General features: G+C 46.5%; 2 protein-coding genes across 2 annotated transcripts; one reads left to right on the top strand and one right to left on the bottom strand.

Moving 5' to 3' along the window:
- The first annotated feature begins 8,601 nt into the window (after positions 1-8,601).
- Positions 8,602-15,241, top strand: HSPB1 (heat shock protein family B (small) member 1). Its single transcript, XM_080984183.1, has 3 exons — positions 8,602-9,063; positions 14,547-14,610; positions 14,920-15,241. Exons 1-3 carry the CDS (start codon positions 8,661-8,663, stop codon positions 15,107-15,109), a joined length of 657 nt encoding a protein of 218 aa, XP_080840309.1. The 5' UTR covers positions 8,602-8,660; the 3' UTR covers positions 15,110-15,241.
- Positions 15,242-29,841: 14,600 nt separating this feature from the next.
- On the bottom strand, positions 29,842-58,191 carry YWHAG (tyrosine 3-monooxygenase/tryptophan 5-monooxygenase activation protein gamma). Its single transcript, XM_080983959.1, has 2 exons — positions 57,659-58,191; positions 29,842-33,428 (listed from the first exon to the last, which is right to left on the bottom strand). The coding sequence occupies exons 1-2, from the start codon at positions 57,743-57,745 to the stop codon at positions 32,772-32,774; spliced, it is 744 nt and encodes a 247-aa protein (XP_080840085.1). The 5' UTR covers positions 57,746-58,191; the 3' UTR covers positions 29,842-32,771.
- Between the last annotated feature and the right edge of the window lie 5,890 nt (positions 58,192-64,081).

Genomic DNA, 64,081 nt, shown 5'->3' with positions numbered 1-64,081 from the left:
TGGCGGCAGAGACCATAGTATGCCTCCCTTCAGCTCCACAATCCCAGGCAGCTGGCAATTGGACGTGACAATCAAGAACTCTTGGAGGTCTTTGGAGCAAGAGCTGCCAGAGTGAACTCTAGTCTAGAACTAGGCAATAGGTCCTACTACACTGATCAAGGAAGGAGGGAAGACTAGGCTTCTAATTTAGTCAGCCCAAAGGTTATACTGTTGGACCTGGTATTGCAGAAGAAACCCCTAACCTATATCCAGCTGTTGGTTATTGTTTTTTTACATCCCTACCAGTCACTGAAAGCTCACACTGGCAGCAGGCAGAGCCAAAGTATCTTCCTCCTATTAGTTCACACCTGAAATACAGTCGCCGCCAGGGTGCTGCCTGGGCTCTCCGAAGACGACTGAGCAACAGCAAATACTGGTTCCGTGGGGCTCTCCAAAGATGATGGACAGCTGGGGTAGCTCAGTCAATAGAGCAAGAGACTTATTCTCAGGGTTGTGGGTTCGAGCCCCACACTGGGCAAAAGATTCCTGCATTTCAGGGGGTTGGACCAGATGACCCTCGTGGTCCCTTCCAGTTCTACAGATCTATGACTCAGTGCCAGCAAACGGTGGTTTAGTGGTGCATGAGTCTCCAAAGGTCCCCAAAGGACTGCAGTGTTGAGATACTTTTGGGGTTCCCTTCCAATTCCGAGCAGCAACGAGTGTAGAAAGACGGCGTTATCAGGGAAAAAAATGTCCAGTCTTCCTAGCATCCTTGCATAGTCTCTGCAGCCGTTAGCAAACCAGAACAAACCATTCTCTAGAGGAAAAAAAAGTTAATCTCTCTTTCTCTCTTTCTTCTTTCTCTGAATTGTGAAGTTGAGCTATAGATTCAGTGAGCTGGTTCAATGATAATAAAATATACAATATATACATTGTAATGGAATCTTCCTGAAGTAGAGCCTATTTTTGATGGTGGTGAGGAGGGCTAGCTGAGTGGGAGAGCATCTGACTTTGCATGCAAAAGGTCATGGCAACTCCAGGGAGGGCAGGCTGGGAATATCCCTTGCCTGAAAACCGGAAGAGTCATTGTCAGTCAGTGCAGCTGGAGGGTGGACAAGATTTATTTATTTTTTAAGTGCATCAAGGTTATCTGTCAAGGGCCACGTCTCAGTGGCAGAGAGGCCAGAGCTGAAAAGACGTGGCTCTGGAGTTGAAGCTGCGTCAATGTGTTTGCAATTGTACATCTTTCCAGATGTTGCCCTTTTCTCAGATTTGCCCATCCCTAGAGAGCTGCGCCAGATTAGGATTTGGTTTGGGTTATTATATTCCCATGTTGCGCTACAAAAGCCTCAAAGCAATTTAAAAACCAACGTAAGGACATGATAATAAAAATCACAAAAGCATGCTTGAATACAAAATTGGAAAAGGGTTCATCCTCTTACATAGGCGAATCCTGCTTCCCTGGTCTGGGCAGGCAAAGGAGCCCACAAACCTCTACTCTCTGCCATGGACTTACTCTCTTTATCAGCTCTTAAGGGTGACCCAGTTCATTTCGGATTATGCAGACACCTCTATGTGCAAACATATTTGGGGTCTCACTTTGTCGTAGAACAATGAGGTGGAGCTGTTGTCCATGTAACCTCCCTAAAACAATGTAAGCTAATATTTCTAATGAATACAAGAAGAGCCTGGATCAGGCCAAAGGCCTACCTAGTCCAGCATCCTGTTCTCACCCAGTTGGCCAACTGGAAACACCCCCCCCCCCCCCCAGGATCTGAATGCAATAGCAACTCTTCTCACCCAGCTACGGGTTTTCAGAGGCACGCAGTAGAGGAACAACATAGCCATTGTGGCTCACAGCCATTGAGAGCCTTATGCCTCAGGAAATCTGTCCAATCCTATTTTCTTATCTGTGTGTGTGTGTGTGTGTGTGTGTGTGTGTTTTGTTGATTGATTGATTGTATTTTTATCCCATATTTTTCTCCCAGGACGGGTCTCTCCAGGGTTTTTGTTTTGTTTTGTTTTCAACTGGAACCCACCAGAACTCAGTTCCAGCACCTCTCAGGTGGGCACCCTTGCCTTTATAAGAGAACAAGGGAGGCGTTTGGGGTGAGTTCTGGCACCCCTGTTTCTATAAAAATAGCACTAGGTCTCTCCCTCCTCATGCAGTCCCCACAACTCTGCAAAGTAGGTTATGCTGAGAGGCAGCCCAAAGTCGTCCAGGTCTCTCCCATCCCAGGTCGTAGTCTGACACTCTCACCACTTCCTCACACTGGCTCTCGGTTTTTATCTTATGTAGCAGCTAGGCGAGGGGCGTGAGGTGAAAGGCCCACCCATTTGTTCTACAGACCAGAGCAACTTCATTGGATGTGTAAATTGTGGTACCTAACCAGCCAAAGCCATTCCCTTACCTTAACAAAGGAACAGGTTCCTTACGACAGGATCACAGGCTTGGAACAGGCACAGGGCGTCATCAAGACTGCACACAACCCCCCCCCCCATAACATTGTATTTTTACGTTCCTGGGGGGAAGGTAGGGGGCTCCATTTGCCGTTTCCCCTTTCCCCATTGTAGCACAAGCATCTGGCCAGCAGGAGGAGCTGGAGGGTAGCTTTTCCCTGGCCTGTCGGACGCCCGGCCAGAAGGAAGGAGGAATGGGAATCTGGAGGGAGTCTTCTGGATGCTTCGCCCTCCCTCTTCCCCTGCGCAATCAGCCCTTCTCATCATGCTCCATTATCCTTGCAGCTGGGGGATCCGGGCACGCAGCACAGCAGATGGGGCCCGTCAATCTCCAGTAATTGAGACAAGAGAGATATTTATTGCCCGGCTGTCTGCTCAGCCCGGCCTTTGGCTCCGCACTGAGCCTGGGATCCTGCAACCAGCACGGGTGGAAGGAACGCACAGCCATGGCCACTTCGTCTTGCTTTTGACCTTGCCGTCCTTTCTGTTGCGGGAGCGCCTATGTCCTCCTCCTCCCCTTAATATTTCACCACTATTGTTATGTATTATACGGTCACAGACCTGCTAAAACAGGGCATGCAGGGAGTAAGATGTGAGCATTAAAACACACACTCAAAATACAGTGTGTTGCAAAGAATCAAACAAGCAAACATTTAAAATGCAATATAATACAAGAGATAAAAAAAATATGTAGACTGCAACTAGAATGAATGCAACTAGCATACAACTTGGGAGGCCTTTGAGCAGAGAAAAGGAAATTATTATTATTATTATTATTATTATTATTAATTATCCCGCTCATTTGACATAGTATAAAAACACAACTAAACACCAAGCATTACTTGTGTTTGTTTGTTTGTTTGATTGATTCCCCATTTTTTATCCCAGAAGCTCAAGGTGGCAGACATAGTTTTCCAGCTCCTCATTTAATCCCCTCAACAGCCCTCTAAGGTAGGTTAGGCTGAGAAGGATGAGTGGGATCTGAACCCTTGACCTCTCAGGCCTTGCTGTTGACTTTCTAACCACCACAACCACACTTAATTTATTTACTCATTTCGAAACCTTTCTACTCCGTCCCATTTTATCCTCACGACAACCCTGTGAGGTAGGTTGGGCTGAGAGTGAATTAGCAGCGCGTAGTCACCCAGCCAGCTTCAAGACAAACTGGGGGCGGTGGGGAGGGGAGGATTTGAACGCTGGTCTCTCCCAGATCCTAGGCCAGCACTCACAACTCTACACTGGCTCTCTCCAAAGCTCTATACACCAATGAAATACAAAATGAGAAATACATTGTTAAAAATCTAATGAAACAATACAAGCCTATAGTATTCCCTGCCTCCGTGATCACTCAAGTGAAGTCACACACTTTGCCTTGCTCTGCCATGAATGTGGCCGAAGTGGACTTCTCTCCGGCCAGCCGGGTGAGTGAGAGGGAGAAATGAGCTCTGCTTAGGAAATGCTTCTCTGCTCTCTCTCCGTGTCTTTTTTTGGATGTCAGGTGTCAAGGCCAAAAAATGTTCTGGAGACTCTCAGAACCTCCAGGGGTTATTCTGGCCTGTGGCCAAGGATGACTACAACTTCAGGGTGGGCTGCGGGGGGGGGGGGCCTCTTCATAATCTTCAAGCAGTTGCTTTCCCTCGCTGACTCATCATCGCCGAGACAGCGAGAAAGAGAAAGATCTTTCTCTCGGTCACCTTCTCCTCACCAGCTGCCTTGATTCTGCCTCGCAGCCATCCCACGACAGTGGTACCTTGGTTCCTGAACTGCTTAGTTGTCAAACAAATCGGCTCCCGAATGCCGCAAACCCGGAAGTCAATGTTCTGGTTTGCGAACGTTTTTCGAACATCCAATGTGGCTTCCGCTTGAGTGCAGGAAGCTCCTGCAGCCAATCGGAAGCTACGCCTTGGTTTTCGAACCAATGTACCACTGTGCTCAAATGCACTCCCACCTTCCCTGGCTATTCATCAGGCTGGCTGGGAATGATGGGAGTCGGAGTCTGCAATTCCTGGAAGGCAAGTGGCAAGGCCTTGATGGGAAGGTACAAAATGATGGAGAATGTGGGTTGGGTTTTTTTTTCTCCCTCTCTCCTTTCACTCCAACTGGTAGAGATCTGATGAAGCCGAATGTTGGGAAATTCAGGACAGATGAAAGGGCTTCTTTAAACTGCTTCCGGTCAGTGTGAACAACCCTGACCAGACGGAGCAATAATCTGACTTGTTCTTAGGCAGCTTCCTATGACATCTCTTCTGTTGCCTGCCATCTCCAAGCGGTGAGAGATTCTAAGGTTTCCAGGCACTTCCCCAGAGTTTGTGTTTCCCTTTGGAAATGTGGCACAGTGGAAACTGTGGTGTCTTTAGGATGTATGGTTTATTGGATACATCTATGCAACCTGAGCCTAGGATGGAGAGGTTCACAGCATTCACACCCCAAGGTCCAGTTTCTTCTTCCATAGCCGCAGCCTTGGATTCAAGCAGAAATCAAAGCCTTGCTCTCTGCCTGTCTGCTTGCTGGTTTGTTCTCCAGCTTCCATAACAGCAAACTCTGCTCTCCAACTCAGGCATTGCCTTTCTTGCTATTTGGGTGTTGAGGGAAGGGCCTCACCTATTTGCCACCTGGCACAGAGCCGCCTCTCGTTTGCTTTCTTAATGGCCTATCGCCCAGGTGATCACCCGAACACAGGAAGCTAGCCAGGTTTGATTTGCTTCTAACACATAATAATAATAATAATAATAATAATAATAATAATAATTTCTATTTATACCCCGCCCTCCCCCAGCCAAGACTGGGCTCAGGGCAGCTAACACCCTATATAAAAACAAATTGATTGAAATACAACTTAAAAACAAGATTAAAATACAACATTAAAATATTAAAATACAGCCTCATTTCAATGGAAACTCAAATCAAAAACTTTGGGGGGGATGATAACATCAAGCCTTCACCAAGGCTAACTTTCCAGACTGGTCCTACATGGGTCAGAAATACATACAGGAAATATATAGGAATATAGGTGACTGGCTCCCACAAACTCGTAACATCCCTGCCTGAAATGCTAGAAAGCAGCTGCCAGTCAGTGTAAACAGCACTGAGGCAGAGGAACCCCTGCTCTGACTTGTTCTAAGGCAGCTCCCTATGACATACATACGAAAGACTCAGGTACTCCAGAGCCACTAAGGGGTGTGGCCTGCACAGAGGGGTGTGGCTTGTAGAGAGTTGCAAGAACCAACTTTGGAAGATGAAGGTGAACGTTGGAAGATTTAAGCCAGGTAAAACAAAGCCCTCCTTTCATGCAGTGCAGTTAAACTATGGAACTCCCTCCCACAGGAGGCAGCAATGGCTTCAAAAGAGGATTAGACAAATTCATGGAGGAAAAGGCCATTGATGGCTTTTAGCTCAGTCAGTAGAGCATGAGGCTCTTGATCTCAGGGCTATGGATTCAAGCCTCACATCGGGCAAAAGATTCCTGCAACGCAGGGGGCTAGACTAGATGGCCTTTGGAGTCCCTTCCACCTCTACAATTCTATGATTCTATGGTTATGAGAGGCTTGGCAGGCTGGATTTAGCCCTCAGGTTTCCAAGATTCTCTGCCTCTTATAAGTAAGGCAGAGGAGGGAAGGCCAGCGACTCCTGAGCCATCTGGGATGTGAATACAGTGGTACCTCGGGTTACATACGCTTCAGGTTACACACTCCGCTAACCCAGAAATAGTGCTTCAGGTTAAGAACTTTGTTTCAGGATGAGAACAGAAATCGTGCTCCAGCAGCGCAGCAGCAGCGGGAGGCCCCATTAGCTAAAGTGGTGCTTCAGGTTAAGAACAGTTTCAGGTTAAGAACAGACCTCTGAAACGAATTAAGTACTTAACTCGAGGTACCACTGTACTCCCCAAACACATTCCCTTTTTTTAAAAAATGATATTTATTACTTTCCAACAATTTGAACATACATAGAAAAAGAAAATAAACAATACAATACAATACAAAAACAATACCTAACACTAAACTAACAAAAACAATTTAAACTAAGAGAACAAAACAAAAACAATTTAAACTAAGAAAACAAAACAAAAACAATTTAAAACACATCAAATAATTCCAATCTTTCATTCACTTATTTCCATGACCTCCTCAAACCTCCCTTTTTGTATTCCACTTCTATTTAGTTGTTTCAGCAATTCCTTTCCATCTTCCTCTGCTTTCCATCCTATAATTATCTTAACACATTTTAACCTTATTTTTCCCTTTAATTCTCTATTAATCTATTTATACTTAATTCCTTATAACATTTCTACTGAAGCCATATAACTTCATTCCAACATTTTTCTAACATTCATTAATTTTACAATATTTCTGTAAATAGTCTTTAAACTTTTTCCAATCTTCTTCCACCGACTCTTCTCCCTGGTCTCGGATTCTGCCAGTCATTTCCGCCAATTCCATGTAGTCCATCAACTTCATCTGCCATTCTTCCCGGGTGGGTAAATCTTGTGTCTTCCAATACTTCGCGATGAGTATTCTTGCTGCTCTTGTAGCATACATAAAGAAAGTTCTATCCTTCTTTGGCACCAATTGGCCGACCATGCCCAGGAGAAAGGCCTCTGGTTTCTTCAGAAAGGTATATTTAAATACCTTTTTCATTTCATTATAAATCATCTCCCAGAATGTCTTAATCCTTGGGCATGTCCACCAAAGGTGAAAGAATGTGCCTTCAGTCTCATTACATTTCCAACATTTATTTTCGGGCAAATGGTAAATTTTTGCAAGCTTGACTGGTGTCATGTACCACCTATAAATCATTTTCATTAAGTTTTCTCTTAGGGCATTACATGCCGTAAATTTCATACCTGTGGTCCATAACTGTTCCCAGTCAGCCATCATTATATTATGTCCGACATCTTGTGCCCATTTAATCATAGCTGATTTCACCGTTTCATCCTGGGTGTTCCATTTCAACAGCAAGTTATACATTTTTGACAAATTCTTGATTTTGGAGTCTAACAGTTCTGTTTCCAATTTTGATTTTTCCACCTGGAAACCAACTTTTTTGTCCAAATTATATGCCTCCATTATTTGATAATAATGGAGCCAATCTCGCACTTTATTTTTCAATTTTTCAAAGCTCTGCCATTTTAATCTGTCTCCCTCTTGTTCCAAAATTTCCCAATATTTCAGCCATTTGGCCTCCATATTGAGTTTTTTCTGTGCCTTCGCTTCCATTGGTGACAACCATCTTGGGGTTTTCTTTTCTAACAAATCTTTATATCTTATCCATACATTAAACAATGCTTTTCTAACAATATGATTTTTAAACGCTTTATGTGCTTTTACCTTATCATACCACAGATATGCATGCCAACCAAATATGTTGTTAAAACCTTCTAGGTCCAACACATCAGTGTCTTCAAGTAGCAGCCATTCTCTCAGCCAACAAAAAGCAGCTGATTCATAATAGAGTTTTAGGTCTGGCAGGGCAAATCCACCTCTTTCTTTAGCATCAGTTAATATCTTAAATTTTATTCGAGGCTTCTTGCCCTGCCAGACAAATCTGGAAATATCTTTCTGCCACTTCTTAAAACAATCCATCTTATCCAAAATTTGTAATGTTTGAAACAAGAACAACATCCTTGGCAGCACATTCATTTTTATCACAGCAATTTGGCCTAATAATGATAACTTCAAATTTGACCATATTTCTAAGTCTTTTTTCACTTCGATCCAACATTTTTCATAATTATCCTTAAATAAATTTACATTTTTAGCAGTCATATTAACCCCTAGATATTTCACTTTCTTAACCAATGTTAATCCTGTCTCTTCCTGAAATTTCTTTCTCTCATTTACAGTTAAGTTTTTCTCTAAGACCTTAGTTTTCATCCCAAACACATTCCCTCCCCCGGCTGGCCTGTGCTTATTTTCAGTTTGCTGAGATCAAACACAGGCCTGGGAAGTCAGGATCCTGCTGAGCTCCGATGGGAATTGGTCTCCATCCCACCGCTCCCCTCCCTGGAAAAACACACAGGGCAGAAATGACAAATGCTGTCAGGACCTGGGCAACATTCATCACCAGTTCCTCCGGCCAAGAGTAATTTCCATTAATAGACCTCTGGAATTCCTCTCCCAAAATAGGCATTTGTCTGTTGATAAGGGGCAGCTGGCGGCTCCAGCTCTCCACAGGAGTCAAGAGGCTCCACAAAGCGGTTCGGGACGACTCCGGGACGCCTCGCCATGACAGAACGCCAAGTCCCCTTCACCTTCCTGCGCAGCCCCAGCTGGGACCCCTTCCGGGACTGGTACCGGGGCAGCCGCCTCTTTGACCAGTCCTTTGGGATGCCCCTCATCCCTGAGGACTGGTACAAGTGGCCTGCGGGGACCACCAGCTGGCCGGGCTACATCCGCCCTCTGGCCAGCCCTAGCCCAGAGCCAGTGGCCGCCAGCCCAGCCGCCGCCGCTGCCGCTGCCAGCCCAGCCGCCAACCCAGCATACAGCAGAGCACTGAGCCGCCAGCTCAGCAGCGGCATCTCAGAGATCCGGCAGACTTCCGAGAGCTGGAAAGTGGCCTTGGACGTCAACCATTTTGCGCCCGAGGAGCTGGTGGTGAAAACAAAAGACGGCGTTGTGGAGATCACAGGTAAGTGCCATCCCTTGAGAGGCTGGGAGGGGGACTTCAGGCCTGGAGGCCCAGTATGGCCTAGAGGCAACCCTCACTTGGGCTCCCAAATGGCTCTCCCCAAGGCACACACCCTCCCGTCCCTCCTGTGGTGTAGTGGTTAGAGTGTCAGACCAGGACCTCAGCCATGAAGCTCACTAGGTGACCTTGGGGGGAAGTCACGCAATCTCACCCTAACCAACCTCGCAGGGTTGTTGTTTGTATTAAATGGGGGGCAGCGGGAACCCTGTATGCCACCTGGAGCTCCTTGGAGGAAAAGGTGGTCTATTAATGCAATCATTAATCCATTGATTGATGGCTGACTTGCTCAATGGATGAACAGATTTGCTGCATTTTTCTCCAAAGAGATCATGGTAGCAAACTTGGTTCTCCCTCGTCTCAGTTAATTCCGCAATGCCGCTTTGAGGTAGCTTAGGCTGAGGGGGCCCCAAGGTCATCCAATAAGCTTCTTCAGGACTGGGGTGGGGTGGGGATTTCAGCCCTGGCCTCTCCCAGGTTCTAGCTAGACTGACACTCTAACCACTAGGCCACGCTGGCTCTCTGCACTCTGAAGTATTTTTGCCTGGCTGGATTGTGTCCTTGAGCTCTGATAAGGCCGTTGTGCCCTTTGCCTCAGGTGACAAAATGTATTGGAGCTGCCCAGTGTGTGTGTGTGTGTGTGTGTGTGTGTGTGTGTGATGAATGGACCAAAAGAAAGTTGTAGCAGCCTGAAAATAAGATAAGGCACCTTCTCTGCTTTCGGAAATAAGGGCAGGTGATGTGGAACTCAAAAATCTGCTGAGACTCCAATGCTGAAAAATGTGGAATCTTCCCAAGCCTCTAGGAGACTAGATCATGGCACTCGTAGAACCACAAAACTGAAGAGTTGGAAGGGATCCAAAGGGTCATCTAACACCCCCTCCCCCAAAAAAGCAGGATTCACAGCTAAAGAATAGTAATCCAGGTGGGGTCTGACAAAGGCAGAATAGAGCGGGACTATGACTTCCCTTGATCTGGACACTACACCTCTGTGGATACAGCCTGGAATAGAATTAGGTTCTTTTGCTGCTGCATCACACGGTTGGCTGATGATCGGATTGTGGTCCACTAAGACCCCTAGATCCTTTTCGCCTGTACTGTTGCCAAGCCAGGTGTCCCCTATCTTCTGTTTGTGCAGCTGGTTCTTCCTGCCTTTTGTCTCAACTCTACTCAGGTGGCAGGTGGAGGGCTTGAATCTCCAGGTAGGCAAGGGGGTATTTAATAATAAAACACTTATTGAGGAAGCCATGTACACAGCTGCTGCCAGTCAGTGCAGGACGCTACAGTGGTACCTTGGTTTGTGAATGGCTTAGCTGTCAAACAAATTGGCTCCCAAACGCTGCAAACCAGGGAGTAAGTATTCCAGTTTGCGAACGGTTTTTGGAAGCCAAACATCTGACTCGGCTTCCACTTGAGTGCAGGAAGTTCCTGCAGCCAATCAGAACCCACACCTTGGTTTTCGAGAACCAAGGTACCACTGTACTAAGATGAACCAATGGTCTGACTTGGGAGAAGTCAGATCACTATGTTCCTATGGCACTGCAAATTCATGTTTTGCAGGACCCTAACCCTCTTCCTAGGGACGCGGGTGGCACTGTGGGTTAAACCACAGAGCCCAGGACTTGCCGATCAGAAGGTCGGCGGTTTGAATCCCCGCGACAGGGTGAGCTCCCATTGCTCGGTCCCAGCTCCTGCCAACCTAGCAGTTTGAAAGCACGTCAAAGTGCAAGTAGATAAATAGGTACCGCTCCGGCGGGAAGGTAAACGGTGTTTCCGTGCGCTGCTCTGGTTTGCCAGAAGCGGCTTAGTCATGCTGGCCACATGACCCGGAAGCTCTACGCTGGCTCCCTTGGCCAATAAAGCGAGATGAGCGCCGCAACCCCAGAGTCGGACACGACTGGACCTAATGGTCAGGGGTCCCTTTACCTTTACCTTTAACCCTCTTCCTGCTAGTGCCATCTGTCCTAACTGTTTTTAATTCTGAATTCTAAATCGTTGTAGTGTGTCCAGAGACCTGCTGGTGAAGGACGGGTAATTAGAATTGTAGAATCATAGAACTGTAGAGTTGGAAGGGACTATGGGGGTCATCTAGTCCAACCCCTGCAATGCAGGAATCTTTTGCCCAAGGTGGGACTCGAACCCACAACCCTGAGATCAAGAGCCTCATGCTCTACCGACTGAGATACTAAGTACTACTAATAATATAATTTGCTGGTTTTCTTTTTCTCTCCCTGTTGGGGATGGGGAGATCATCCCTCCTGCCTCTTTTTCAGCCCAACGGTGGAGGGAAAAAGCTAATGAGATAAAGCCACATTAGTCAGTTACAGAAAATTGGGAGGGAGAGGAGGACTGGTCTTGTGACACCTTAAAAGCCATTGGGTTTATTGTGGCAAATGCTTTTGTTTTTTTGAGCCGCATCAGGGTGATGAGTGCTCTGAGTCGGATCTCCCCACTTTTTCCCTCGGCGAGGCTCCTCCAATCAGAGGAGCCGGAAAGAACAAAGATGGGTGTGGCCCAAGAAGGCAGACAAAGGAGCACAGAGCTTGGGAGGTCCCTCCCCCCCTTCTTCTCCCCCCCTCCCAGCCAGCTGGGTTGCAGCTGCCACATTACACCCCTGATTAAAATCAATGAGATTGATCAGGTGCCAAGTTTGCGCCTTAGCGAAAAGTGGGCAGAGGAGGAGCGGGGAGGAAGCCTGGAATCACAGCCTTTCCCCCCACCCCACCCCAGAAACACCCTTTCTTTTTCTTTCTTTCTTTCTTTCTTTCTTTCTTTCTTTCTTTCTTTCTTTTTTAATATTCAGAAATATGAACAGTTTATTTTGAGACACAATAAACCTATTTGGCAAAACATTAATAATTAGGTGGAAATGAGGGAATAATACTATATTGGACATTTTGGCTATTACTAAAACGATCATTCTCCCCAAATTAACAGATTCCCCCTTGCTGCTACATGCAAGACACCCTTTCTGGGAAACATTATTCCCTGTCCTTGCCTACCCCCTCAGCCGCTGGGTGCCTCTGACCCCCTCCCCAAAATCTCTGCCAGGCCATTCTGAATTATTCATGCTTTCGCTCAGTCCCCACCCTCTCGGGAATTGGGATGGGATAAATGTGGCTCCCCCAACCATAGCTGTCAACTTTTCCTTTTCTTGCGAGGAATCCTATTCGGAATAAGGGAATTTCCCTTTAAAAAAAGGGAAAAGTTGACAGCTAAGCCCCCACCCCACTTCTTATACTCTGTTGATACCGCAGCCGGCACCCATCGTTGTGGGGTCCCACCGTCCCACCCAAATCTCAGTTCGTCGCCCTCTGAAATATTAATGGATGTTTGCGGTCCATGGCTTAACATGTGGCCATGGCAACCAGCGCAGCAGCAGGCAAGGGTAGGGAGGCAGGAACACAAGGAAGAGGGAACGGTTTAGTGTTGCAGTCAATTCTCGGAAAATACGGCAGCAGTGAAGGTTGGTTGGTTGGTTTCTTCGCAGCTTGATACCAGGCACAGGGTTCTCAGGGTGGCTTATGAAAATCAGCACTGAAATGGCCCCTGCTAGGCTGACCGTTTTAAAAAAGACACAGCACACAAGGAAAAGAGAGGAGGAGGGAGGAGGAGGGAAGCAAGCTCAACGTTACAGCTGTTCATGCCGTCCAGCCTAGAAGGCTCCCTCCCTTCTGGTGCCGACCGAAGGGCAAGAGGCATGCTGATGCTCAGGGTGACCAGTGATTTCCCTACAGATATTCATAGAATCATAGAACTGTAAATGATCCGTGAGGAACATCTAGTCCAACTCTCCCCGCAATGCAGGAATATGCAGCTGTCCCAGCCAGAGATTAAACCTGCAGCCTTGGCATTATCAGCACCACGCTCTAACCAATTCATCCATGATAAGCATTAAATATCTATTCTTTTTAAACATATGTCCCCCCCCCCATCTTTTTAAAAAAGGGAAGGTGGTTTATGCCAAGTCTGAAACTTCACCCATTCAGTAGCAGGGATGAGAGGCAGAATTTGTTTAAAGGCCTACAAAGGTAATTCGCACTTTTTGAAGCAATCCACAAACCATATCAGGCCACCTTTTCAAATCTGAACGTCTCCAGATATTTCAACGTAGTTCTCCAGCAAAGTTATGTTTGCAGAAATGCATATGATTTTGGAAGAGTGGGTGTTACTAGGGTAAAGAAATGCATATACTTGGGCTAAACATACCTAAAAATGCATATATTGAGTGGGTGGGTGGGAACCATAGCGAATAGCATTCTGTTAGGGAAGATTACTTTGCAGGAATATGTATATTAGAAAAAGTTTCATCAATAAATCACTTATTATGCTGTAACAAACCCATTAAGATAGAAGAGAGAGTGAAAAATAACAACACTCAATGCAGCATTCATGTATTTTTAATACCATATGATGCACAGAGTAAAACACACACATATTTGAAACAGAATGTGCTACAAGGAGAAAACCTGAGATACAAATAGCAGTAAAAATGAGAGTACCATCTTGCAAGGCCTTTGAAGAGAGAGGCGGAACTTGGTTATTAAATAATTTGTATCAGCCAAGAAATATTCCAAATACCAACACCAAGTTTCTAACCTCATACAAGAAAGGAGGAAAAATTCCATAGGTTTATGTATATTAAGAGAAATTAACATTAAAATACTGATGAATTTCAATGAGGAGGTTTTTAAAATAATAATAATAATAATAATAATAATAATAATAACAACAACAACAACAACAACAATTTAAGATTGGAAAAATGAGAACCTGAAACTGACATAGGCCTTTGGATAATTAAACAATCTGTGGCCTTTTGGACTGTCTGTGTGTGTTAGTGTTTTTGCTTGTTATTATGGTATGTATTCTTGTGTGTTCACTTTGCAAATTGCACATTGCAAATCTTCAGATGAAGGGCAGTATAGAATTTAATAATAATAATAATAATAATAATAATAATAATAACCACCCATGCTCAAGTAAGCGTGCATGCAGTCAAATGCCACAAGCTTTCCTTCCCTCTCCGCATGGCATTCTTGCCTGATGTTTCTGAGCAACCCAATATGGTGGTGCCATGTGCCTGCCTGACAGCGGTGGCTGCTTTTGCCAGAGGAAATGGCCCCGCTGCTCCCCTCACATCCTGCCCATCCCTGCCTCTTGGATTCTGCTTTGGCGAGGGTGCATGTGGCTGAAAACCCTGCAGGGGTGAGATAATGGCGGGGATGGGGGGTGGGATGCATTTTCTCATCTGCCTCAGGTGGCAAAATATCTTGGGCCAGACCTGTGAGAGAGACATGATTAGAGTAGGGGTCGGAGAGACCTGGTTAGGTGCCTGGGGGAGAGTTAAATGAATGTATTGGGGGATTTCCCCATCTCTTAAGGCAGTATCGATGTCCCCATGACAGTGTCGTGTTTTTTTTCAGGCAAGCATGAAGAAAGGCAGGACGATCATGGGTTCATCTCCAGATGTTTCACAAGAAAATACACGTAAGTAGCTGAACCAGTTGGGTGGGGAGAGAAGCGAAGCTTTTCAGGGTCTGAGGACAAGGAAGGCAGATCTGCTGTCCCACCAACCTCAATCTTGATTTTTTCCAAGCCTTTCTGCCATCTGTCTCTCATTGCCTTGCAAAGGAATTTGTCCGACCAGCTCAGCAGCCTCTTCTGCTGGATTCTAATCCTCATTGGGCACAGGGTCAGAAGCCTGGAAGAGACCCCCGATATCATCCAGACTGACCCCCTCGAACCCATAACAATGTACTGCTTTCCACTCTCACGCTTCTCTGTTCCCTTCTACAGGCTGCCCCCTGGTATCGACCCTGCTGCTGTCCGCTCCTCCCTTTCCCCCGATGGCATGTTGACGATAGAGGCTCCTTTGCCCAAGCCGGCCATTCAGTCTGCCGAAATCCAGATCCCTGTCACCTTCGAGGCGCATGCCCAAATCACCCCGTCAGGAGCCAAGAAACCGGAAGAGGCTCCCAAGGTGTAAATGACGGGTGGGAGTTTACCACTCGGGTTTCGAAAACAGGCAGACCCTCCTGTATCCCTTTTTTTTTTTTTTTTTTGTAAAGACAGAGACCTCTGCAACAGCGCCACAAAGTTGTGTTTTTTTAAATCCCCATGTATGGTTTTTGATTTATTTATTTTGAATCGTCTTGTTTTTGTGTTTGGGGTCATGGTGGGAGTCGGCTGATTAACGGGCATCCATGTGGACTAAGAATCAAGGCCTTCAAAACAGACAGATGCAATGGACATACAAATATAATTATCATTAACAAGTAAATGTTTCAAAGCATGCAAAACCAAGCATACAGATTTGATGCACATCAGCACCCCACAGTTTAGTCCTTTTCAGAAGACATCTGAATGCAGCCCTGTATTGGGAAATTTTTAGTGTCTAATGTCTTACACTTTTTAAAAATTCTTCTTCTTCTTCTTCTTCTTCTTCTTCTTCTTCTTCTTCTTCTTCTTCTTCTTCTTCTTCTTCTTCTTCTTCTTCTTCTTCTTCTTCTTTTCTTGGGTAATGCATCAATGACCAAACCCATTCTTAGTACTGGTCATCCCTGGCTGGGTTGCACAGTTGCTAGGCAACCCCTCCAGGGAGCAGGCCCACTCTCTACAACTCAGTGCATTTACTGTCCACCAGTGGCTCAAAACCTTTTCCATGCTCACAGAGAATTCTTTCCATGTAAGGAAACCAGAATGTGGGAAATGAACCTGAAACCCACCAGGCTGAATGGAGCTCACCAGCTACATATAAGATCAGCAGACAGGGGGCAAGGAAGGGTTTAAGGCCAGCCAGAATTGGCCAGCTGTGGCTAGCAAGTGGCTGCAGTTGGCTTCCACAATCCTGCCCAAGATGGATCTCAGTCTTTCTTTGTTATGGACTAAGCTTGAATCCTAGAACAATAGGCAGGTAGGATCCTAGAATGCAACAACTGATTGGCTTGCAGGAAAAGACCAATCAGGCTCCAGGAGCTCAGACAGGACCCATTGTGTAAAGAATGTATATAAAAGCCTGAGGTTTGTGGGGCAATTCAATCACTGTTTTACAAGCTGCAACAAAGAGCATGAAATCACTACAGGACTCTGAGTATATTTCATTGTTCTTTGCCCTCTTCTTCCCAGCACACCTTGCTAAAGACTCTCTTTTCCTGTCACTTCACCCCCAGTTACCCTGGTAACCTTCTGTCTGGCCAGGCCCAAGAATTCCTCTTACATGGGGCATCGGCACCTTTTGTAGTGTTCATGTCTCCATCCCAGGTGTGGCCCTGGCTTGGAAAGGAAGCTTAGCCTGTTTCACTCCACTAGCCTGCAATTTCCCCTTCAATACTCCAAATAATCAAAATCTGACCATTTATTAATTTCTAGGGTTTAGCCCCCACCCCCAATCTATGACAATATATTGGTGTGAGGGAAGGGAAATTTTTTGATTCCGTTTGTACTTAAAAAGCAAATCTTTGCACTTTCCAGAGCAGCGTCAACAATATGTCCACATTCTCCATATTTTGCCATGCAGTTCTCCTGCTAAGTAATGTCTACAAATGTGTGTAAAGTGCATTTATCAGTGAACCTGCCCCCCCCCCAAAAAACCCCACCAAAACTAAAAATGTAGGGGAAATGTAAATCTTAGGGAAATAGACCCATTTCCAATTCTGGAAAAAAAGGTGTTGGCCAGAAGAGAATAAAAAATAAAAAATAGAAGGAATGCATTTGTCTGTACAGGTGAAACGGGAGTTTTGCAGATGCATTCCTCTGTGGCCAAATGACACAGAGCATTTCAATGGCATTTTGATACCGACAGCTGGAAATTTTAAAATCGCACGCGGGTGTCGCCTCGCAGTCAAGCATTGTGAGTGCACATCGACGTAGCTGGTGCAATCAAGTTGCAGACGGTCCCCCAGGAGCCCCTGACCAGGCTGGGGAGGGAGGCAGAGCGGGAGAAGCAGGCCAGTGATGAAGGCGAGGCCTTATATGGTCAGAGCTGCTGCAAAGGCACAGAAGAGCCTCTCTGTATGGTTGGGGGGATGCGAGGCAGGGGAGAGAACAAAGCCGGCAGCCCAGGGCACCAAGATTACGAACAAAGATCCTAAGGAGAGCCTGCTGGATCAGGCCAATGGTCCATCTAGTCTCACAGTGGCCAGCCAGATGGCTCAATGGGAAATCCGCAAGCAGGATCTGAGCACTAAAAGCACTTTCGTCCCTCCTGTGGATTCCAGCAACTGGCATTCAGAAGCATTGCTGCTTCCACCATCCTGTGTCTTGAGGGTTAAGAGCTACAGTAAACAGTGGTGTAGCATGGGTTGCCAGTGCCCGGGGCAAGGCAACTATTGCACCCTCAACCCATGGTTCCTGCGAGGGTGGGGCAGCGGCAATATTAGTGGGGAGGGGTCTTCCCAGCAGGGAGAGGGAAGCTGGGCAGGGGACAGTGGCAGCGGCCATATATTTTATCATTATTATTTACAGTGGTACCTCAGGTTAAGTACTTAATTCGTTCCGGAGGTCTGTTCTTAACCTGAAACTGTTCTTAACCTGAAGCACCACTTTAGCTAATGGGGCCTCCTGCTGCCACCACGCCGTACTTATCCTGAAGCAAAGTTCTTAACCTGAAGCACTTTTTCTGGGTTAGTGGAGTGTGTAACCTGAAGCGTATGTAACCCGAGGTACCACTGTATTTCATGGCTTTTTTACACCACTTGATTGTTGTAGTTTTTTTTTAAAACTCAAAGTGGTTTTACTTTTGAAATTCTGAACCCGGGGCAACAGCCCCTCTGCTCCCCACCCCTCTATGCTACACCACTGGTTCAGAACCCCAGTTGCACAGGGGATGAAGCCTCCTAGCTCCTAATGACTGACCAGGAAAGGAAACTTTGGGTTCGTAGTTGATGGGTCATTGAAGATGTCGACCCAGCCGTGGAAAAGGCAAATTCCATGCTATGGATAATTGGGAATGGAAGTGAAATGAAGGCTGCCAGGTTCGGAATGCGGTTATACAAATCCACTACGTTTTTGGAGTGCTGCGTACCGTTCTGGTCGCCTCACCTCAAAAAGGAGTTGGAAAAGGTTCAGAAAAGGGCCACCCAGATGATGGAGTAACTTCCCTATGGGGAAAGATTGCAGAGTTTGGGACTTTGAAGTTCAGAGAAAAGGTGAGTAAGAGCCTTCATGATGAAGGTTTATGGAGAAAGTGGATAGAGGAAAAGGTTTTTTCCCCCTCCCTCTTTCATAACACCAGAGCTTATGGACATCCCATGAAGGCGAATGTTGAAAAGTTCAAACCAGACAAAAGAAAGGCCTTCTTCACACAGCGCATAGTTAAACTGTGGAACTTGTTTCCTCAGGAAACAGTGATGTCTACCAACCTCAACAGCTTTAAAAGAGGACTGGACAAGTTATTGGAGGAGAAGGCTATCAGCCATGACAGCTCTGCTCTGACTCCAAGATCAGAGGCCGCAATAATTCTGAATATTGGTTGCTGGAAATCGCAGGAGGGCAAAGTGCTCTTGAATTCAAATCCTGCTTGCGGGTTTCCCACAGGCATGTTTGTTCACTGCGAGAACAGGATGCTGGACACAACAGGCCATTGGTAAAATTTGCATAAAAATGCACATATTAGTGAAAGCAACATACGAAAATGCATTACAGTACAGAAAATTGATCTGCAAAAACTAAAATGCTGGTGCATATTCTTGTTTTTTTAACGAAATCAGAAATTGATGTGGAGGCGCAGAGAACTGAACTTTGGTCAGGAAAAACAAAAACCTGAGAGAAATAATACGGAAAGGTTTGCATATCCTTAGCAGCAGCCCTGCATAAGCATGAGAGGCCAGGGTTGAAAACCCCACAAAGCTATAAAGCTCACTGGGCCAGTCACTGCCTCTCAACCTAGCCTACCTCACAGGGTTGCTGTGATGATTAACTGAGGAGGGGAGAGAACCATGTGTGCCATGTCAAAATCTTTGGCGGGGGGGGGGGAAGGATGGGATGTAAATGCCATCAACCAACCAATTCAAATAGTAAATAATTGCTTTCACCTATCCAATAATGTTTTGGCATTTTCCAGGGCTTGAATTATTTCAGGGTGGTGGTTGCAGAGCAGTGTGTCCTCTTTATTTTCCTAATACCCTACTCTTTACTGGAGTGTTGGGGGGGGGGTTGTTTGGGGGTTTCGAAATGTCACCGCTGAAAACTTTAATCTGACATAGCCGCATTGTTTGCGCACAAAGCGCATGCTTGTTTCCTTTCATTCAGAGGGTCTGTATGTGCTGGGGATGTTCGCACTTGTCCGGATAAGAAAGGAGAATGAATTGCCATTGTGTTAGTTTATTGTGTCATTTACTGCCTTGTGTCCGGTGTGTGAGGGGGGGGGAGTGTCCTTTTAAAGGGCAGGCGGGGAGAGGAGAAAAGAAACCGGGAGGAAAGTATCCTGCCCAGAGAAATCCGCACATGCTGTCTCTAGTGCTCTCTGTGACGGCAAGGCAACGGTTGTTAGGCCGGCCCAGAGACGCAAACCTGCATCTCTTGGGCTCGTTGCTAGGCAACAGTGGAGGCTTCTGGGTAGCCGCTGTTCCTGATGAGATGCAGTTAAGAGATCTTCATATCATACCCAACAACACTTCTCCAATGAAAACAGTGACGTCCTACTCCATAATAATAATAATAATTTTATTATTTATACCCCTGCCCCTCCTCATGTGACAGGCTTGCCCTCAGCCAACCCGGGCTGCTTCCAACCTATATGAAAACATAATGAAACATCAAACATTTTAAAAATACTTCTCTATATACAGGACTGCCTTCCGATGTCTTCTGAAAGTTATCTCCTCAGCTCGGGGGTCGCATAATTCCATACCCTCCCAAAAATTCTCTGGTGAAAATAGGGGTGTCTGGTTGGCGCTGTGGGTTAAACCACAGAGCCTAGGACTTGCCGATCAGAAGGTCGGCAGTTCGAATCCCCACGATGGGGTGAGCTCCCGTTGCTCGGTCCCTGCTCCTGCCAACCTAGCAGTTCGAAAGCACGTCAAAGTGCAAGTAGATAAATAGGTACCACTCCGGCGGGAAGGTAAACGGCGTTTCCGTGCGCTGCTCTGGTTCGCCAGAAGCGGCTTAGTCATGCTGGCCACATGACCCGGAAGCTGTATGCCGGCTCCCTCGGCCAATAAAGCGAGATGAGCGCCGCAACCCCAGAGTCGGCCACGACTGGACCTAATGGTCAGGGGTCCCTTTACCTTTACCTTAAGGAAAAGTGGGGGAGACACTGCAGGATCAAATTGGAAACCTGGACGGCTTCTGCGAGTCCAGGACTGTCCCTGGAAAATAGGGACACTTGGAGGGACTGTATATCCCATGTTAAGGATGTCTGCACTTAACTAGCAAACCTCTCTGCGTGAAGGCCAGTGGCGTAGCGTGGGGGGTGCAGGGGGGGGCCGGCCGCACCGGGCGCAACATCTGGGGGGGCGCGCTCGCACTCGCAGCTCTCTGCCCCTACCTGGCTCACTCACTCTCTCTCACTGCAGTGCTGGCTGTGCGAATCCGATCCGAGCCGCTGGGTCGCCGCCCACTGTGGAGGGGGTGGGTGCCAGGCGTGCGGTGCGGAGAGAGAGCGAGGGACTATCTGGGGGAGGGACAGTGCAGCGGCCGCCCAGCGCAGCGCTGAGCGCGGGAGAGAACCACACCAGACCAGACCAGGCAGCAGAAAGAAGAAGCTGGCAGCGGCGGCAGGTTAGGGGTTAGGGGGCGCAAATTACTTGCCTTGCCCCGGGTGCTGACAACCCACGCTACGTCGCTGGTGAAGGCCCCCATGCAGTGCAGAGTTAAACTATGGAACTCACTCCTGCAGGAGAAATAAGGCTATTAGTGGCCACTAGCCATGGCGGCTGTGCTGCCTCTACAGTTGGAGGCAACTATGCTTCTGAATACCAGCTGCTGGAAATGGCAGAATCCTGTGTTTGAATCCTGCTTGCTGCTTTCCCACAGGCATCTGGTTGGCCCCTGAGAGAACAAGGTGTGGATTAAGTGGGCCACTGGCCTGACCCATCAGGAACTCTGATTATTTTTATTCCTTGTACCAGGAAGCTTGCAAGAGCCACGGGAATTCACCCCTTATTTCCCCCAAATAAGCCATATTTAGAAGGGGGGTGGAATCAGCTCTGCTCCACATCTGCTTAAAGCCACATTTTCCTTTGTGCCGCGGGAGGCCCTCTGCACATGCTCAGGAGCCCACTGTTCAAGGAGTGCCTCTTCAAATCTGCAGGCCCCTTGGGCCTCACCAGGAGGTCTTTGCCCCCAAATCACACTGTCTCCAGATGCTCATCTCGGGACACACTCCCCGGCTTCCGAAAGCCGCCTCTTAATTTCAGAAGTCCAGATGGTGGACTTAGCTGGGGCGTTTTGACCCGGCGGGCCTTAATACAGGATGTGACTGAGGGCCTGGGTTTGACCCAGCTGCAGTTACATAAAGCCCCACATGCATGCAGCAGGCGCAGGAAAAGATGTGTGAACTCTCTCCTCCTCCTCCCCCCTCTCCCCAAATCCTTCTGCCACAAGGCAAGGGGTGGGAGGCTCTCCCTCCCTCCCCAATTTGTTTCAGCCTTAGCAACAGACTGGTGATTTGGCAGCCAGCTGCTAGCTCCCTCTCCCTCATTGGCTGCCGAGATTGCGCAGGGATTGGCCACAAGCGATGTGTGCGAGTGTGCTTGCACACTGGGAATTGTGTGTCAGGCCCAGAACAAAGGGCGTGGCAGGCTGGGAGGCTGCTGCAATTGCGGTCCTCCTCGTCCCAATGCAGATTTCCGAGGGATCAGGCCGGACTCCGGAGCTGCCGCGCTGCACCAGAGATGTAGCACAGAGCAGGATGTGCCCCTCTGGGGACGGAGGGCGGGCAAACCAGCAGAAAAGGCTTGGCTGTGATGTTGTCTGTGCTCTCTCGCTTTCCCGCACTTCACAGATGGAAACAGGAACATTCCTCTGTGCTGGTAACCGCTGAAGGCTCTTTTCTGACAGCCCAGATGATGTCCTTGCTTGCCCAGCAAAGCTCCTGCGCTGGACCAGTTTTTAAAGGACAATTGTCCTTTGCACACTTGGGCAAGGTGGAAGGAAGGAAGGAAGGAAGGAAGGAAGGAAGGAAGGAAGGAAGGAAGGAAGGAAGAGTGTCTGGGCTGCATCTGTCCCTTTGACAGCACCTAGACAGGCTAGTGAAGCTCTTCCAGGACAGGGCCATAAACTGCATCACCTACCAATTGTAAAATTGATGGGCTGGAAAGAACTCCAAGGGCCATCTAGTCCAACCCCCTGCAATGCAGGAATTGCAGCTAAATAATCCCTGACAGATGGCCATCCAACTCCCATTTTAAAATCCTCCAGTGAAGGACATTCTGCTACCTTCTGAGGGAGTCCTTTCCATGGTCAGACAGCTTTACTTACCCTCAGAAAGTTCTTCCTGTGCATCAATTTGCTCTTCAGGCACAGATATATCAGGCAGTTTAAAAGTTTGAGCTTTTTTTATTTTAAAGATTTTATTGAAGTGAATCAAACAAATCAATAAAGGTAAAAGGTGAAGGTAAAGGACCCCTGGATGGTTAAGTCCAGTCGACTATGGGGTGCAGCGCTTCAGGCCAAGGGAGCCAGTATTTGTCCACAGACAGCTTTCTGGGTCATGTGGCCAGCATGACTAAACCGCTTCTGGCAGAATGGGACACAGTGATAGAAGCCAGAGTGCACGGAAATGCCATTTACCTTCCCACCACAGCGGTACTTATTTATCTACTTGCACTGGTGTGCTTTTGAACTGCTAGGTTGGCAGGAGCTGGGACCGAGCAATGGGAGCTCACCCTGTTGCAGGGATTCGAACCGCCGACCTTCTGATTGGCAAGCCCAAGAGGCTTGGTGGTTTAGACCACAGCGCCATCCGCTCCCTTTTTAAACAAATCAATACAATAAAAACAATAGAAGTACCCAAAAAGCAGCGCAGGACAGTCATACCTCGGGTTACAGATGCTTCAGGTTGCGTTTTTTCAGGTTGCGGACCACCAAAACCCGGAAGTATCGGAATGGGTTAGTTCCGGGGCTTGGCGGTCGTGCATGTGCAGAAGCGCTAAATCACGCTTTGCGCATGCGCAGAAGCGCAACCCCCGTGTGCGCAGAGGTGCTGCTGCGGGTTGCGAACGCCGTGGGTTGCAAACGTGCATCCCGCACAGATCACATTCACAACCCAAACATCCACTGTATATGCAGGACTTAATATTAGGCGTGTGTTTCTTTATTGCGCTTATAACCCACCTTCCCCCACAATGAGCTCACGGTGGTGCACATGACTCTCCTCCTCTCTTCCCCCCCACCCGACAACAACCCTGTGAGGTAGGCATGGTTGAGCAGAAATGAGTGTCCCAAGGTCACCCAATGAGCTTCATGGCTGAGTGGGGATTCAAACCCTGGTCTCTCCCAGGTCCTGGTCTGGCACTCTGACCACTCAAGTCCATTAAGAAAGTATTGATTTGTACGTTGTACTGTAGGGAATGAGTTCTGTGTGTTTGCATTTGCTGTAGACAAGATAAAATCCCACCAAAAAGCATACAATTTATCAGGGTCCTCCAAGCCTTATATAATTTATTAGTCTCCCCCAACTTATTATTATTTATTGAATTTATATACCACCCTATACCCTGATTCTAAACTCCACATATTTTTTATACCAAAGGAAAAGTTGCATGTCCTGTAAGGTTTTCCATTTAGGGGGGCAACTGAGGTCCTGGCAGCTGTCATCGTCCTGTTAAGAGAGCAGAAACCTTGCAGCTGATCGTCCCATGCATTTAGCAAACAGAACTGTGGTGAAATTGGATGTTTGAGTGCTTTGACCATTGCTTGACAAACCATTATCCAGAATTTGAATATCTGTGGGCAGAAAAGGTGTCTCTTTTTCCACAGCTAAAACACTGGCATCGCCAATTGTAACCCCAAGCTCATTAGACCTAACAAATTCCAATTTATGGCCTGGTGCAGGCAAGCAAAAAAGAGGATGGGGAGTTTTGTCAAGTACCTTTGCCACCTGATCAGCCTGTGACACCTGACTGATTAGTTTTTAATCCTCTAGGCCCGTTGCCAAATGGGAGGTTAGGGAAGCAGTTTCCTTAATAGTTGTCATGTGTCTGCTTTTAATGCTTTGCTGATTCAATAGCTCAGTTGGTTAGAGCATGGTGTTGACAGCACCAAGGTTGCAGGTTCGATCCCAATACGGGACAGCTGCATATTCCTGCATTGCAGGGGGTTGGACTAGATGATCCTCAGGTTCCCTTCCAACTCTACAATTCTATGATTTGCCCAGACCCCACGTGCCTGCCTTCTTACTTAAAAGCTGTCAGGAGTTGGCTCTGCCCGTCACGATCTCTTGCACCCCCTACTGGTGACCTCCCTGCTTGTCACCCTATCAATCCCAATGGACACCAGATGGAGGTGGTAATATTTGGGGGTGGGGGCTGTAGCAAGCATGTATTCTTAATGATATCAAAAAGAGCTCTTCCGCTCAGGACCTTAGCTGTCACCTTTTCCCTTTTCTTGCAAGGAATCCTATTCAGAATAAGGGAATTTCCCTTTTAAAAAGGGAAACGTTGACAGCTATGCTGAGGACCAAGTCCTGCTTGTGGAGCTCGTCAGCCTTGGAAGGGAGCCCATTTAGAAGAAGAAAAACTGATCTGAAACCTGCACTGCCTTGCAGGATATCTTTGGGAGAAGGAAAGGCACAAATCCGAATATTAGAGAGTTGGATGGAGTCTCTTTCCAGCAACTCCTGCAGCCAAGCTGCCAAATGGACACAATACTCTGCTTTCCTTTGGACCACAAGGCCAAGAGGGATGGGGTCTTGTTTTCTGGGCAGCCCCGGACCTACGTGCACACTGCTGCCCAGGCTTGCACCCCGAGGAGGTAACCTCTGTGCTGCTAACGCAGTAGATCAGTTACCACCTCACTCTCTGCAGGACAGAGGTGCGCTTGAGGGTGCCATACCAATAGCAGCCTGTAGGTGGCAGCGCCGCCGAGCAGACGCCAGGCGGGGATTGGAAGCCGATGCTGCAGCAGCAGCAGCCGGCAGCTCCCTTGCGGTGCAGGAGAGGTGAAGGGGGCGAAGTGCGCCTGCGCAGCTGGGAGGGAGGGGGATTTCTGCATTGCAGCGAGGTCCGTTTTGCAAGAAACTGGGGGTCGGGGGTCGGAAGGACCCCATGTAAAGTGAGGCACGGAAAAGGAGCTGGCAGCAAGCCTCAGATCCCAGGACAAGCACACCCATCTCCCCACGGTGATATCATTCATTAAATTTGCTTTTTGGTGGTCCCTTATGTAACAAGAGGCAGAAACCCAACAGGTGTAGCTTTCCTCTCCATGCGATTCCGAGCTCTCTGTGTGTGATGGCATGAAAAGCGCTTCTGCAAAGAATCTCTCTCTCCCTCTCCCTTTTTATCCCTCCCAAAAGCACTGCGAAGGACGTTCAGCTGGGTGACAGTGGCTGGCCAGAGATCAAGAAGTCTATTTTCATGGTTAAGTGGTCCTAGTTCTACACCTTATTAGCCGATTCAAGAGGTGGTGGGAGGGAGCAAGAGATTCAGAACAGGGTCAAATGCTGACAGAAGTCGCCAACAGCATGTAACACCTGTGCTCAGAGACCTGGAGTCATATAACACTTGTTCCATGTTTGTAAGAAATCAAACTTCTAGTCTTTGGAAATCCCTGACTATTGAAACCAGTCAGGTGCCTTCACTCTGTTCAGCACCTGCTAAAAACATTTTTCTTTAGGGCAAGCTGACCCAGACATGTAGAATGTTGGCATGTGTCTTAATCTGGTTTTTAGCTTATCGTTGACTGTCTTTTGAACGTTTTAAATAGTTCCTTTTGACAGTTTATTATTATTTTTGTAAACCCGATTTGAAGTTTTTCCTTACAATCAGGCGGTATATAAAGTTTATATACTGCATTCTCAACAGCTGCCCAGCGAAGGAGATCCCACCTTTCGGAACTGCTTCTAGCACTAATTCATTTCCAGCCTTTCTGGTGTTTAAAGACAGCCATTATGTCATTCCTTAAATCTTTGCTTCTCCAGGATGAGTGTAGCCAGTTCTTTCAACTGACCTCATGGAACATGTTATCATAGAACGCTAGAGTTGGAAGGGATCTGGAGGGTCATCGAGTCCAACCCTCTGCAATGCAGGAATCTCAACTAGATCTTTCATGACAGATGGCCATCCAACCTCTGCTTAAAAACCTCCAGTGAAGGAGAGTCCACCACCTTCCAAGGGAGCTCATTCCACTGTCAAACGGCTCTTACCATCAGTAAGTTCGTCCTGATGTTTAGTCAGAATCTCCTTTCTGTTAACTTTTATGTTACTGGTTCGAGTCCTATCCTCCAGAGCAGAGGAAACCAAGAGAAAACAAAGCAGTTTCCCAGACTTCTGCCCACCCCAGTTATCTTCCAACAGCAGCAAGCTGGTACCCATTAGGACTCGTAGCATGGAAGGCCAACAGTATGAGAGCCAACAACAGGCTCCCTGATGGGTTGTAAGAAGACAGGGCAGGCAGGGGCTGGCTGAGGACGGATTGAGGCTGGTGGCATAGGGCCCCATTTTCCTTAATGGCTCAGCCTCCACCTATCCAGTTTTTCAACACCCTTCCCAAAACATGGTGCCAACAACTGGACACAGTACTCCAATTCTAGCCTGACTGGTGCAGAATTGGCCAGAACTATGACTTTTCACGATGTGGACACTTGGTTTAATGAGGACCATTGGTTGCCTTTAGCTCCGTTAATCTGTGAAGCATATCCAGATGTTGTTGGACTCTGGCTCCCATCATCCATAGCGAGTGCGGCCCCTGGGAATGCACAATGGGAGTTGTGATCCTGCAGCACCTCAATCTTTACCAGTGCTTCTGCACATATAAACTTCAGAAGGGCCTATGATGCTGGAATACTTACATGTTTCCAGAAATACAGGCGCATCCTATAAGAGTTTACCAGGGGTGTGTGGGGAGAGAAGGCGCCTGTGCTGTTAATTCAAGCTTTTGAATGGGTTGTGACTAACATATGCATATGCAGCTTAGCCCGTGCTGCAGAAATGGTGACTCACCATTTTTTAAAAGTCTCTCTGTGCAGCAGCAATCATAAGACTGTAAGATAATCCTGGCTGCTGGATCAGACCAGGAGCCAGAACTGTGCCTTGACTCACTGGCTCTGCAAAGGAGACAACCGGGAGTGGAAAGTTTACACTTCACAGCCCCAGAATGGAAAACTAAAAACAGAAATCCATGGCCCTTGGGTACCCTCTCAAGAGGTTTCCCCAGAGACATTCCTCATTAAAGCTCAGATCTGATAGAGAACAGGGGCAGGAAATCTGTAGGCTCTAATTTCAATCAGTCTCCAGCTTACACAGGCAGGACTGAAGGCAGACCACCCCTCTGAAACCTGCTCTGGCTTTGGTGCACATCAAGCCTGTGCATAGAGACCCACAAAACCTTTAAGGGAAGGGTGGGGATCTATGGCCCTCCAGATGTTGTTGAATTACAAGTCCCATCATCCCCAAGCACTGGCGTTGAGAGCCCAACCACATCTACAGAGAGCCATCGCTTGAGAAGTAGTAAATCACACTGTGCAAATTGGAGTGAAGTCTTTATTAGCAAAGACATGATCAACACAGGAGTGTCAGGCCTAATGAGCCCAGCAACTTAGTTCCACTAGGTCTTGCCTCTATGAAGCAGTTGCTGAAACTGAAGGTCCCTGCCTCTCCATAGCTGCCTAAGTCTTCCTCCTCTCCAAAAAATGTTCCAAGCAATCAGAGACTGCATCTATGCATCAGTAATCTCTCTTCAGCCCTTTTCATGCCTCTGGGAGACAAAGGGAAGGGGAACTTGTTGCAGGAGGGCGATAAACCTGTGACTCTTCCCCAACCTGACTCATCTCTGCCTCTTGGCCTCCCTCCTCTCCTGCATCAGCTTCTGCCTCTGATTCTGGCCTTCTCTCTGTCACAGACTCTCCCAGCTCACTAAGCCCTGTTGCTCCTTCAGCTTCTGACACCTCCTCCCCAGTCTTCTCCCTCTGACCACTCATCGTCATCCTACCAACATTCCCTGAGCTCCGAGACTTCTTCCCCTGGGGGTTCCCCAGCTGGTTCCTCCCACCATTCCTCTGCATCCAACCAATCCATGATGCATAGGTCCCGTTTCTCCTCTCAGGCAATGCCATCAACACGCTTGAATTACACGCCGACAGCACTACAGCTGCATTATCAACTAGTCTAACCTAGTCCAGCACGGATTTCCCAATATAAATGGGCTGCGTGGACGTGATGGAGATGCAGCGGTGACAGAATTGATACCGCCTGCCAGATCTTCTCCAAGCAAGCGTCTGCTCAGGTGGCAAGATAAATGTTAGGAGTAAGCCACACATTTGTTTATCCCCAATCAGCCTACATAACGTTCAGGCAAGGCTTGGTACTTAAACTACTCTTGAAGTGTCCACCACAATCAACACCCTTTATATCCGACCGTCCACTGAATGGACAAGCTACCACCAATGAACATGCTGCATCTGATTTTTGATGGCATTTAGCCACCTGTGTCCTGAACCATTGCTCCCTGCTCCATCTTATCTGGCATGCAGAGTTTCCTGGGTTCAATCCCCAGCAGCTCCAGGTAGGGCTAGGAGGGACTCCCTGCCAGAAATCCTGGATCATTCCAGATGGGCCAAAGCTCTGACTCATTTCAGTATAAGGTAGCATCCTATCTGAAAGCCAGTGTGGTGCAACAGGTAGGGTGTTGGGCTGGGATCTGCAAGGCCAAGGTTCAAATACTCACTTGGTAATAAATAATAATAATAATTGGCAAGCCCAATGAGGCTCAGTGGTTTAGACTACAGCGCCACCCGCCTCCCTAATAATAATAATATTTATATGCTGCCCATCTGGCTGGGTTTCCCCAGCCACTCTGGGTGGCTCCCAACAAAATATTAAAAACACAATAAAGCATCAACCATTAGAAACTTCCCTTAACGGGACTGCCTTCAGACGGGGAGTGGGAGAACCATATGCTTTGAGCTCCTTAGAGAAAAAGATGGGATATAAATGCAATAAACAGTAATATATTTAAGACGAAGCTTTCAGTCCATAGCTGCTGAACATGGATACAGTCGTACCTTGGTTGCTGAATGCAATGGAAATCCTATGTTTCAGCTCCAGAACGATCGAAAACGGGGAGTGAGTGTTCCGGTTTCTGAACGATTTTCGGAAGCCGAACGTCCAGCACGGCTTCTGATTGGCTGCAGGACGCTCCTTGGTTTTCAAACAGTTCTGGAAGTCGAACGGATTCCCGGAACGCATTCTGTTCAAGAACCAAGGTACGACTGAATTCTAATTCAGGCTAAGTCACCAAAGCACCTTGGTAGGCTTTCAAGGAGAACAGGTTGCACCACCACATGTCAGAGGTACTTTAGGAACAGAATACTGCCAAACTGGGTTCCATAATCAAGAAGACCATATTAAGAATGGTGGGGTTCCTACTCACTACCATTTCACTACAATGGACCCCTTCATACAGATTTCCAAGGCTGGGCTGCAGCTTGCGAGATCCTGCATACAGAGCGTATTCTGCACTCGACAGGATCTCGCTGCAGCCAGACAGATTCCCAGACACACGCCCATTCACAGCTGCCAAGAATAAAGCAGATTCCAACACAAAGACCAAATAGCACTGACATCAGATCTGTAAGTTTATTTGCTCAATGTACGACGGCTACATAATGACTCACATTCATGATATTCCATCACTGAGGAAAACTGCTAAGAATGGTCCGTGTGTGAAATAATTCCTTACAGAAACACGGAGTTGGAAAAATAATCACTGATTAGACCTTAAAAAGAGTTCACTGCATAACATGACAGAAAAGCACAAACAAAGGCTCATTCGAAGAACATAGTCATTTTCCCCCTACACTGTAATAGTTATAATTTCACCATGACGAACACCAGACATTAAGATTAAGCTAACACTGGTGTTTTCTTTTGCTTTCCTTTTTTTAAAAAAAATTATATATAATTGCATGTCACTATAGCAACATCCATAACAGATCAGTTTTGTTACGATCACTATTTGGTAGAGCAAACTTTTACCCCCAAAAAAGGAAGGGAAAAAAATAGGAGGAAAAAAAATAAATTAAAAAACTTTAAAAAATTGTTGAAGACTATTTGTCATAGGAATACATAACATCTACAGTATAAGTTAATAAATTTCAAGCTACTTTATAGAAATACAACACCAGCATGCACAATATTGTATCAATAGAATAATGGAGCAGTTATTCATTTCACTGGAGAGACAGTTATCATATAGGCAAGTGCATTTCCTTAACAAAACAAAACAAAACAAATCGAAAGAAACCATTCAAGCTGCTCACAAGTCCCCACCCCACCCGCGACTCCATAGGTTTTAGCCCTCTTGTGCGATCTTTTCCCCCCTGCATAAAGTTTTCCTAAAGCAGCCAGAGCAAAAATAAAAATCATCATCATCATCATCATCAAGAAAAGGTTTTGTAATTCCAGTAAATCACTTCCAATTCAAAGCCAGGGAGACACACTGCTCACACTACATGATTGCAAACCAAACAGAAGCCTAAACACGGCCTCCAAAGTAGTCTTGCGACATTTCCTAAAAGGTTCCCGTCCGTTTACCCAGGTTGCAAGCCTCTCCCTCCTCTACTTCGATCCCACAGAACGTAAGATAAGCTATGGGATTTTGGCGTGGCTCTTTCCCCGAGGTGGCTCAAAAGAATATTAATAATAATGAAAAAGTCACCGAGTGCAAACTCTCACAATGCAACAAAAGTTTTGTTTTTTTTATGCAGCTGCTTGGATACTTTAATGCTGGACTTGCTAGCGTTTTGCCTGTTGTCAATTCGCTTTTAAACCCAGACAGCCTTTGGGACTCGCAGGCCACCAAAGCAGCTCACCCCCACTGCCCAAAGCATCAAACAACGTGAGCACAAAAAACCACACAGCACTGTGTCAAATGGAGTCATTCATCTCCACAAGGGGAAGACAAATGGTGTTGCACAGGGGAAGGCCCCATTAGAGGCCGTTCTCCTTCTATGCAGCCCCTGATGGACAAAAGCAGGCAACCAGAGAAGGGAAACCATCAATCTATTTTCTCTCTTTTCAAAAAAAGGGTGGGTGGGTAGAAAAATGACAGAAAATGACTTGATTAGCTACCATAATTTTCTATTTTTTTTCCTTCAGGGAACCTGTATGGGAACGGATTCTCTACAAGTTCTAGAGTGCCTAAGGGTTTTTTTTGGGGGGGGGGGTGTTTTTTAAAAACAAACGAACACTGGCAAGCAAGCTCTCTTTATGAAATTACTACAATTCCACATCATTTCACTTCGTACCACAGGCTTCCCACAGATCGGAGACCTGGCTTTAGTAAAGGGGCAGCCAGAGATTTGCCATAATCTTCTGGCACAGAAGGGGGGGGGTAATCAGGTTATAATCACTACGGCAGCATGATTCCTGCAGAATCTTGCACCTTCGCCTTCTTCCTTTTTTTAAAAAAAGGAAGAAGTCAGCATGGTCTTGGAATATACCAGGTACAGTATGAGGCATAGAGACCTGAATTAGTCAAATTACATTACAGTTCAGCAGCTCCTCCTTTGACCAATTATATTATGAACACTTCTTGATGGGGGCGGCCTCTTGGGACTTTATACCCAACAGAATGGCCAACAGAAACAGATGGATGTTCTTCAGGTGGCCTTTGGGCAACTGGGGAAACCGAGTCGGGTGGGGGAAGCCCATCTGCAGGTGTTAAGGTTGCAAGGGAGATGGCAAGCCAGAAAAAGCAAGCAAAAAAAAAGGTTTACACTCAATGGCTCGGTGTCAAAAATATGGCTGTCATGTAGAAAACACTGTTAAAACTGCAATTTAGCAATAATACTGAAAGCTGTCTCAAGCATCCTGACTAGATGGGCTCTTGCGGGTTTGGAGCCTAGGGCTTTCCTCCCGCTTTGAAATTATGCTGTAGTGAGCGTTCCAAAAGTTCGGGGCAGATATCAGAGAGGAGACACACACAGATGCACCTCGACAACGGAAAAGGCAGGGGACATTTTAACTCGGGGGACAGACGGATGGGAAACCTTACTGGAACCACAGAACTGCTTCTCTCAAACGAACACACGCACACACACACACACACACATACACACACAAAATTAAACCCCAACAACGAAAGAGAGGGCCATTCCATCCAAGTTAGTCATCGTCAACTTCCACGTACGCCTAGCGATTAAGATAACTTAAAAGACAGCTCCCCCTTGAATTAATAAGTCTACAGAACAGTCCATTCGCCATTGTGAGGCTGCCACAATCGAGTTACTCCATTCCACCCAAGCACAGCCAAGCCTGACCTTTCCCGCTAAGTTGTGTTTTGGCAAAAGTGTCAAAAGAGGCAATCAAAGACAGGTTGCGGGGGGAGCCTCCCTGGAAGGTCGCCCCTCCTTTTTGTGTTTTGTTTTTGTTTTTGTCCCCCTCCCCCACCCGACCCCCTCCCCCCCACACCTCGTGGGAAAACAAAATTAAAGACTGCAGTAGTAGCATCAGCGTGCGGCTGCCAGTCCATCCGGAGGGGGGGGCGGGGTCCTAGTTGTTGCCTTCGCCACCGTCGTCGTCCTGCTGGTCGCTTGTCCAGAGCGTTAGGTTATCGCGCAGGAGCTGCATGATGAGCGTTGAGTCCTTGTAGGAGTCCTCGTTGAGGGTGTCCAGCTCAGCGATGGCGTCGTCGAAGGCCGTCTTGGCCAGGTGGCACGCCTGCTCGGGGGCGTTCTGGATCTCGTAGTAGAAAACAGAGTAGTTAAGCGCCAAGCCCAGGCGGATGGGGTGAGTGGGCTGCATGTGTTCCTTGCTGATCTCGTGGGCTTCGCTGTAGGCCTTCTCGGAGGACTCCACCACCGTCGCCCTCTTCTCCCCCGTGGCCACCTCGGCCAGGTAGCGGTAATAGTCCCCTTTCATCTTCAGGTAGAAGACTTTGCTCTCGTACTGGGTCTCGCTGCAGTTCTTGATCAGGTAGTTGTCGAGCAGGCTGAGCACGTCCTGGCACACGGCCTCCAGCTCCTTCTCGATCTTCTCGCGGTAGGCCCGCACCATCTCGATCTTCTTCTCGTTGCCGTCGGCCGAGGTCTTCTGCTCGATGCTGCTGATGACCCTCCAGGAGGAGCGCCGGGCCCCCACCACGTTCTTGTAGGCCACCGACAGCAGGTTCCTCTCTTCGTTGGACAGGGGCTCGTTCAGCTCCGTCACCTGCACCAGAGAAGGGAGGACACAACAAACAGGCCCAGTTAGCCTTTGGTCCCCACACTTGAACCTGCCGCTTTCCAAAGCTCGCTCCTGCTCTATGGGAAAGTCTTTCACCGGCTCCCCCCAGCAGAAGATGTCATCTTAAACGCCCCATACCTAGGTTGCTGCCTCATCTTAAACAGAACAGGATGGAACTGGAGGGGAGGGAAGAGAGGAATTAGGAAGAATACAGGGGGTCAAAAAGCTGTTAAGAGACCTAGGAATGATCTGTCAGGTACTCAGATACACAAGCAACAGCTGACTCCAACTGGAAGTTTTTAAAAAGCAGAAAGCCACACTAGTAGCTATTAAGTTTACTTGCCTGACATGAGGATTTCTGCATTTGCCATCTTTTATTCCCCATCCATCCCTCCAAAAAGAAAGAAAGAGTACAGAATAGGGCTGGGCAATATATCAATTTATCATCCAAAACCAGTTTAAAGTCCATATTGTGATATCAGTTTCATAATTTTTTACCTGGCAATATATTGTGAATCATGGTGGGTGGGTGGGTGTGTGCGTGCACGCGTGCACGCACTATGCAAAAATCACAATGCAGGAAAAACCATGAAGCCAGCCAATGCCTCTACAGAGCATAATCCTTATTTCAGACATCATGATATATCAATATATGGCAATGTTTAGCCCAGCCCTGGTACAGAACACTACATCCTGCAAGAGATGTGACCATGACCTAGAGCATTTGGAGGATAGAGGACACTACAAATACAGCCTTCAGAAGGGCAACCAAATTTAATTTTAGGGTTAGGAGGGAAGACTTCCAGCACACTCCTTTATGTGAATAAGGCGGCACACATTTTAAAGAGCTGCCGGTAGCATGAGGCTGTAGGCGGGACTCATTTCAAAACAATGCCTGGCTGCTGTCTTGTGCTGGGACACGACATTTGCATTATGGGTTGGTGGAGGACAAGGACTGCCATCAACGTACACTCCAGCTGCCTACTGCACTTCCCCTAACAAACCCTGCCTTGCTGGTCACAGAAGAATCACATTTTTGTTTCGAGGGATCAAGAAGAAAGAAAAGCCATCAGAAACAATGATCAGCTAACAAACCTAGCCAAGCAATTGAATCATAGAACTGTAGAGTTGGAAAGGACCCTGAGGATCATCAAGTCCAACCCCTGCAATGCAGAGGTCCTGTACGGGGATTGAACCTGCCACCTTGGTGTTAACTACACCACACTCTCACCAACTGAGTCAATATCTGTAGACCCAAGATATGGGAAAGGGGGAAATAGAGGATGAAAGTTAACTGATCCATAAAATGTTTTAATGGGGGGTCCTTGAAGGGATACAAAGGCAGTCCAGAACTATAGGACTCAGGCTTGAAAGTAGGTTGCTGAAATTTTTTTTAAAAAACAGAAACAAAAAAACAGCCATGGCAAGTATGGGAGGGGGGTGGAGATACAGGAAAGAAGCCAGCAAGCAGGCACAAGGATAGGCAAATAGGTTGAGAGATTGGGTGTGTTCGAGATAGGATGAATGTTGAAATAGAGGGGACAGTGAAGCCACTGAGGTCTCTTCCCACTGATTTTTAAGTTGCCCTTCATAGCATAGTTCGAGGAATGCTGTTGTTTGTTGTTGTTTTATTAAAAAAAGAAGCCAACATTTGAGATGTTCAGGCTGCCAGATCCTACACTAGAAGGATACTGTGTTGACTATGTTGCAGTCAAAAACGCTTTCTTGACCCCAAGTAAAGCGAGGGACAGGGAGTTGAATTCATCATCTGCAGCTTGCTGGAGCTTAAGCAGCAAGATGCCCGAGACAACTATTTCACCTAAGCAATGGTGCTCGTGCTGTAACAGGCAGCTCCCAGAGTAAAATGCTTGGCACCCTTCATTAATGCAACAAAACCCTGCAAGAGCCCTTCCGGAAATTCACCAGCCTGCACACGGCACCAGCTCTGAGCTGCTCACTAGGCTGCCATCCCTCCAACGCCTTCAGGAATCTCAGGTCGCTCACAGAAGGCGCGTTTAGTGGGCACTGCAGAGCGCAGAGATAACTTGGCAGCACCGAGTCAAGGTTGCATGTACTTCCTCTCGCAATCGGGCGCAGACATCAGCAGAGGCAGGCAGCAGGCTGCAGCTTCCAGCAAGAGCACGGAGATAGGATCTCAGTGGTGACAAGGCAAATAAATGGGAGATCATATTTAAGAATGTCACTCTGCCCCTCCAGTAATTCTGCACACAGCATCGCTCTATTTCGGGCCATGAAGCAATTAAACCTTTGCGATAATTTGGTTCAGACAGCGCTGCAGAAAGCTATTTAGAGCTCGTTGGGTTTTATTTTAATTAGACAGCCTTAAAGCCATGCTTCAAGGGGACATCGCCTCTTGGCAGTTAACCTGGTCAAAAAGCAAAATGTGGGCATCTCTGCAGCCTGGAAAAGGACATTTTAGGTGTGGCGAGTTTTACATGAAGCAGTCTTTCCCACTTTGGAGACCCCTGAAAGATCCACGGTCTCCTGATCTTCAGGGACAACGTAGAAGGTCACGGCCATATTCCAAAAGCGAGTCCAAGGCACAGGCTATTAGTGGTAGCACCTCCAGCTAGCCGCTTGCTCTGGGTACCATCTAGACTACTTGAGAATATGTGCCACAATGGCCTCCCTGGAAACAACTGCAAAATCTGAATAAGTTTTGTTCTTAGCTTGAAGCAGGAACTTAAATCTCCAGCTCCTTAAAGCTGGACAGCAGCAACTGGGCCGCAGAGATTTGTTTCGTAATTGCATTTTATTTATTGAACAGGATTCATAGAATGCTTGATCATCCTTAACTTCCAAGAGATTTACAAAAAATATAAAACGTTCATTAAAAAGACTGGGGTAGGGGGGAGAAACCAACCATTAAAAGCAAGTTAATCTAAAATGTATCAAAATAATAATAAGTAAAATAACCAGCAGCTATTAAGTATGTATATAATAGAATACAATTACATGTTTAAATCACAGCATGTTCAAATTATGCAGGGTTAATTTGTGCTGCCTTCGGGTTATTACAAAGTGTGGCTGTTTTCCAGTTGTATTCATAGTGGCGGTTCTCGTAGTGGTTTATCCGTTCAGAGAAAAAGCAAATATGAGGTGACATGATAGAAGGTTATAGAATCATGGCATGGAGAAAGTGGATAGAGGAATGTTTTTCTCGCTCTCTCCCAACACTAGAAGAACTCATAGACATCCGACGAAGCTCAACGTTGGAAGACTCAGGACGGACAATAGAAAGCGCTTCTTAGCACAGCTAAATTATGGAACGTGCAACCACAAGAAGCAGGGATGGGCTACCAACTTGGATGGATTTAAAAGAGGATTATACAAATTCATGGAGCAAAGAGCTATTGGTGGCTAAAAGGCCACCATGGTTATGCTCTGCCTCCACAGCTGGAGGCGAAAATTCTGCTGGAAACCAGTTGCTGGAAACCACTGGAGGGCAGAGGGGACTTGTGCTTGGGTTTTCCCACTGACCACTGTGAGAACAGGATGCTGGACTATTAGGGCCTTTGGTCTGTTCTAGCAGGCCCTAACAATGTTCCTAATAAAACTTAGATCTAATACCCACAGGAAATAATGGCTCTTGGCAGACAGGTAACTGACTCCCTGGCAATGGAGGTTGCCGGGTTCTACAGCTGACAGCAGGTTTGAGATGTCACAAAGGAGAAAGGAGCAAGGCAACCCCACCCTATGAACCCTTCAGTAACCTATGAAAGGGCAGGAGCCCAACCTCCTATAGCCTGTCCCAAAGTTTTCATGGTGCAGCTGAAGAGAGATGCACACCACATGTACCTCTCGCTGTTCTTGCTACCATATTCTCCTAAGCAAAATCGTGGCTTGTCTCCGCAAGCAGTAGGGTCAGTGTTAGAACCACAAAGTGGCATGGAGGCAGCATTCAAGTGCGAGATTCAGATTGCCAGTTCATGTGGAAAAGGCTTCAAGTTTTCTTCCACCGCCTACCACCTTAATAAGTACATGCTCTGTCTTGAAATTCATATTATCTAGGATTAGACAAACCATTCATCATCTGCTCCACAAGCCCTCGGAAGGCAACCTTGCTCTCATTCACATCGGTGAAATTAAATCTGTTCATTTTCTCACACCAGCCATATTTCATAAGCCAGTGTCAAAGCTTCACAACAGACTGTGTGCTTGAGCATTCTGACCACCACCACCCTGGCCTCCTTTCTCTACCCATAACTGCGAGGCAGCCACTGGAAAAATTGTGTTAAGGGAATCTTGGCACAGAAGCAAGGACTGTGCACATTAATCCACTGGATTTCATTTTACATAGGGAGAGCACTGGAATGAAGGTAAATGTCTAACCAACAAAAGAGGAATGTGAAGACAGGTGGAAGCACACATGGTTTGGTTGTTGCCACCAAATCCATATCTTTGGAAGGCAGGCAGCAACCTTGTGACTTTGTGCTGAGTTTAGAAGAAGAAGAGTTTGGATTTGATATCCCGCTTTATCACTACCCGAAGGAGCCTCAAAGCGGCTAACAATCTCCTTTCCCTTCCTCCCCCACAACAAACACTCTGTGAGGTGAGTGGGGCTGAGAGACTTCAGAGAAGTGAGACTAGCCCAAGGTCACCCAGCAGCTGAATGTGGAGGAGCGGAGACGCAAACCCGGTTCACCAGATTACGAGTCTCTCGCTCTTAACCACTACACCACGCTGGCTCTTTTGGTTTCCAGGACCCAAAAATGCATACTGAGCAAGCTGCAACCTCCCCGCAGGCAAGGGCAGCATAGGCAAGGGAAGGATCTTCTAAGTAAGAAGCTCCACTGCTTTGCAGGGATTTGACTTGTGGATGCTGCACCTCTCTGCATCTTCAAAAGTTACCCCTTTCGATCTCTCTGCAGCAGCCATTTTTGCCCACACTATTTAGACACGCTATTGTTGCTAGAGAACACAAGCCATCTTCAGCGGAGCCTTTCCTAAAGGCATTCTGCCTAACAATGCTGTAAGCCCAAGGAAAGACTTGTGTCACTTCTGTCTCCTAAAAAGGGGCCAGGATGCAGATGGCATCAAATCTGTAGATGGTAGCAGTGGGGACTTCCAATTCATAGGCTACTGCCAGTGAAATTTCATTCAAGGGACAGATGAATTTCAAGCTAGGCACCCAATGGCACCTTAAACCTAGGTTACGCTTGCCACAACAGAATGTCTATTTTTTCAGGGGCTGGACTAAATGACCCTTGGGGTCCCTTCCAGCACTGTGATTCTACGATTCTATGATCTCAACTACACTGCAGGACTGTAGCTTGCTCTTACAACTATTCACTTGTGCTGGTATGCAAGAAGTAGAAATGGAAATGGTATTAGCTATATGAACAAAGGCAGAGGTTTTTAAAACTGTGATCACCAACCTGGTGCCCAGAAATCTCCACGTAGTCACAATTGGACCCACGCCAGTTGGACCTACTGCAAAACGCACCTGGAGAATTTCGGACACTGATTTCAAGGTATCACTTTCATCAGCCACAAACAGCTTCGATTACATGTGCCTTTTCCTCATAGTAAAAGGATAGGTCTACATAATGTAGAAATTGTAGTTCTGAAGTTCTCCATGAGCATAAGGTAAAGGGACCCCTGACCATTAGGTCCAGTTTTGGCCGACTCTGGGGTTGCAGCGCTCCTCTCGCTTTATTGCTACAGCTTCCGGGTCATGTGGCCAGCATGACTAAGCTGCTTCTGGCGAACCAGAGCAGCGCACGGAAACGCCGTTTACCTTCCCGCCGGAGCGGTACCTATTTACCTACTTGCACTTTGACGTGCTTTCAAACTGCTAGGTTGGCAGGAGCAGGGACCGAGCAAAGGGAGCTCATCCCGTCATGGGGTTCGAACCGCCAACCTTCTGATCGGCAAGCCCTAGGCTCTGTGGTTTAACCCACAGCGCCACCCGCGTCCCTCTCCATGAGCATAAAGGTGCTCTTAATACTATCAGCTACGCCAAATGCATCCTAGATCCAACCCCCTTCATTGCACTTTGATGGAACATCCAGCTACAAGCTAACAAAATGTTGGGTGCCCCTGATGCAGAAGTTATTGGGGGGGATCATGCAGGATATAGGTTGCTACAGCCATAAGGCATCAGAATGTCCAGCCCTGTTAGATCAGGCCAAAACTTCCTGTTCTCACAGTGGCCAAATAGATGTCATAATTCCAAGCAACTGCTATTCAGAGGCATTATGCCTCCGACAGTGAAGGAATACCATGGAGAACTGGGCTATCAAGTTACTAGTCATGATGGCTGTTGGAGCCTGATCTACAGTGGTACCTTGGATCCCGAACAAATCATCTCCCGAATGCCGCAAACCCGGAAGTGCTCCAGTTTGTGAACGTTTTTTGGAAGCCGAACGTCCGACATGGCTTCGAACTGAGTGCAGGAAGCTACTGCGGCCAATTGGAAGCCATGCCTTGGTTTTCGAATGGTTCCGGGAGTTGAACAGACTCCCGGAACAGATTTAAGTTCCAACAACCAAGGTACCACTGTATTATAATCAGAGCCAGGCGAGAATGGCTTTGCTCAGATAAAACACTGAACTTTGGCTCTGCATTCTGTGAACAAACCACAAACTCCCCCCCCCCCCCCGATTTCCCTCTGGCATGAAAATTGGGAAGCTTTCCCACTTCGAGTTTTAAAGTAACTGTGGTTTATTGCTACGTCTTAGCCCAACGGTTAGCCTTAACTACAGTTTAAGGAAACAAACCAACTTCAAGCTGCAGTTCATGGCTCCCTAAACCATACTTAAGCTAACCAGTTTCTGGTTCAGATGCACTTATAAGGCATGGCAAATAGATAATGGAATAAAATGTTTCCAATATCCTCCTTGTGGCCATACCAGAGTGGAAGAGGGGAGAACACGCGCCCAAGATTTGAGCAGCCAACACTCAGTTGGTAGAGCAGGAGCCTCTTAACCTCAGGGTTGTGAGTTTGAGTCCCACATTAGATAAAAAACTGATTGCAGTTTAGCTTCAAATCAGAACTCAACTCCCTTTGAAGGTCCAGAAACACCAGTGACCTCTGCCTGGTAGAACACTCTGGGAGCGGAAGATAAACCCATCGAGAAATTAAAGCGCAGCTCTGTTTTCTCCAAAAATAATAAGAATGCTATTCTGCATCAGGCAGGTAACTGCATGACTGGGATGTCTCTAATGCTCTGCATGTTCACTGGCAAATAAAGTCCCACAAAGCAGGGAGACCTCTGGTGCTTTTTTGCTGAGTCAGGATAAAAAACATACCAGACAAGTAGCTTTTCCAATCAGCAGTTTAGTTTCAAACCATAATACAGTCATACCTCGGGTTGCAAACGTGATCCGTGCGGGAGGCCAACCTGCAGTGACGCAATTTGGCGCTTCTGCGCATGCACGTGACGTCATTTTGTGCTTCTGCACATGCACCAAAACCCGGAAGTAACCTGTTCCGGTACTTCCAGGTTCGGTGCGGTCCGCAACCCGAAAACACGCAACCCGCAGCGTTCGTAACCCGAGGTATGACTGTACTGAACATACTAAAGCTTTAAGGACCGGTTGAGAAACGGCCAAGCCTGGCATCCTACTCTGTGTAACTGAGTATCTCTCAAGAGCCCAACATGATGGCCTGATGCTAAGCCTGTCATAGAGATACAGTTACCAGCCCCCTTTCAAAGGGATTTCTGCTCTAATTTCAGGAACTATTAAAGTTGCAACTGCCTAATCCTACTCTTCCCCCAGACAAATCAAGGAGGGATCAGTCTTGGGAGTTTTAGTGTAACTAGCCAGAGTACAGTTATAGTCAATTCACCTCCACCAGAACTTCAAAAGTTCTCTCCACCTGTACAAGTGCTTCATGCAAAGTTTCTTGATGGCCTTTCTTTTTGGGAAAGCCTCAAGACTTTGGCAGGACATTAAGTTCACTCACATTCTGTAAAAAGTTTTGAATGAACTGTTTTAAAGTAGGCAAAGCAAATGGAATAACTGCAACCTTTGCCGTTGATAATCTATGGAAGGAGGCGCTGCCACCGTGTGAGGGAGAGGGAAGGAGAGGGAAAGAACACGCGCTGGAGATCCACGTGGCAATTCGCGGGCCAGATCCAGAAGGCAACTGGGCATGATCCGGTCCGTGGGCCTTAGTTTGCTGACCCATGGTCTGGGCATTTATGCTGGAGAAAATAAGAATGTAAGAAAAGCCATTTGGATCAAGCCAGTGGCCCATCGATTCCCACATCCTGTTCTCACAGTGGCTGACCAGATGCCTGTAGGAAACCCACAAGCAGGATTCGAACACAAGAGCCCCCTCCCCTCCTGTGGTTTCCAGCAACTGCCCTTCAGAAGCATTGATGCCTCCCATTGCGGAGGCAGGGCACAGCCTTCATCATGGCTAGACGTTATCAATGGCCTTCTCCTCCATGACGGATGTCCAACCCTCTTTGGAAGCCATCCATGCCACCTGTGGGAGCGAGCTCCATCGTTTTAACAATGCGCTGAATGATAAAAAGTCAGCTTTGCTGCCTTTTGCACACACCCACTCTATTATTATTATTTTAAATTTCTATACCCCTCTTCATCAGAGGACCCCAAGACAATTTACAGTATAAAAACACAAAAATACGTTATAATAATAATAAAAAATTTTATTTATATCCCGCCCTCCTCAGCCGAAGCCGGGCTCAGAGCGGCTAACAACATTAAAATGATACAACATTCTAAAATCATTTCATTATAAAATCAAATCAAAACATAATAACAAAACAATGACACACACACACACACACACACAGAGCACAGGGAGGACTACATGCACACCCAAAGCAGGTGACCTAATAATTATGGAGTTAACTGGTCCACAATATAAACAGGGGGCTTTTGCATTTTAAGTTAATCAGTGGGTACCAATAACTTGCACCCACTGGAAACCAAGCCTTATGAGGAACGCTTGAAGGAGTTGGGTGTGTTCAGCCTGGTAAAGAAGAGATTGAGAGGAAATACGGCAACCATCTTCCAATATCTTAAGGGCTGTCACGTGGAAGATGGAGCAAGCTTCTTTAGTCCTGCTCCGGAGGGTAGGAGTCAAAACAATGGCTTAAAGTTACAAGAAAGGAGATTCTGACTAAACATTGGTTAGAACTTTCTGTAGTAAGAGCTGTCTGACAGTGGAATGGGCTCCCTCAGGAGGTTGCGGACTCTCCTTCATTGGAGGCTTTTAAGTAGAGGTTGGATGGCCATCTGTCATGGATGCTTTAGCTGAGATTCCTGCACCGCAGGGGGTTGGACTAGATGACTATTGAGGTCCCTTCCAACTCTACAATTCTATGATCCTACCATCTTTACAGCCTTCCGCTTCATTGGGTTTCGCATCCACGCACCTAGGGGCTGGCACCATAGGCAAGACTTATTATTACGGCCTGCTGTGCTACATCTGTCAATTTGAGAAGGCCGTTCCTCTGCATTATGTTATACGAAGAGATAGTTGTATAAAAGCAGGTGAGTGTTAATTCACTGGCAACAGAATGATGCAACGGCAAAGCTGAAGTCTCACATGATCAGAGAAGCAGAGCTCAAAGGAGTACAAGCACACAGTCAGAGGGTGGTAATTAACAGCAATTAATATTTCCTGTAGTCATTTTGCTTTTGTTATTCTAACCTGAGTTCCTACAGCAAATGATTCCCCCACACTGGATATGACCATGTTTTAAGGCTCTTGCAGCTTGCCGCAAGCACATTCTTAGAATCAAGTGTTTTTAGGAGAAAAGACAGCGTGCTTTTGGGAGTTCCTGTTCCACCTCAAGATCACCATTCCTAGAAAACACTGAGGGCCTCTGGCACAGTTACTATCTTTGTTCAAAGGGGCAGAAATGCGCTCATGACAGAAAACCAACATCTGAAGAACTTATGAGTAGGCGCAGGAATGAGTCAGACCCGAGCATGCCAATGATTCCATCAGAGGGGATGAGTAATTTTAATAGTTGTCTCCCTGAATGAAAAAACTCCAATCAATTAGAACAATTGTAACCTATTCGTATTAAGTGACAATTCCCGTGCTAATTAGTGTTGCATTGTCCTACAAGATCACAAATGCAGATCTCGGTTGCTTAAATCAAAGCCCATTCCCGATTCAGAAATCTTGAAGATATGTTCTTTCCTAAGCCGAGGGCTGCTCCCTCACATTGGTTGCCATACTGAGACAAGTGCTTGTGCATTGAGCACAGCTACTGTCTACTACCACTTGAGTTTTTCTAGACAAAATTCCCTCTCTGCCCTCTTGAGATATGCAGGTCAAAATTTCCTTCATGCATAACATGATTTGAGCAATGGCTCTTACTTTCACTACTACTTTTCATGACAAATATCACAGAAAGGGCAAGTAAACATCTCATGGTCTTCATCATTCTCTTCTGGTGGATGGGATGAAGGATACCCCAATTTATCCAATTAATTCCAAGAGAGGCTGCATCAAGCAAAGTCATCTAATGAATTTTGTAGTGAAGCAGTTAACTGAATCAAAGTTGCCCTGACTAAATCTGACTCTAATCCACTAAACCACAAATGTAACTAGTGGATAATGAATATATTACTGAACACTTCTTAGATATTTAACCATTAACTAATGAGCATGCGAATTTGACTTAGTGAGTACATTAAATAAAATATTTGGAAGCTTGCCTGAACAGAGAAGTGCCTTGTCTCAATTTCGAAAGTTCAGAACCAAGGAAAAATGAATCATGACATGCAGGTGTTTATTGCTTGGGAAGAATGAAGTTTTTTGCCTTTGCAAATGGAAGAGGTGAAGCTGAATTTAATGCAGATCAGAGCAGGAACCCTCTTCTAAACCTGCAAATTATATGCATCTCTATCACTTAACTGACAGAAGTCCCATCCTCTAAGACTTCATTCTGAAGTTAGTCAGTTATCCAAACTTAGAGCTTGATTCACTGCTCTAGGAACCCATCCCATGGTATTTAATGGCATCTGATCTACCCTACCCAACCCAGAATTCTATATGACCTCACACTGAGAGCATTAATTTGGGAACTGCTAAAGGGTTAGAGGCCTAATTTTCCAGAAACACTGGCAGCAGAAAGAGCATTCTGAGATTTGAGGAAAACAAAATTGAAGTTGGCAGTGAATTGAAATACTCAACATCAGAGTATTTCAATATCCTCTGGACTCTTAGATGTAAAAAAGTAATTGCTCCAAACTCAGCTTGCAGCTACAAGACACACCCACCTTATTTAAGAACAACGGGGTACTTGGCTGTTTGATTTCCTCACGCTTTTAGGTGTTTATTTACCAGGCTATGAAATGTTTTAAAACCAGAAAACATGCAAAGTCGGCCTTTAAAATGCTGTAGTGGCTTTATGTTGTTTGCTAGCTGGAAATTTAGTGTGGCTTATTTATTATTATTTATTTTATATTTTTATATACACTGCTTAATACCAAAACATGCTAAGCAGTCAACAAAGAGAGGGGACAACAATGAAAGCCAACAGACAAGAAATTCCAAGAAATGTAGCTACACTTCAGAGAAACACCCACCTTTTAGCCTGGACCTCTGGAAAGTGAGAAGAATGCTCTACCTACCAGTGTTTCTAGTGTCACTCCTCTGGCCAACTACCAAGGATTGGGCCACTGTAGCACACTTTACATTTTCTCGCCCTTGAAAGTGTTCAGAAGCTAGCCAGCTTCTGACACAGCCAGCTTGTCTGAAGGAACATCTCAACTTGATAGGAAATAACCAGGGTGACAGCAGACCATACATACTCCTGCCGTATGAGCTCTCTGGGTGCCAACCCCTCACAAGGTGTCAGAAACCAATTATTATTAAGGGTCTTCTTAGGAACAATTCTGAATTTCCTCCCAAGGGAGATTCCTGAATTTCCTTCCAAGGTTCATCACTGTTCATGATTCCACGAAACGGACCAAGACGTTCCCTTGCGTCATCAAAAGTCTTCATAAGGAGCTGAATCTTGTCAGCTGACACTGCTATTCTGCAATGTTACTGTACTGTACATTTACAGAAACCTGCAGACAATGTATGGTTAGTTATCCATTACAGGGAGGCCCAGCCTCCTCATTTCTGCTGTTCTGCAGCTCCCAACTATGTGACCTTCTCCTCTCCTGCCATTTCCCACCCCATACCTTCTCTTCCACCCCAGTCATCTCCCCTCTTCCCAATCTTTTCTTATGCTCACCTGCTTTCACTGGCCAGCTGCCTTCAAGACCCTGCCTCTTCCTTTCCTATTCACACAGAGGTAGGGAGAAGTGTTTTTTTATGACTACATATTTTTTTACTGCTACAATTTTCCGCAGAAAGCTTTCAATTTCTTTTTTTTTTAAAAAAAAAAAAGTTTCATAAAATTCATTTGACTCACAGTTTACCTGTAAATCAGGGGGCAGACACCAAATAAGAGTAAAGGTACGGCATATAATAATTTAAATAGCTGTCACAGCACAATTTTGCATTGGCTTGTTTTTACTGTATTACCATTCGTCTATTTGGGACATTCTTGAGGAGGAAACCCCCCCCATGTACAAATGAATGCCCCAATTCCACCATTCCTACAAGGACTATCTGCTTATTGGCAACATCGAAACGATCACCAACAGTACAAAGGTGTCTCACGATTGGTCAGCATCACATGGTTAACAAGATTGGTGTGGAACTTTCAGCCTGAGAAGAATACACTGTTCTGCACTAAAAACCCCGTCACTTTTTCTTTAAAACAATACTTCTTAAGTTATTTGCTTCCCATCACCAGCTCCCATCACCCCTGATCACTGGTCCTGTTAGCTAGGGATGATGGGATTTGTAGTTCAAAACAGCTGGAGACCCAATTTTGGCCATGCCTGGCCTAGACCATCTTTTATCACACGCACAAGCTGGAGATCACACAACCAGTTTATGACACAGCGCTCATTCAAGCAACTGGTTCTGTCACGCGAATAAAGGAGGAAGTGTTTACTTAAGACTACAACAGCCCAGCAAGTCATTCTCCATAGCAACAGTATTGCATAGTTAAAAGCTTGACTAAATCTGGCTTTTTTTGCTGACATTTTCACATTACCCATCAGGCAGTATCTGCTTGCTGCCTAAGAAAACCTTGTATCTATCCACTTGCCAGGTAGCCAAATCCGGAATTGCACTCAGGAAAGCGACCTGATGGGAGGCCGGGCTGACCGCTTCTGTGTGCAATATAAAAGGGAGGGCAACTATCAAAAAGATAAACCTCCTCCAGCATAGCAATGCACCAGGCTGCTACAGGAGATCCCCACCACTGCAGGACAGTAAAACCTTTATAGGCTAGAAACTTTTGCGGTCTTTACAAGACTGGTGGTCATTGCTGAAGGACAGCTTTATTCTTCCTTTTTATTTCTACTTGTTTCTACTTGGCCGAATACTCCCGAGAAGTGTAGCTCAGCTCTCACTGTGACTCTGGTGCAAGAAAAAAGATGCAGAAGTATTCATATCCCACCAAGTAGCTCAAGACGGTGTACACAGTTGTCCCCATCCCCAGTTTATCCGCACAACAACCCTGAGAGGTAGGTTAGGCCGAGAGGCAGTGCCTGGTCCAAGGTCACCCAGAGAGCTTCAAGGCCAAGTAAAGCATTTGAACCCTAGTCTTCTAGCCCCTAATCCAACACTCTGATCAATACACCACACTGGCTAGTGCTAGCTTAGGAGGTTTAGTTTGGTCAGAATCAAGTATATGCTTCCAGAGTTAACATTACTTCTGGTATATGGGGCACCATAGCCGTTAGAGGGCCGTGAAAATTAGTGTCCCGGGCTTTTTAGACTCTGCTACCCATGTACTATCTGAAACCAAAGGGGAGGGAGGCAGATGGGGTGAAGGAGAGGGACAATTATTTTTTGATATTTTTTTTTGGGGGGGGGGGAGATGCAGCAGTATATTCTGTTCAAGCTTTAAGCTGTGCTGTTACTATGGAGAAGGGAAGGGAATCTGCCTGCCTGTAAAAGTCTCCAAGTTCAATGGCCTATAATAATTTTAAGCCTACACATTTCCACTTAATAGCCTGGCTCTGCACATTTATGACCTGGATCATTAGTTAAAGCCAAGCGGTGCCTCGGTGATCAGGCAGGCTTCAGGTGTTCAAGCAACACAGCAACACAGCCCCCTATATCCCTTTGTCCTCCTGCCAGCCCTGAGGGAGCCCCGCCCATCAGCACCAGCGCAGCTGCCTCAATCAGCTGTTTGCGAAATTAAGACTTTATCCCAAGTGGGTCGTGGCTCCACGTTTAAGGGGTGAGCAACATCGCAGCCAGAACACAGAAGTCAGTTCTAAAACCAACCGATTGCACTCAGTGTTGGAAACTCAAGATATACAGTGGTACCTCGGGTTAAGTACTTAATTCGTTCCGGAGGTCCGTTCTTAACCTGAAACTGTTCTTAACCTGAAGCACCACTGTAGCCACTGCTGCGCCACCACTGCACGATTTCTGTTCTCATCCTGAAGCAAAGTTCTTAACCTGAGGTACTATTTCTGGATTAGCAGAGTCTGTAACCTGAAGCATATGTAACCTGAAGCGTATGTAACTTGAGGTACCACTGTATAAGCTAACCGCCAAATGGCACCTTAAACCTAGGTTACAGTCGCCACAGCAGAATGCCTAGGCGCCATTTCCCCCCAGTGAAATTTGTTGTTGCTATTGCTATTCATTTCATTAACACTCTGTATTTTAAAGACAAGACCTCAATGCGGTTTACAGCACATTAAAATATCAAATACAACAATCCAGAATAAAACCAATTCAAGGGAAAGATTTCAGATCCTTCTCTAAGTGACACTTTGCTTTCCCCATATTTATTTATTTAGCTACTTAATTTATAGAGCTGCCAGTAGCAGAAGGACTCTAGGAAGCCAGTGTGCTATAGTGATGAGAGTGTCAGACTAGGACCTGGGAGATCAGGGTTCAAATCCCCACTGGGTGACCTTGGAGTCACTCACAGCCTCCTAACCTACCTCAAAGGGCTGCTGTCGGGATTAACAGAGGAGAGGAGTGAACCATGTACTCCTTGGAGAAAAAGGTGGGATATAAATGCAATAAATGAGCTCTTCTGCTTACCTGCTTAAGAAAGCTGGAGAAGCCAACCAGATGGAGATGTCAGTTGCTAAGCTGGCACCCAGAGATGGTCGCAAGTGGAACGACGCCTGTTGCAAAACGCACCTGGCTGATAGTTCTAACACTGATGCCACTTCAAACAGAAGCTTCCATTTTATTCCGCAAATGCCATTTATGTATGCATCCAGCACACACTTAAATGGGCTTACAGTTTAGAATTCCCTGAACATATTTTTTTTTAAAGTGAATTATTCAGTAAAATACATCCAAGATTTTATAGTCACAAGAGGTTTAATTGAGCTGAAGCACTAGATGTTAACAATATGGGACTGAGCAGATTTCTGTGCCACTCATATATTCTAATGTCAGGAATTCTCAACAATTCTCAAGGCTTGTGTGTTTTCAGCATGAGGCTCGAGGATTGTGTATTTTGGTACCTCCTTTCCCACATTTCCAGGCGAAAGATTGCTATACACATGCCCAATAAAACTTAGGCAGTTCTGAAACCTATTTCTAGGGGGGTAGCTGTGATAGTCCATTGCAGGGGGGGGAGGGAAAATGTCACTCTGAAATTTGAAGCAGACAATCAGCTCTTTGAAGCTTGTTCATTAGTTTGCAGAAGCATTTCATGCTCTTGCTAATAACAAAGTTAACATACTAGGAATGTCTCTTCCTCCTCAGAGTGTAGAACAGGAACAAAGAATGAGCAATCAAAAGCCACCCAATAGAACCATGTGCAGACATGGTTGAGAATATAGCAGGTAAAAAGGCAAATGCTGTATCATACTGAGAAATCAATTTAGGATATTGCATTCTACCTAAATAGGAGCTGACCAGTGCTTCCCCTTTCAGCACAGTCTGCTGCAGTTCTTCTGGCCCACCCAACGTAAGGGCCCAGTAGACATGTCACTTTAAACCACTGTTAAGCTTAGCCATGCTTTAAAGGTGCACACACAGCTAGGGGTTAAAGCAGGTGGGGGAAAACATTGGTGCTACAGATGTTGCTGAACTCCAACTCCCCCCAGTCCAGCAAGGATGGTCAATGTCCAGGGATGATGCAAACTGTAGTTCTGCAACATCTGGAGGGCCAAGGGTTCCTCTCAATATACCTGACTGAAAGGGGCACACAAGTGAGGCTGCTGTCTAAAGCAGGGTGGTCCAATATGCAGCCCAGGGGCCACATGTGGCCCTTGATGTCTTTTTGGGCGGCCCTCAGAAACATTTGGCGCTGGGCTTTGGGAAGAAGGCAGGAGGACTCTTGACAGGGTCCTAGAGTCCTCCTACCTCCTTCCCAAAGTCTAGTTAGCACTTTCCCAGCTTTGGGGAGAAAGTGGAAGGACTCTAGGACCCTGCCTTCCAAATGCCTGGTGGTTGGGGCATCCAATTTTGGCCTTACTCCTCCCCTAACAGCAGGAGGCCCACAGGTTCCATGTTGAAGGACTCTTGCGGCCTACTTGGTATTGAGATTTGGGGCCATCCTGGTCTAGAGGTATGACCAATTACTGAAGTATCAAGACACCAAAGGCCAGAAAGCTTTGTGATCTGCGGAACCAGGGCTACATAGCTGGGAGGGAAGCTAAATACAATCTTTGTTCAGCATTCACTTCAACAGAGTGCCATCAGTAAGTTAGACAGGATAGTGCAGCCTACAGAATGTCACGCAAACTATGAAAACATTAAAGATGCCTGCAGGACAACGGAGCATTTCAGCAAAGCTAAAGCATAAAACGTTAAAAAGGAATAATGCTACCAAGTGGATAAAATGTATCGCTAGACCAGGCCAGTCACTGTTGCTGTTGGTTTCCTTCATTCCTCAAAAACCCAAACCTGCCATCTTCCTGCATTAAATAATTAACCCACTGCCATTTTTAGAAACCACATAAAGTCAAGCTGACTTTGCAACTATTTCCCCCCCTCTTCATCTACACAAAAACCTTTCCCTCAAATTACCCAGCAACAGATGACCTAAAAGGCCTCCCTATATAAACCTGCCCAGGTGCTGAGATCCTCAGGTGAGCACCTTCTCTCAGTCCCATCAACATCAGAGGCATGCTTAGGGGTGACACAGGAAAGAGCCTTTTCTGTGGCTGCTCTTGGTATTGTGGAATTCCCTACCAAGAGAAGTGAGACTGGCTCCCTCTTTGCTATCCTTCCGCTGGCAGACCTTCCTGCTCAAACAGGCCTTTGGAAACTGAGAAGCAGACAGGGCTGACCACTGGGGGCTGCTGTCAGAGCAAATTGCTTGTCTCTGATGTATTCTAATTATTGCTTTTAGCTAGTTTGTTATTACTTTGCATTTTATCATGTTTTTAAATGTTGCAAGCTGTCCTGAATCCCAACTTGGAATAATAATAATAATAATAATAATAATAATGGCATCTTTGGGCAGGGTAGAAGACAAAGAAAGAGGCCTGCTTCTTGTTCACAATCACTGCTTCATCCACACAATCTACTTACTGGTTACTCTTAAGAGGGAAGTGATCCTATAATGTGCTCCTACTACCCAGGGCCTCAACTGACTTCTCAACACAGAAAGAAAGTTCTGAAGGTTTTCCATCTCAGAGAACTTTCATCTTCATGGACGATCCCATTCTGGCAAGAATGAAACACTGGCTGGCGGCCAAGGCTGGCCACTCCCCGTGGCGTTTTGCTTCCTGACCTAACGGACTGGAAGCCGCAAAGGGCAGCTTTCTGATCTATCTTTGTAGAGCTGCAGCGCTCTCGGCGTATGGGTGCATTAAAGGTCACTTGTAACATCACACTTTGCCCTAATGCTATTATTACATTTTGGACACTTGGCCACAGAGAAACATTCAAAAAAGGTTTCCTCGTACTTCTCATCCCAAAGGATGAGTATCGCTTGTTAGCACTTTCTCCCAAACGCTGGAAATAGGTCAGCACCTTTAGGGGATATGACTAGCCACTAATATTGGTTAAGATTTACAGCAACATTTCAGGTGCTGTTTTACTGGGTTTGTTCTAGGGATTTGTCCTAAGGTATATAGAGCGATATAAAAATTCAATAAATAATAGTAATAATTTTTGTATGGCTTTTACTGCACTGCAATGGTTCTCTTCTCCTCCCTGATTTTAAAATAGGCTTTTAAGGTTTAAAATCTTTATAAATCTTTATACACTTGGTGAAGCAAGCAACTAATACACTGAAATAACAACTTTGAACGTAGGAGGCGGAATCAAGATGTGGTACTAGTATTGAGGTCAATGAAGCCTGTTAAGATTTTACCTCATTGTGGTATAAAGCAATGCTTTTCAAACTATCCAATGTGGTGGACCAGCAACACCCACCCATGCCCCAGGGACTGGTACCATATTTGGTTCCCAAAATATGTCACCCAATCTGGGTTGTGGTGGAGCTGCCCTGGACCAACAGCTCAATGCTTTGCAGACCAGCACCAGTCTGTGGACCACCACTTTGTGGAACACTGGTTTAAAGGACACTGGCATTTAATGCATACAAAAAAACAACAACTCTGCAAAGCTAGCAGTGACTGCATTTCCTTATTTCAGAGGAAGATACTAAAAAAATAAAGGCCCCTGGTCTTTAATTTACCCTGCGCTTTTGAATGAAATCTGAATAAATTCCATAAATTATCCAGCTAGAGCACATCAAAGCTAGATGTCACACCTAGGCATGGTGCAGTTCTTATTAACTAGGAGCTGGGAAGACTTCCAGCTCTAGAGGGACTGCAAGGAGTCAGGGTGGGGCGAGGCTTTATCTCCATTACAACTAATGGATATTGATCTAGGCATCCTGCAATAGGCAGCTGTATGGCAGGCCATGGGAGTCGATCCTGAAGCAGAACTGCTGGTGCATCAACATCAAACATGCTTTTAACATATCACGCATCTAAATTTTAGATTCTAAAACTTGGGGGATTTTTCTTGTGGTTGGGGGGGGGGCAACCTTATCAGTTTAAAGGCTCTTGCACAAACCACCCTTTCATTCCAGTTGTAAAACAGCTATCACCTTTTATACTCAAAGCAAATCAGAATCCTATGCACGGGGAATCTTGCAAGCAATGGCAGGCCCCCAACCTTTAACGACGACGATTTATTCCCCACCCCCTCTACCTAAGGCCCCACGGTGGGTTGCAACAATTACAACACAGAATCTCACAAACAGTTTAAAGCAACTTGCAATCACAGAAATAAGGTGGGTCCCAAATAAAGCCATCTCAAGCATCAAAGGCAAGGCTGAAGAGGTACTTTTAACCAGCACTTGCCAGGTGTGCTAAGGGACGAACTAAACTGTATTAACCTCTTAAACACATGCCCTGATATCTTTTAGACTAGCAAGTGTGCCAATTGCTACCTTAAAGAAATTCTGCCAATGCCACTGTCTGGGCAGGAGAATATATGCCGTGGTCCTTCCATTTCAGCAGAGGACAATTCATGGCAGCGAGTTGCCTTCATACTAACCCAACTGTCTTAATATTTGACCAGCCAACAGATACAGCAAAGTCTTGAAGAGGGGGTCATGTTTCTGAGCTCTTCCATCTGGACAGTACATACACACTGCCCAGCAAATTAATGCTTCAGCAAATTCATGGGAGATAAAGCTATTGAGAGCTACCAATCCTGATCACTGTATGCTACCTTCAGGGAACAGAGGCAGCATGCATCTGAATGCCCACTGCTGGGCATTCAGCAGTGAAAAAAGTGCTGTTGTTCTCAGCTCCTGCTTGTGGGCTTCCTGTAGGCATTTGGTTGACCACTGTAGAAAGCACAGCATTGGATTAGATGGGCTTTGGTCTGGTCCAACATGGCTCTTCTTACATTCAGGTAAAAGAGGACACATACCAGCACCACCATTTTGTGCACTGTCTTCAATAAGCCATAGTTGTCCATGCTGACAAGTTGTCTTAGAAAGTAACCACAAACTACAATCAGGATACAGTCTAAAGCAGGCATAGGCAAACTCCGGCCCTCCAGGTGTTTGGGACTACAATTCCCATCATCCCTGACCACTTGTCCTCTTAGTTAGGGATGGTGGGAATTGTAGTCCCAAACATCTGGAGGGCCGGAGTTTGCCTATGCCTGGTCTAAAGGCTCAGACTAACTATTAGGCTGTGGGTGCATTTAACTGTAGCAGTGGAGAAGCAATTTTGGGGAGATGTTAGAAGAGACCTAATAATGAATGCTTACTGCAAAAAAGTGAATGGTTAACTACGGTATAGATGGCAATAAAGGCAATTAAGTGCATTAGTTGCGAAAGCAGAAACGAATGAGGACCTAAAATCCACTGTCCGTTCCAACAGGAGAGGTGTCAATCCAAATTCAATCACTACATTTCTGCATTACCTTGGACAAATGCCATTTGTACACTCTCTGCTACCACCTGGGTGCACTGCAGCTTCTACTCTTACGCGTGACATCATTGAGTTGCTACGGAAATGAGTGCGAGGTCATAAGTCTCCCACACAGCTGGAAGTAGGGTAGAGGGAAATAGTGTTGCACAGTGGCAAAAGGAGATGGAGAAAAATATCAAGCGTTGACTCAGCCCCGGTCCATTAAGATGGGCTTTAAATTTTCTTTTCTGAGTACAGCAGGCCAGATCTTTGTGTTGGCCCTAGGAGGAAGCAGTGAGCAAAGATTTCAAAAAAAAACCCCAACCCAGATACTAACACAGCTGGACTCGAAGTGCTGTAACATCCCAGGCTACTGTTTTAGAAGAGATTAGCGTTTCTACTTCTTTACACAGATTTATTTGCTCAGGTACATTTAAGGCAATTACAGCAATAAAGAAACAGAAATAGAGGGTTCCTGAAAGTATCAGTCTTCAGGTAGTCATAAAATGAAATGCACATCTTTAAAAAACAGAGTTTTAACACTTGCATTCAGTGAGATTACTCTGTAAGCACTGAGTGACATCAAATCGTCCTGCAGAGAGGGATGCTCAAATATTAAGACAGTACTACCGTGCCACTAGGCTGATTCCCCACCCTAATTATGCTGCTAGCTGCATCTTCTTCTGCTCCTAGCTAAGCTTCAGCAGTTTCACATGCTTGACAAACGAACGGTTACGACAAAATGGTGCAATCAGGGAGAGACAGCAGCATCCCAGGCAAGACTGCGACAATTCTGGATCAGTATTCACTATTCATCAGAGACAGAGGCCACGCTGGCTTCTCTTAAAGGCTCAGACCTGACTAACAAGACAAATATAAAGAACCGTTCTCCTCTTTAAAGCAACCCCTCCCTCCCTCTCTCCACCCAGTCTAGCCTCTCTGCAATATGACAAATGCAGAATCTTCTGGAATGACTTGATACTGCCTCCTACGATCGCTTTGTTTGCAAGATCACATCAAAGATTTCTCTCTTTTTTCCCCTTTTACTTATTGAACACTCAAAGAGGCCACCTGTATTTTAAAAAAAAAAAATGCCCTACTTGCACAATTTAAGAACTGTTCCATTTACAGCTGTCGTTTTAAAACATACAAATTAACAGCACATCATCCTATCTTAACCCCCTTTTTGAAAAGCTAACCTAGATAAATACTAAGATTGCGAGAGATTGAAGTCACCGGTCTTTCCGAATTGCACGCCTTTCTCTCACCTGAGAGAATAATGTATAATAGTGGACGGGGTGAGGGGAGAGAGAAATAACCCTAGGGAAAGATTTGCCTACTGGTTAACCTACATATCTGATTCGAGCTTTCTCCCTGTAATACCATACCACCCTGCAAAAGTGTGTTAGATGGGGTGGAAGCCTTGCAGATCATTTACATCCCCCCAAAATGTAATCTTAAGGCCAGCTCTTTGCAATGAAGACAGTTCCTTGCCCTGTCATGAGGCAGATTAAGAGAGGGTATGGTAGGTGATTGTGGGTGGGGTTGGTGGGGGGGGTAGGGAGGGCACAGCAGATGAATTCATGGGAAAGGCACCGCCCAAGCACCAGGGAGGGAGAGATAAAGAGGGGGGAGAGGACACAGCACAGGTTACACTCTGCCCTTCACTTTTTTCTCCAACAGGGTGAAACAAGAGGGGACCCATATATAAATTGCACTGTCATCGCCACCACCCCACTTCTCTCCCTCAAAGCAGAAGAAAAACCATTTTTAACTAGGCCCAATGATAAGGCAAAAAAGAGGACATCCTCTTTACTTCATCCAAAGAGGATGGCGCCTAATCTTACAAAGCAAACTCCCCATCAGACCTGAAATAGAAGCACATGCCTTTTGGTGTGTAAGGTGCCTCTGAAACACTGAAGGTACTCCGGGGGGAGAGGGGATTTGAGAGCACCTTAAGCCCAGAGCAGCATTTTGGGGAAAAGCCACCCAAGGGGGCCAAAATGGTACCTGGACATTTCAATTGGGGGGAGGGCACTGTGCCCTAAGGGATAAATGAGAAACTTGGGGAAGCAGGGAGCAAGCAAAGTGTAAGACAGACTGACATGGAAAAGGACAGGAATGAGCATCCCTGTAAAAAGGGGGGAATTGCAACTTTAGGGAGGGGCATCTCCTGTGGGGGGGGGAGCATCATGTTCCCTTCCCATTACACTTACTCGGGGAGGGGCATCTATTCCAGGAATGCTGCTTTTATTGTTTAAGGCACCTTTTGAAGCTGTATTTCCCTACCAAAATATGAACGCAGGCAGCAGGTAATAGCATCAAGGCAGGCTGCATGTATGGATATCTATGGGTGCGAATGTGTGAGGTCCAGTGGTGATGGTTGAAGATGACACTGGCCTCAAGGAGGGGAATTATCCTTTGAGCACACTGGGGAAGAGAGCAAATCTCTTTTTGCTCTAGGCATGGTGGAGCAGGAGAAGAGTTCAGGGCTTGGCTTTGCAAGGCCATTTCTACCTCCCAGGGGAAATGCTTGCAAGGTGGGGTGGAGAATGGGAGTGACAAGAGAAGAAGAAACCTCCTTACTCACTCCCCAAAGCATTTTCTGTATGGGGCAAGGAAAGGGATGGACAAGGACCCGTGTGTGTATGTGTGTATGTGTGTACACACAGAGTAATGCCTCCACAGAGCCAGTTGCAGCACCTGCCCCCCCCCCTTTTCAAAATGAAGAGAATTCATCAATGGCATTTCCTCTAGCCATTATTTCATTTGGGATGGAGCAGACTGAAAATCTAAATTACATTCTAAAATTGGGGGGGGGGGGATTTTCTGTGGAAACATTCTCCCCCTCCCTTTAATTTCTTCCCTTTGTATGAATTATTTCTCCCACCCTCAAGACAGAGAAAAAGAGACCCCTGCTTATCACCACCACCAGAAATCAAAGCATTTATGCTTTTGAAGCATGCGGATTAAATAAGTGCATCGGTCCCCTACTCAAAAATAAACACATTTTCTGTGCAAGAAATAATACACAGCATACACTCTCCTCAGAGAACATGTCCATTTCTCCCCCCCCCCCCACACAGCTTTCTTTTTTTGCCAATATGTTGATCTCCCCCTCCCAATAAATTAATATGAGTCCATTTCTCCCAATAATGAAAAACCCTGTCAATTGCCACCACCGCTTTCCCCATCCAATAAATGAATATATGGTGTGAGGAGGACAAAATTATCTCACCCTACCAGAAATACCCCCTCCCTGCGTCAAAAGAAAGAAAAGGCACATTATCCTCCTTCGGTCAGTGAACAAATCTGGGGAACGGTTGCAAATTCTCTCACTCTCCCCTGCATCTCCAATAATATGCACCAGAAGCAATATATTCTACACGTTGATTAACATAATTTATTTTAATTTACAATAATCAATACTGTATGTTAACATTTTGATTTAATATATTTATGCCCATTAAGGAGGGGTGAATTATCTGACCCACTAAATGAAGAATACTAACCAGTAGACACATCCTACTCCCCTCCACTCAAAAAAAACTAAAAGGAAAATTGGGGTGGAGAGCTGGAAATCTCCCCCTTTTAAGAATATCTCCCAGAAATATCGCCCCAGAGGGGGGGGGAATCTCAATTCCCCCCCTCCTCTCAATAAAAAAGGGTGGCACCCCCCCCCCGCAACAAAGGAGGCAGACGGGAGGGAGGGGAAAGGGGAAAAGGAGGAGGGAAGGCCCTTCTGCGGTGGCGGCCGCGGCGGCGGCGGCAGCAGCGGAGGAAACCGGGAGGAGGAGGGAGGAGGAGAGACTCACGTTCTTCATGGCAGCCGCCATGTCGTCGTATCTCTCGGCTTGCTCAGCCAGCCGGGCTTTCTGCACCAGCTGCTCGCGGTCCACCATCTTTCTTCTTCTTTTTAATTCTTGGCTCGGACTTTTATCAAAATAACAGTAGTAGTAATAATAATGGCAGCAAAGCTATCTCTCTTTTATCCCGACCGCGCGCTGAAGGTGAGAGAGAAACGCAAAAACAAAACAGGAGGAGGAACGGGAGAGAGAGAGAGGAAAGAAGGAAGGGTGGCAATGGAACGAGAGGCAGGCGCGCGCGCCAATCAGGGCCGGCCGAACGCTGGGCGCGCGCGAAGCAGGCAAGCAGGCGGTTAAGCTGCTTGCTGCTGCTGCTGCTCCTCCCGCCGCTGTTCCCTGAGCGCGAGACGGACTTTCGCTTCTTTCCCCCCTCACGCTCGCGCCGCTACTGCTCTCGCTCTCTCGCACGGCAACAACAGCGGGCTGTAGTAGCTGCGGCGGCTGCACCCGGGCGGCGTGCGCATGCGCCCCTATTTCTCCTCTCCCGTCTCCCCTCCTCTGAGGGATCCTCCCGCAGCACGTAGACTCCGCCTCCCCCTCTCCCCACCAGAGCCCCTATTGGAGCCGCGCGCTCCTCCCGCCCGCCCTTTCTTCCTTTGCCTTCTAAAGGAAAAGAAAGAGGCGCCAAACCGCCGCGCGGTTCTCTTTCCCTCCTCGCTCACACCCCCACCGCCTCACAAAGACCATCCCACCGCCTACGCGAAGGGCACCATGGGAGTTGTAGTTTGCTCTCTGTCCGGGGGTGTTAAAGCACGCTTTGAGTCTGAGGGAAAGCCCTCTGAGAGGGAGCCTCCATTTCCCATAAAGCAACGCGTGCCTCGCTCTTAGTACGAAAAATTGTATTTATGCGTATATAAATATCTATACTGTATTGTCTTTATACGTACATATACATATACCTGCACATTCATACAGTTTTGTGTTCATATATGTACAGACACACAATGTGTGTGTGTGTAACGTATAACTTACATCAGTGCAGTTCATGTATTCATCATGTCGATGCAAATATTAAACATGTCGTTAGTATCCGAATTAAATCAAATCATATTAAATTGATTATAGTACAAAATACTGGTCCTGTCACAGTAACCTAATTATTTTAAATTCATTATAACCTTCCCTCCGCTTCTTCCAATGAAGCTCAGTTTTGTCCTCACAATAGCCCACTGTGGCAAGTTAGGCTGATACAGAATGTCCACCCAAAGCCACTCATTGGGTATCATTCAAACACTAATCTCTCCTGCCTTATGTCACATCCATACTGCATACTCAAAACACATGGAAATCGTTATTTCAATTATATTTATTAAGTTTTCAAATATACAAGAACAAAAAGAACAACATATCCCCCCCCCAAAAAAACCCCACCCTCTGCAAGTATCTTCCCAACACGGGATCATTGATAAATCATAATACAGACATTTCAGCGGAAAGAAGAAAAGAGAAGTAATAGGACAAAGTCCATTTCTGAAGAAGACAAAGCCTCATCCAATCCAAACCCTGTTTTCCATATCTGGCATGTATTTTTGTACATCCAATGTATGGAAATCATCTTTAAAAGCACCTTTAGAGAGAATCCCAGAAGTATAGTATGCCCCTCACAAAGCTGCAATTCCCAGCACCCATTACAATCTACAGTTCCCAGGATTCTTATGGGGAAGCCATGCAATTTAAATGCATGGTGTAGATGTGATCCTAGTCTTACCCAACCTGTAAGCAGGACCAAATTGCAACAGCACTCTCCACACTTGTGATTCCCAGCAACATGCATTCAGAGACAAATAATATAGCCAATGTCCTATCTCCCAAAATACCCAGATACGGTATATAAGTACAGTACAAGCAAAAACCCATCGGCCGGCAGAACAAGACTCAAGTGAAAGAGAAAGAGAAGTGGATCTTCTAGAGTTACAGATCAATATACAAGAACATAAAATAATGATTTAGATGGTGGAATTAGATGTATATGGAACCAACAACAAAATGTTGCAGTGTTGAGTCCTCCTGTGCAAGCCTGACACCATTGTGCCCCTCTTATATATGATTATTAAAATAGTTGCTGTCCTACATGACATTTTTCAACAAGGAGACAAGAAATGTGAAGTCGCATGCACAAGCATGAGGTGGACAAAATGCAGAACCTCTTCAAGAATAAGAACTCTCCTCACATGCCTCCAAGCCTTTCCAGAAATTAAGTTCTCCCCCACCCTTGCAAAAAGCCCTATAGTCAAGCGATGACAAACCTTGTGCTTCAGCACTGGAGGGAGCACCTGCAAGCAGCCTTCAAAGAACTGAATTGGATGAAGCTCAAAATATTCAGGAACTGGAAAGATTATTTCTGAACAAGAGAGATCACACTCCTGCTAAGTGCCTGCGCCACTTTTAAGAAAGGCATGCATGGACTGCACTGCCATCAAAATCAACACTGGAAATAATCTAATATCTAGGAAATTGGGCCACAGCTCTCTGGTGAAAAGGAATATGCTGAGAACTGCCATGAAGGGCCTTCTTGGTAGTGGCGCCCTTCCTGCCCACCTAGAAATTCAAATCCTGGAGGTCTGGCACCCTAATTAAGGTGCAGGATCCAGCCATAAGTCCATGCAACAGACATGTAGAGTCTTCCAGGGCTGCAGTAAGAACATCTACATGCAAAGGCTTTGCAGGAAAGGCGAATTCATTGTTTCATAATACCATAATACATCATTGTGGTCCTATAAGGGTCCATTATTTGGTGAAGTGTATGCCCCCCCCCCAATGCCACTACAGTTGCTCATAAGCCATGGTTTTTGTAAGATCTCTGGAGATTCAAACCTTTTATACCTGTATTTTGAGACACAGGATATACTTTTTACGAGCAGTTTTAATGATAATGCTTCTTTACACTGTTGTCCATTTTCAATGCCACCCAAGTTAACGTTCCTCACCTGGATAATCACCTGGTGGCCAGGGGGAGCTGGAAGCAGGCTAGAAGCTGGAGACACAGAGAAATGCTTGCTTCGTGCTGGACTTAGGGGCTCCTCTGGAAACCTAAATGGGAAGCAAGATCTATGGAGGTGTTAACTCTGTGAGCCCCTCCATATATTCTAAAGATACCACAGTCTCCACTAACCTTCATTTCAAGGGAAGCACATCCTGGAGTTCCTCACTGCTCAGAGCAGGGTTTCCCAAACTTGGGTCACCAACAGTTTTTGGACTACAGTTCCCATCACCCCTGTGATAGATAGATGATGATGGGATGATGGGAGGTGTAGTCCAACAACAGCTGGAGACCCAAGTTTGGGAAACCCTGGCTCATTGATTGGGGTGGCGTGTAACAATACTGTTGGCCCAATTTTACAGTTCTCCCTTCCAATCGTGGTCTGATAACCCCCTTCTTGTTGGACATTTGGCACCTCCTGATTTTTTCCCCTAATTCCAGCAAGCATTGATGTTCAATTTCATAAGTTTGGGCTGCTGTTTGTATCCTATCTTTGTAAGCCACTGAGAGGTGACGTCAATTAAGCGATATATAAACTCTTTAAATAAATAAATTGTCAACGCCATGTCAGAAAGGCACTCTGAATTGTCCTCCTGCACCATCACGGCACACGGCGGGAATGCAGTGTCGAACAGGCTGGACATCTGTCTCCACCTGGGTCTCCTGTGCAGATGACTGAACAGTGACAAAGCGGTGTCCCAATTAGATGATTGAGGAGGAGGAGGTGCAGAGGCAGCCAGCAATCGGCCAGCTGCTGGGGTGACAGGATCGCAGGTGGAGACCAGACAGACCGGGTGGGAGATTGTCAGCCCACCTACCTTCAAGACACGCCCCTACCGCCATCATCCTAGAAACTCAGCCCTGCCAAACCCCAGGGGACGATCGCTGAACTGAGAGTGAAACAGCGCACTTAAGGGAAGCCAAAATAAAAGCCTGCAGAGGGTTTAGAGCAGTATGGCATTCACAAGACACACAAAGGGACAGAAAGCTCCCCGCTGGATGATGCACCCCTCCACATTTAGCAACGCATTTTCAGTGCATAGAATGTGCACGCAAAAACAAATGTTTTCCCTAAAAGATGCATGCAGAATGTGTATTTTACTGGTGGATTTCATTGGGTACAATGGATGGAACAGCATGTGATGGAAGAGAGAAGGACAGAGCAGACCTATATGACCATGACTGGACACCCAGTGAACTTCAACTCTAAGTGGGGCTTTGAATCCTGGACCAGGTGTGAGGAACCTCCAGCCCGCAGGGAAATTCTGGCCTGCCAGCGGGTCCAATTTGGCCCATGAGGCCATTTCCAACCACACCTACTGTCAACCGACTGAAGTCACTGTGTAAAACTGCAGGTTGGGGAGGAGGTTTGATCCTACCGGGTGCTGCATCGGCAGTGCGTTCCCCTCAGGGAATGCACTGCTGAGGCAGACCCCTTCTCTCCTCCCCCCCCCAGCTAACTTTGACAGGTGGGCGGGACAGTGGGTGGTGTTACAGTGATGTCCAATGACTGCTAGGTGTGTGGCCTCATCGACCTGTCAAATTTGGCCTGTGGGGTGAGGATGGGGAGAACTGGCCCCTCAGGTCCAAGCCATTTCCCTACAGTAGTGTGATCCTCTAACCAAGATATACATAAACATGTCACCACACAGCCACCATTGGAGCTTTGTTGTGCTGCATGATGTAATCCTGGATTTGCATGACACCAGGAGTAGGAAGGGTAGGTGAGCAGAGATGGCAGCCCCTCTATCTATCTATCTATCTATCTATCTATCATCTCCCACCTTTTTCTCCAAGGAACTCAAGGTGGCCCCCTCCTCATTTAATCCCCAGAACAACCTTGCAAGGTAGTCTGCCCTGAGTGACCCAGTCACCCTATGAGCTTCATGACTGAGGGGGGGATTTGAACCCTGGTCTCTACCAGGTCCTAGTCTGACACTCTAACCACTATGCCACACTAGCTCAATATATTGCTTTGTGAGCAAACCAGCAGAAGCAGAGGGAAGGGAGAAGGAGGAGAAGAAGAAATGGTGGTGGTGGTGGTGGTGAGCTACTGGGAGGTACTGAGCTTTCCAGCAGATCCAACATCTTAGAAGCAAAGCAAAAAAAGGAGGGGTAAAATGTGAGGGGGGTGCAGGAGATCTGCATCCCTGCATAAAAGACCTTTGAAGGGGGCCCTGGGTCACCCTGGAAGTCGAAAACAGGTCTCTCACCTGCAAGAGATTGCAGGCTCTGCAAGACTGGGGACCCACCACCGTCCTTTTCTGTGTTGTGCATGTAAAACGTCCATCTCCTGGGGCTGCTGACTGGGGCCTTGCTGCATCCTGGCAGCAGTAGCAAGCAGCAACAAGCAGCAGCAGCAGAGCAATCCTGGTGTATGTGCTTTGGAAAGCCTTGTTTGCAACCCCCGAGACTGCAGTGGAATCGCCAGTCTGCTTTGCAAGTCATACTAATTGAGGACTGCAATGCAAGCCAGCTGTCTCTCCCCCTCTCTCTCTGCATTTGCTGCAGTGCAAGAGCTGGAGAGATGGCTGAGGACGGGGGTGTGGAGGTGCATTGTGTAGTGGCCCCAAAAGCACTCGTAGAGATCGGCAGCCAATCAGGAGCGGCTGAGGGAAGTCTGCATGGCTTGCAGAGTAAATCAAAGGCAAGCAGCTCTTCCCAGCCTAAGGAACCATTGACAGGATGTGACATGGAAGAGAGAGAGAGAGAAATGGCCATTTTGCAGTGCCAGTAGTTGAAACCCCTCAATAGCATCTCCCAGTAGGGTCTGTCTGTCCTTAATGTCTGAAACCCTGCAGAGCCAATGCCCATCCCAGGCCATCCCTGGTTCTATGCTTTGTCCTCGCCCTCTCCAGCTGAAGGATCTCACATCACAAGACCCAAGGCCCATGAACAGGGGTGGGAAACATTTCCATCTGCTGAGGAACACATTCACTCTGGGGCAGTCTCGGGAGGAGAGAGGGCTCTTGTGCTCAGGTCCTGCTTGTGGGTTTCCCAGAAGAGGCATCTGGCTGGCCACTGTGAGAACAGGATGCTGGACTGGGGGGGGGGGGCATTGGCCTCATCCAGCACTGGCTCTTCTTATGCTCTGGGCTTTTTATGTTCATGGCCATTCCATGCTTCACAGGTGCTTCTGCGTGCCTAATATGTTGGTGAGAAGAAGGCAGAAACAGTTTGCCGGCCTTTATTTTAACAAGAGAGGATGTGTCGTTTTGCATCTTTCTTAAATCGCAGAACCATGAGAACACAGCTTTATACTTAAATCATTGGTCCATTTAGCTGAACATGAACAGACTGGCAGCAGCTTCCCAGTGTTTCAGGCAGGGGATATGATGATGATCAGTGGCGTAGCGTGGATTGTCAGCACCCGGGGCAAGGCAAGTAATTTG

This window comes from Podarcis pityusensis (assembly GCF_964106645.2).
Source record: "Podarcis pityusensis genome assembly, chromosome: 15".
In the NCBI taxonomy this organism is placed as follows: Eukaryota; Metazoa; Chordata; class Lepidosauria; order Squamata; family Lacertidae; genus Podarcis; species Podarcis pityusensis.
The sequence above is the reverse complement of the archived record's forward strand: the minus strand, read 5'-3'. Positions and strand labels throughout refer to the sequence as shown.

Coding starts and splice junctions, on each gene's coding strand:
- HSPB1 (XM_080984183.1), top strand. CDS start 8,661: ATGACAGAACGCCAAGTCCCCTTCACCTTCCTGCGCAGCCCCAGCTGG. Junction 9,064..14,546: donor CGGCGTTGTGGAGATCACAG/GTAAGTGCCATC, acceptor GTTTTTTTTCAG/GCAAGCATGAAGAAAGGCAG. Junction 14,611..14,919: donor TGTTTCACAAGAAAATACAC/GTAAGTAGCTGA, acceptor TCCCTTCTACAG/GCTGCCCCCTGGTATCGACC.
- YWHAG (XM_080983959.1), bottom strand. CDS start 57,745: ATGGTGGACCGCGAGCAGCTGGTGCAGAAAGCCCGGCTGGCTGAGCAA. Junction 33,429..57,658: donor TGGCGGCTGCCATGAAGAAC/GTGAGTCTCTCC, acceptor TCTCTGGTGCAG/GTGACGGAGCTGAACGAGCC.